The 72,089-nt window shown below is 39.6% G+C and overlaps 1 protein-coding gene and 1 long non-coding RNA gene across 3 annotated transcripts in view; both read right to left on the bottom strand.

Moving 5' to 3' along the window:
* Positions 1-22,597: 22,597 nt before the first annotated feature.
* Positions 22,598-53,300, bottom strand: LOC130166598 (uncharacterized). Its single transcript, XR_008827168.1, has 3 exons — positions 52,965-53,300; positions 50,427-50,509; positions 22,598-22,992 (listed from the first exon to the last, which is right to left on the bottom strand). It is a non-coding gene; the product is annotated as an uncharacterized LOC130166598 (long non-coding RNA).
* An 11,192-nt stretch (positions 53,301-64,492) lies between these two features.
* The window catches only part of gtpbp1l (GTP binding protein 1, like), a 14,702-nt gene continuing 7,105 nt past the window's right edge, over positions 64,493-72,089 (bottom strand). The window contains exons 9-15 of one of the 2 annotated variants that reach the window (XM_056372219.1): positions 71,385-71,529; positions 70,443-70,625; positions 69,989-70,124; positions 69,630-69,808; positions 69,331-69,477; positions 68,514-68,567; positions 64,493-67,182 (exon numbers count right to left, since the gene is read on the bottom strand). In XM_056372219.1, coding sequence (XP_056228194.1) covers positions 67,069-67,182; positions 68,514-68,567; positions 69,331-69,477; positions 69,630-69,808; positions 69,989-70,124; positions 70,443-70,625; positions 71,385-71,529 — 958 coding nt within the window. In that variant the 3' untranslated portion in view covers positions 64,493-67,068. The remainder of the gene's footprint in view (positions 67,183-68,513; positions 68,568-69,330; positions 69,478-69,629; positions 69,809-69,988; positions 70,125-70,442; positions 70,626-71,384; positions 71,530-72,089) is intronic. The other variant, XM_056372220.1, reaches the window with a different exon arrangement.

The following is a 72,089-nucleotide window of genomic DNA, read 5'->3' as shown; positions in this document are numbered from 1 at the left end:
CACACCACGTAAATAATCAGGCCTTGATTGCGAGCAATATTGCCTACCACTTACCACCAGTCACGCTAAAAAAAACGAAACAAAAAAAAACCCAATGACATGACCAATTATCCACAAGTATCCAACAATGTATGTGTGCTCTGGAAACAGGTGGTTTATTGTTTCAGCAGACAAAAGGCTCAGCTTCCCTAATCACAGCCCAGGAAGTGTGCAGCCAGATGCAGGGCGTCCTCTGCCATGTTTCCCAGGCCCGTGCTTTTGTGTGAGTCTGTGAGAGCCAGAAAGCAAAGCAAGCGAACGAGCAACTTAAAGGCATTCATTCACTCTGACGTTTATTTCGGCTGCTTTGCCAGCCTCAGCGGGCAACGCCGCAAGATATTCTTCAAGGTAATCAATTTACAGTTCGCTAATCACGGCCTTCATTGTGCTATGCTAATATGTACGTGGCTAAATGCACTGTGCTAAGTGATTCCAGAGAGCTGTGCGTGGCGACGTGGCAGCGGTTGTCTCTGAACTGTTTGTGGTAAATGGAGGTGGAACGTTTCCTGATGAATGATTTGGAGAAGCTATGGGAGGAGGAGGGGAGCAGCAGGTGTGAAGAAGCTGAACCTGGCAACCATTACAAATGTTTACCTGTGAGTTAGCAGCATGCTGTGTATAATACTGTCAATGTGTTCGAATTTGTATGGTATATATCCTACATGTGAATACATAACTTATTTGCCATTGTGTTTTTAAGAGGAATTGTTGTTGTTGTTGTTGTTGTTGTTGTTCCAGCTCTAACACTAAAATTTACCTAAATCTAAAACCTTATTCTGAGTTTTTATGATCCTACTTGTTGAACATACAGAAACATTAAAGGATTAAAGGTGCCATATTGTATTGAGTTGTCCATGTGTTGTCTGATTATAGATCAGGTCTAGGTTCTATATTAATACTGTAAAAGTATGAAAGTGCTCAGTCCACAGAGAAATGCACACAGCCTGTATTCAGAAACTGAGCCTTTAAATGAGCTGTCAGGACTTCTGTGACTTTGTGATGTCACAACAAAGCAGTAGCTGCTCTCAGCCAGGCCCCAAGCCCCGCCCACCTTGACCCACCATCCAGCCTTGCAGGATTTGGTTGGTTGGTGAGTGTTTACCTGAAAACTGCTATATTTCAGTCAGCTAATCAGAAACAAGGCTCAGAGCCTCGTCTCTTCTGATTGGCTCACTGACCTGTTGTTAGTTGAAACACAGTAAAAGTGTCAACTATACGACCTTTAAAACCGTAACAGCCCTTTAAAGAAGTGTGGACTGGAAACTTTTTCCTGAATGTCATTCTAAAACCCTGGGTCCTCATAAAGATAGAAGTACTGTAGAAGAGTGTATGCAGACATCATTATAAACACACAGCACACAGGCATTTCATACCTAATTTTCTGAGGCGCAACACTTTTTTTTTTTTTTTTTTAGCAGGCTAAACCCAGATTAAACAATATATATCATTTCTATCTCCAAGCCTTTCTAAAAATTTCACCAATGCCAAACAAACCTTGACAAAGCATGTAGAAAACTTACTAAAAGAGGACTATGTGCCAAGAAAGACTTTTGATGTTGTTCACATCCCCGGAGCTGTAAGCTGAAGACTCGGAAATAAATAGCATGCTAAACTGTCGGCTCTCAGTTGGAGGCTTGCACCACCACCAGCCTCTTTGCTGCTGTCTGATGGCCAACTTAAGCCCACTGATCGTTAGTTGCACAGCACTAATGGTGTTGCAGAGATAGATGCTGATTGTGATTGGCTGCCTTAACTTTAAAACAGAACTCCAACTATTTCAAACGGTTCCATCAGCTTCAGTTGGGTTTCTTGCTTTTGTTTTCCTTGACGAGGCTTTATAGAAAATCTCAAAGCATTTGCACAATCCCCTACGTTTCTCACCAGCCTATTAATATTGAAACAAGCACCTAGTGAGAGAAGGTACCATCAACCTTAATGACATTTAAATAAATAACACAGAAATAGATACAGTCATCTTATGTTTTGCTCACGGTAAAAACGCAACATCTACAGCCTGTTTCATCAGCATCATGTGAGAATAATCTACAAAAATATTTGATTTAAAATGTGTTTTCACGTTCTTTAATATTATATTCCTATTCCAATCTTATGCAACTTGCTGAAATAGTTAAAGGCACCATATTGTATAAGGTGGGATTTACTTGTCTTTTTGGATTATAGATCAGGTTTAGGTTCTATATTAATGCTGTGAAAGTATCAAAGCCTCAGTCCACAGAGAAATGCACACAGCCTGCTCTCAGAAACTGAGCCTTAAAACAAGCCACTAGGACTTCCTGTAACTTTGTGATGTCAAAACAAAGCAGTCACCGCTCTCAGCCATGTCAGCCAGTCAGAGAGAAGCCTGAGAGAGGAGATGTAAAACTACATTGAGATGATTTTTGGTTAAAACCACAAATATATCTTCTTATGGATCAACACTTCAAATAAAACACAGGAAAAGTGTAAAATATGGAGCTTTAAATTGGGTTGCTATGTCACTATTGAGGCACCTGATCCACTTTACTGACATGACTAATCAGCATTAAATCCTGTTTCTTAGTCACTAAACTTGAATCCTGATCCGCTGTAATTAGGGCTTAAAAAAGACTCTGGCTTCGGCTCAACATTGGAAAAAATAAAGTCAACAATGACTTTGTAAATATTTAACCAAGACCATGATTTTACATTTACGTTGACCAAATGCTAAAACCATTAAAGTAAATGATGCTACAGTTTCTGATTCTGAGTGGATTTTGTAGAGAAAATAAATAAATATGTCATAATGAATATTGTTGCTGTTGAACATTATTAGTACATTAACATATTAAATGTGTTAATTGAAGTCACTGCTGCATTCTTCCACTGCTTCACCTCATGTTGATTACAAATGTAGCTGTTTTCCTTTTTGTGCTGTTACGTCAGCCAGTTACATTGCGAAGTGCTTTATCACCCATTAATGAATCCATTACATAGTGAGTGACATTTTTGATTCTCATCTTTACCCAGTGACACAACAACAATTGTTGAACAATAACACAAATGTGATAACATGTCAGATTTGGTGAAGCCGGGGTGCAGTCATGGCGACGGCGGCGGTGGTGGTGTATCTATGCTTGCGCTGAGACATGATGCGGACCAGTGATTTCCATTTAAATTTCCCTTTGGTCCTCTCGCCGTGTCTCCTTTAACTGCCGCCGTCCCTGGTGGCTCTCCACCAGCAACACTTAGTGCATTTAGGAGGTCAGTGCTGTTTTAATAGCCTCTCCACGCTCCTCACAGAGTCAGCTCAAGGCCTAGGTGCTGGCCTGGTGGTAAACGCATTGGGCAGCTGGATGCTGGTGATGGGAAAACAGATTGTCCTCCAGCCAGAACTGTACTTCCCTAAAAGTCAAACTGCAGAATCTCGTCTTTGAAATATTCAAGATTCTCTTTTAACTTTTAGATTTCATCTCAACATCCCATCTGCATGCTCTACTCTCCCTGTGACATATCTCAGGACATGCTAACATGAACTTTAAGGTTGTGTATTGATATTTTCTTTATTCCATTTCAGGCTGAATAAATAACAACATTTATAATTAGGCAATTAAAGCCAGGAGCACGTTGTTGTGTAACATCTCGGCAGAGTCGCAGGCTGCTGTGAAAACTGCACAGCTCTTTGTGATGAGAGGCTGCATTACATAAATGGAATAAGTGAATAGAATGTATATTTTTATCCAATTTGAAGTAGACATCTTCCGTATAAAAGGGTTTTGTAATGAACAAACAAGTCATGTTTACCTGTGTTTTTTTTTCCAAAACTCATTGTGTGTATCCTCAAGGTCCAATAAACGTGTTGAACGCATTTCCTTCCTCAAATAAACATTTCAAAAGCTGATATTTAGAAATATTCTAAACTAGAGACAGATGGGATCACAGCAGCTGTGACGCCCGTCCACATGGTGACATTCTGACCCATGAGTGCTCAATCAATCAATCAATCAATCAATCAATCAAACTTTATTTGTGTAGCACTTGTCATACAGGTTAGAGCAGATCAAAGTGTTTCACAGATGACTGATGACTGAAAAAGGACAAATCAAATAAGAAAGCAACAATGAGTTACAATAAAATAGATTTAAAAAGCTATAACATTAGCAATAAAGCGACTTATGGCTAAAAAACATTTAATTAAAAGCCAGGAGTCATACTCCACACATCTTTGAACTTAGCCTTCATTTTGATCTAAACTACACAACTGTGAAGTTTCCAGACTGTATCTTGCAGGTTGGGATTTTATCGCAGTGACAGACAGACAGACACACAAACACCTGCCAAAGCACTCAAACACTCAGTGGTAGAGGTAGTCTCCATTATGCCATGATGGCGCACGCACACATATAAACACATGACAACAATATCCACCAGTCCTGCTGTTGCGGCTGGTATTCGTGCATTGTTTGCATCCATTGTCGCTCGCTGCCACTCTTCTTCTTCACTGCCGTCTCTGCTACATTTGTTGACATGTTATCACCACCAACTGTCAGTGGTGCTGTCAACAGAACAGCATGAACACACCAACAGCATATGAATTACACTGCAAGTGTGCGCAACACAAAACAAAACTGTACACCATCTCGTAAAAAACGTTCCCCCCACAGCGCTACTAGTGGTCAAACAGGATACAATTATAGTCACTATCTAATGGCGCATGTTGACTTCCCCCTCTGTCCTCATGCTTGGTATTTTTTTTAATCTTTATCAAAGACCCTGTCATGGCATCATGTTTACTTTTTTAAAATAAATATTTAATCACTGGCAGTGGCTTAATCATGCCTTCAAATGAACATAAACACTGGTGTTTTAAAGTGGGAAGCCAGTGAGGGATCACATTGTCAAAGCTGACTTTCCAAAGTGGAGAGAATAAAAAGTGAACTGAAAAAGTTCCGAAATATGTCACATACAACACTGGAAAGTTGATACGTTGTTGTAAACTGCCCCATCTAATGTGTCCTAAAGTTTTGAGGTGGAATAAAGTTTAAAGACATCATAGGGTCTCACTTCCAATACATCCACCATCTGTTCTGGATTTTGTATCTGTGAACACTTGTACTTAATCTTTATGCATCCTTTCATTTACCTGACTGGGAAACAAATTGGGAGTGTGTGAACACAAAAAGTTTTGATTTTACAATTATTATGTCCCATTAAATCAATTTGAAGCAACTTACCCTTGAGTCTGCTATGTGCTGCAGATTCCCTTGTGCTGTTTAGCTTTTAATTCCTTGAGATACTGCAGGAAAGCATCATAGTCATTTCCTCTTTCCTTTGTTCTGCTTCATAGAGAAAAGGTACTAATTTGTATTAAAGTTAGAACAGTTTGAAAGCATGTTTGCAAAGTCCCTCAAAGGCAAATTAAACGTAGTTCTTTGCAGCACAAGACGTTGGAAAAGAGTGGAAAAGTAGGAAACGTCTGCCACATCTGTAGCAAAACATGCTGGTTTCCCCTGCTGGTCTCAGGATTTTGGTTCCCAATGTATTTTTGACTGAGCCCAAAAATACCTCTTCTAGTCTCTCTTCTAACAAATGCAGAATTTAAACACACAGTATGTAACTCTCAATCAAAACAATGACAAAAGACGGCGTTGGGTGACGTCGTGAAATAACGTGGGAGGAAACATCCCCAGAGGCCTCCTCCTCTCCAAATCAAACACACAACACTGAATAAAGCAATGTCACATTTAAAGTCAATGTTTCGCCAACCCTGTGCGGCGGATGCAGAACATCAGGGAAGGGCTGGGAGCTGAGACTGAAGCTTGTTTCTCTGATAACTTCAGGAGGTTTTTACCAGCAGCTGAATTATCCACAGAGGAGTCCTCCTGCTGTAACATAGGTCTAGTCATTTTCAGACTTTTTAATGTGGAAAAGTTACATATTATAACTTTAAAACAATTTCACCTGGATTTTTTTATTAAAAAAACTCATAACAGCTCAAAACTTTAAAATCTTTCACTTGTCTGCACTTACACTTATGCTTTAGAAGCACATGCTGTTGCAGAACCAGTCTGGACAGTTAGATCAGCTAAAATGGAAGTGTCTTTGTTTTTATCTGACAGACGACTAAAAACCGTCACTGACACAGCCTGTCGGAAAAGTTTAATCCCTCTAACTGTCCAGTCAGTCAAAAATCCCCAAAAATCAAACCAAAAGCAAGAGGGGACAGGAAACAGCATTGGGTTGCATTTTAAACATATCCCACAGGAGCTAGCATGGCTAACAGGCTCACCAGACGTCCCTGAGAAAACTGCTGTGTAAAACTCCAAAACTGTTCCAGGTGACCCCATATCTATCACTTGGGCCCTTAACATAGTTTATCACATCGCAACAGTCACCGTGGTCAAAATACATACGAGCAGAACCGCATAAAAAACATTGAATATTTTAATGATATACTTACAGCCGAACTTGAAATGTTCCTGGTTCTCCTTTCGGAAATGTGATCACCTTAGTGTTCAGCTGACGTTGTAAATTATACAATGTTTACTGTCGTCAACCTCCACAGCCAAATAGCATCCCCTCTTATCTGCTGCTTGTATTATTTCACCTGGAATTATGAAACAAGACCATAAACAAAGCTCCACCATCTCTCTCTCAAACTGAACTCTATACAAAGCGATAACAGCTCCCCTTCCTCAGCCCATCTTACTCCATCACTCCCTCTGATTGGCTGCCTGTCTCCATGCCCACCTGTAAGCCCTCTCACATTTCACTGCTTTCCCGCCCTCTGATCTCTCTCCTCCGAGCTGCTGCATTCCTCTCATTCACTGGGCACGGACATGCCTGATGTTTAATCGGCTACATTACCACTCGCTCACATTCTGCTGTCATTGTTGTTTATCCCTCCCTGACTCTCAGCCCCCCCCCTCCCCTCCCCCACCCTGCCTCTCCTCTCCTGGCCTCCTCACCTCACATTTCCTCTGCCTCCCTTCCCTTCCCCTCCCTCTCCCTCTCCTCCCCCCTGAGTCCTGATGGCTGTGAGCTGTTCGTGTTTGTCAGATCCATTAAGAGGAAGGCGAGGTGGAGGACAGTGGAGGGGGGGGGGGGGGGGGGGGGGGGGGGGGGGGCTGCCCCAACGTTTGACCCACTTTGCCCTCCCCGTCACCGGGCAGCCATGGCAGAGCCCTCGGGGAGGTTCTGGATGTCTGACTCGGTCCTCGTGGCGTAAGCTTGCCTAGACAGTAATTGGCTGGCTCAGAGCTCTGCGATGGGGCCCTCTCCTGACAGCTGGTGGGTGGATGCTGCACACCAATTAGAAAAACAGAGAGAGACCTAGGGCGAGAGAGAGAAAAAGTGAGAGAGGGGTGCACTGTGTCTCTGTGATTACATGAGAAAGTGAGCGTTGCTGAAACAGTGAGGAGAAAAAGAGAGTACAGTTTGTACTTTTACCCCTTCCAAATCCATGCTGGATGATTGCCATATGTACGTGACAAACACATGGAGACAAGTACATACATGCACACGCACACACTAACACACACGCTCTCTTTTTCTCTGTCTTTCTCTTCAGAGCAGTAAAGCTCTTCTCAAAATACAGTACGTTTTCTCACCAAGGACCTTGTCTTCAAAGCACCCAAGCAGTTGATTTGCTGCTAGAGACACACAAAGTGAAACTCACACACACACACACACACACACACACACACACACACACACACAGCATAAACACACACAAGTTGCCTGAAGAAAGGAGTGTTAGCCACACTTCCACACGGCTTATTAATAATTATTAATATATGTTGGAGTGTGAAGGAACTAATGTAAATACTGAAGAAACAACAGCACAATATAAAAAAAAAAAAAAAATTGGTTTCTTCGCTGCATCCAAACTTCAAAAATTGCTGCAGGATGTTCAGGCTGATGTAAAACGTTGACATTTACAGTCACAGTCACAGCGTTTTTTTTTTTTTTTTTTTTAATCTTTAAGAAATGTAATCATAGTTTTTCTCTCTTCATAGAGAATGCATCTCTCACCTCACAGACAAGCCATGAAAATTTTATGAACATTTTTTTCTCCGTCACACATTTTACATTTGATGCATCATACAATTTGCATGTGACATGAGTTGGTGCTGACAGTATTTTCTTTCTTCTACGTACAGCTGCATGTGGAGAGGCGGATAACCTTTAAATCCCATCATTTTTTTTGTTGCATAAAAAATTATAGGACTCAAAAATTATATCTCAAATTAAGTCTTACTTTCACTACTGTGTTTAAACAGCTTATTTTCTCAGTGTTTGATCATAGTGTACAAGTGACAGGGCTTCATTTGCCTGTAATGGTTATAAATAGCCCATCTCTATTTGCTGCTACACACAAACCATTGAAATGGACCAATGCATCCAATTTATATACAGTAACACACATGAAATAATCATTTTTATTCACTGAGAGAAGCTGACGATTAACGGGTAAATTAAACTTTGCAATTGTGTGTTCCATACAGTGCTATGCTAAATTTTGGGCACCAGTGGGCAAACGACATATTTGTTTTGACTGTTTGTTAACTTCTTTTGATCTCAATGATCAAAATATGGAATTTGCATTTCGCTCTTTGTGTGATTATATGATTTTGGCTCCGTCATCACATGATAAAAAAGTGAAATGCTGGCAACGCAAAGTGAAAAGAAGTGAGCAAAAATGTACCTTTCCAAGTCTGTGCTGGGGGACTGCCACCACTATATACTGGGAAACACAGCGACAACACAGACTCACAAACAGTAAAATCTTCAGTACACAGCATATCCTGTCACTGGGACATATATACGTCAAAGTGGAAAGAGACTTTGCCTGGTATAGACACACACACACACACACACACACACACACACACTTTCTCAGTAAAGTTCTTCCCTGCAGACTCACTGTTTTCTGTCACTGAGGACCTAAGTTGTATTTTGAAAAGCAGAGAAACACATTGTGTTCATGCACCACAGACACACACACACACACACACACACACACACACACACACAAACTCAGACCATCAGGCAGCGGCTATAATTGATTACTGAGTCCCTCTTTGTTGTCCTCTCTGATGTGTGTTATAGATCAGAATCATTGCTTTAATCTCTTCTCTTAATTAAGAAAAGGTCTCAAAATTTGGAGTTATTATTGTGCATGTTGAACATTAGTGTTAGTTTAACGTTATAGGCACAGATTCCTGTCATATTTACTTCCAATGGAGGATTTCATTCGTGTTTTCCCATTATTTATTAAGCTGACAGCTCCAAGTTCAGGTGTGAACGCACCCAAGACACATTGAACACGCAGTCTAATTAGTCCCAACACATGATTATAATGAACCAAAAATGTTTTACTATTTCAAATGGCTAGAGCCTTATTTCACTGCAGAGTCAGATTGTCTTAAAACAACAATCAATACCTGTTTATTTGCATATAGAGTGGGGAGGTGAGATTCGATCACAGGTGGTCACTCGAGACACATGTGCAGAGGCGTTTTAATGCCTGGTGTGAACAGGGCCTAAGATAACCTGGTAATTTTTCTAATGTCATGAACTCACTCAAATCTGATGCTATGTGCTATCTAGCTCTATCTGTCAGCTGTCTTGGCTTGTGTGTATCCAGTGCAGTCCTGTGTATTTGCAGTTCATTAAAGAAAAAGACGCCGCTGTTGTTGTGAAATAGTAGACGTTGACATGTTGTTGCGCTGCACTGTGCTACAGGCTTACACCACCCCAAACTGAATATAAGTGGCAAACAAATCCATCACAATAATCAGTTACATCCGAAAATAGAGTAAAGTTATGTTTAGACTCATTTAAGGTGTTAAGTTGCTGTTTTAGAAGAATTGGTGATTGACAACATCTATTAACTAAACTGAGATTTCCTTTCACACATCGCTTCAAGAGCGAGTGTCACATTCCCTAATGCTATTTGAAATTAAACCCTGGCAGAGGAACAACATGGCATGCGCTCTTGGCAGGGACAGCTGGTGCATTATAAATAACAGGGGCAATTTTCTCTGGATCTGTTGTGGATTTAAAGTAAGAGAATAAGCCTCCTATTTCATATTTACAGAGGAAGACTGGATTAATAATCATGTTCATTTTACAGTATTGGGAAAGCTGCACAATTCTTTATGTTTTATGTACTTTTACTGGCAGGGATTGTTTGTCTGGTGGATTTTTAAACCTTAATACGTGATGAAAATAAAGATGTTTGGTGAATGATCTCCCTCTTGCATCACTGTTCACTGTGGAGTTGAACTTGCTTTATTTTATTGAAGCCATCCTGACTCTTCTTTTAACCATAGACTTGCTTCATGGTCTTTTCATTCCCCATCTTCTTCTCTTCCTACGTTTACTGGGGATTCACAGTTGGATAGTATGGACCCCTTTGACCCCAAAGATTGGAGGAAAGAACCCTGTTCACATCCTTCCCAAATCTTGAAATCACTGTACACAGCCCAGCAGTCAAGTCTAGTTGAACAAGTTCATGAACACACACAGACGAAAAAAAAAGATGTTTAGACTGGTTGGATGTTGGACTGGGAAGACAATTTCTATTCCAACAACTAGGATAAAAATCAGATTGCATCAGAACAACATCATTAAGTCCAAAAGCGACTCAGGCAAAGACCAGCATTGAATCCTGTTAAAGATAAAACACCTTAAGGAAGCCTGAGTAAACTGGAAAGCAATCACAAATAACAAAGGACTCAAGTCTGGGATTTCTGCCAAATCTTCTAAAAAATATCAATGTATGATTTTAGTTATGTTGAACAAATTTTTCTACAGAAGTCTAAAGATGTCCTCACTTTGTCATTACCGGGCATTTTGAAAGAGCCGCCTTTCAGTTCAGGCACCTACATTAGTGGCAGTGCAGCCACTATGACCAAATAAAATAAATTATTTTATTTTCAAGGAATTTTTTTTTTTTTTAAACAACAAAATGGATGATTTTTTTCATAGCAACCGTGAGCTTTTAGTTGCTATTATCATGCAGATAAAGCACACAAAAAAAAAAAGAACAGTTAGTCAGGGTTAAAAAAAAATCACATGAAGCACTCAAGGTGACAAAGACTGCATAAAAGGAATTCATCTCTAGTCGTATTAAAAGGTCAGAGTGAGAAGCACTCAGAACTGTCATCATTCCATTCTCTGATCTGTGTAATTACTCTTTACTTTTCACTTTGAGTGATTGACTTGTTTGCTGTACTTTTGTCTGCAGCAAAAGCTGAGAAGAAGTTTCCTGCATTAAACATCTTTTCTCTATATATTTGACAAAGCATGAAACAACAAGGATTTTTTGATAACTGTCCATAAAGGGGAATAAACTGCTTTTATTCAGCACTAGGAAGCAAAAATCCTCATTTGACCATCATTACTTTCTTTGGGGAGATCAGGTAACAGCAATTTTTTACTGCAGTACTCATTAATGTTAATGTATTCTGGTATGCCCATGTGTGTATTTTTTTTCAGCCATCAGAAAAAAAAAAAAAGAAAAAAAAAGAAAAAGAAATCAAGCCTCTGGCAAACTCGAGGGTGCTCTGATAATGTCAGTCCCATCAAACAGTAAAAATCCCAGTGATGTTCTACGGGCTCTTACATGTTGAAAACACTTCTGGTTCTTACTGAAAGCTGAATTTTGTTAAGACGAGGCCGCCATCGTCCAATCCCTTACGTTCAGTAACTTTATTAGCGGCATGCATTCAACAGCGCGGATTGGAATGCAGGGAGAGGGTGTAATAGATAAAATGGAAAAGCTTTAAACTTACATATTGTTAATGCACGAATCACTTAACTAATCACTTTAGTCTCCTTAATAGAGCTTTGACTACTTTGACAGCTAATGCCATATTTGCTTTTACCATAAACAGCACTGTGCACTATAAAGAAAATTTCTACCCAGTGTGCAGAGTAGTTGGCCTGTATTTTCAGCCCTGAGTAGCGTCTGCAGGTCCTCCTTTCAGGCCGCCTGTATGTTGCCTTGGAGGCAAAACCCAGGGCAAAAAAAGGGCCTTTTACCCATTGACTGCTGCTCATAAAAGGCATTTCTGGTTTTAAGAACCAAAAACCATCTCAGTGTAGTTTTAAATCTCTGAGGCTTCCCTCTGGAGCTTTAGTAACAACAGGTTGGTGAGCCAATCAGAGGAGAGAGTCTGAATCTATCTTCTGATTGGCTGACAGTTTTCTGAGTGATCACAGGGAACACACAGGAAAACCAAATCCTGTAAGGTGGACGGTGGGTCTGGGTGGGCGGGGCTTGGGGCATGGCTGAGAGCTCTGACTGCTTCGCTGTGACATCACAAAGTTCCAGAAGTCCTGACAGCTCATTTTAAGGCTCAGTTTCTGAATACAGGCTGTGTGCATTTCTCTGTGGACTGAGCTCTTTGATACTTTCACAGTATTAATATAGAACCTAGACCTGCTTTATAATCAAAGAAGACATGGAAATGTAGTTTTATACATTATTTGACCTTCAATACAAAAATCTAATTGAAACTATAATACTATGAAAGAAGCACAATAATATGATTTTGTGAAGTTAGGGGGGATGTGTACAATCCCCAGTGGAAATTTTACCCTTGCACATGTTTCACAAGATAAAAGTGAGTGTGCAGGTGAAGCATAAGTCTGGGTTTGAACATGTGTGCATGTCATTTCTTGAGAGTAATCAAGGTGACAGGTACTCCAACAGTTTAAGTGAAATGTATTTGCTCTGTGTGTGTATCTCCACTTTGATCCAGAGACACAGCTTTGATGATTAAATCCTCAGTGGCGAATAACTTTACATGTGGCACTTTTTCTTTTCTCTTAAAATCTGCAATTTTTTTAAAGAAAGATTTGCCCGGGTGTACCATAATCCGTGCAAGCCATTGACTGGGTGGTTTAAATCAAGTTGACACTGCATCGTTTTATTCAACAGGCAGCATGAATAAAAAAACAACTTGGGAGTGGACTTTGGCACCACATCAGAGGAGGGTGCAGAGGTGGGTGACAAGAGCACTCGCACACATACACACACACACACACACACACAATATATGTGTCTAACAGGTTACCTGCTTGAAATGAAAATGAAAGCAACAAGCAAAGCTCCTCCAGCGGTGGGGGTGATGGAGCCACACAAATTAAATCCAACAAGAAATCTGGTGAAGCTTTTTCCAACCTAAAATACATGCATAAACCTAAACATAGACTGTTTTGATTTTTTTAATATATATATATATTAATATGGACACTTCCCTGAGAGGATGCAGTAACTGAATACATTTAGTCCCAACAAAAAGCGAAGAGGACATCAATATTAGAATATTATTAGAAAGATGCTTTGTTTATGTGTGTGTCCTTGAAAAACAGGTAGAGACAGACAAGCTGAGTCAGTCAAAAATACTTGAGTTTCTTCTTATTTGCTTTGTACTGAGCTGTTTTCTCCCCATTTTCACTTAGCTCTCAAGGTTGCACATCATTTCATTTAAAAAAGAGTCAGCGCAAATGGGGGGAAAAAAAGCTCCCAAAGCGAGGACACTCAGTCGCTAATGTGAAAAAGATTCACACAGTTTGTTTAAAACATGTATTTGTAACATAATGGTCTGCAAACCATTCCTCTTTTGCAGAGCAGTTTATACTCCAACAGAGGAGTTTCAATCAAAGTAAATGTTGCAACGCAGCTAATAGGCTGTGAAAGCTTCCTTCATTTTGGACTCTGCTGCACATTCCCAAAAAAGGAAAGCACTGTCAAGGCAACTTGCTGTTGGTCAATTGCACAAATTCACACGTCAATGTTCACCAAAGATGAACTTACAATTAGCTTATAGTAGGTTTTGCTATTGCAACATAGCCAATGTTTGCTTTAACCTGTTTATTTACCAGTCTTGCCAAGAACTTCAGACTTTGCCGTGTTTACAAGACAAAAGGTTATAAAATGCCCTTAGAGAGGCGCTACTTCTTCACGGCAGACTGGGTGCTACAGTGACTCGGTATCGGAAAGTGATGAGACACCCTGACAAGGCTGGGGCAGCTGGTTAGCATGCAAACTTTAGTGGAAAATAAGAATTGATTGAAATAGAAGCAAGAAGGCTAAACTATTAGCCGACTCAACGTAGCCACTCATCTCTTGCTTCCATGGTGAATCTACGTACACAACCACTACAACACATTAAGATATTACAGGAAAATGAAGTAAAGCCTGCTGTCCAGGAGAAGTAGAGAAGTTCTCTCCATCTATAACAAACACTTTGATTGGCCAGTCTTCCATCTCAGTCTGAAAACAGCCAATAGGACGTCTAGTTTGCTCTCAGACCACTTGAATTACAATATGCTGACAGCTGATTATGGAATTTATTGACACTAAAGATTCACAGATTTACCTTGAGAATCCATGGGCAGGGGCAATTCCAGTGAAATTAAATGCTGATGTGATGGTGTGACTGTCTTTGCCTGTTTTTTCCATCTTCAGAAGCACGTTATTTTGTGAAACTTATTTGGCCTATGCAAACAATAAAATTGAATTAAATGATAAGCAGTATCATTAGTCTTCATAGATAAAACATAAGCTTAGTCACCAGTTTATTAGGCAACCATAGCTAAAACTACTGCAATGTAATGCAGCATGCCGGCAATAAATTCTACCTTCATTAATGTTATGTTCAGGCTCAAGGCTGTAGTTTGCAGTGCATCATACTTTAGTGTCCCCCTTATGGATAATAGTTTATGAGTGACTATTAACAAGTGTGAAGTCAAAGACCAGCTAGTCAAGTCTAAAGTTTAATTTGTGACTTCACAACTTGAGTGCCCGTCACATTAACCCCGAAAACCCAGACTGGTATGGGCCTGTGGACCATGCGATCTTTGGGGAAACACTTACAGTAGCTCTGACTGCCTTTCTGAAACATTAGAGCAAGTTTGCATCAAGTGTGGCTTAAGTGCACTCTGTGTCGGAATTTTTCAGGTGAGGGACTTTTATTGTTGCTTGATGGCCCTTTTTGAATTGTTTTTCAAGGATAAACAATATTAAGCCTTGTCCCAGCCTATCACGGTCAGTCATGGTTGTGACTGCTTGCTCAGCTCCACTAAAACCTCATCTCCTTTAACCAAAAACTAATCGAATGCCAACAGCGGTCAAATGTTGTTTAATGGCTTGAAGGGTTAAGTGACATATTGATAAATAGTGTTTATGATGGCAATTACAATCAGTCATTCATTGTACAGTGCATCAAGGGAAATATGCTTCTGTATCACCCTGGGAGTTGTGTGTAGGTAGAAGTCTTGGCATCCTCTCTGGACTGAACGTAAATTCTAGTGACAAGTAACAAAAATAAAAAGTCCATGAGATAAAAAGAACTGGAGAGAGAAGGAAGGGAAGAAAAATAGTCCTGAGTGTGGCGACACTACCAGGTTAGGTTTGGGGATTTTTCCCCCAATGCTAGAACCACACAGTTGTTGGTACTGTGAGTTGCTTTGAGTCAGAGTTGATAAGAAAATTAAAGCCAGAATATGAATATAAATTATATAAATGCCAGAGCGGCTTTAACATTTTCTGCCTTTGACCTACTGCAAATGAAAATTACAATATTCTTTACTTTAATATTCTTTGCTCTGACCCATAGCATAACTATTAAAGAAGGCTGTGCACACAACATCAGTTATTGTTATTAGATCTCGGGATGAAGTGGACAGAGCCTCGCTGACATCTGCTTGACTATTAGCTGAAAATGTGTGGTGGCCCTTTGACGTAAGGGTTCCAAGGACAAAAGATTTGTGAAGAAATTCTTGCATTGTTGCGGCTGTTTGAAAAAGGGAAGCATATTGTGAGATCTAGATCTTTAGATCTAAAAATCTTTTAAGTAGGTCAAGGTGGGTGGTTTGGATTTCACAGTGTGTGGGTTTGAAACAGAGTGGTTTGCATCCCACCTCCACAGCATTCAATTCTGCTGATCCGCAAGACTGTTAGACAGGTACATGCCTTGCTCTGTGGCAGTTGTATAGACATGTCGTTTCCTGTTTAAAATCTTGTTGTCAGGGCTGAGGATGCACGAGTGACCTTTCCTCAAGCTTTATCTCAACTCTGCACCAGCCCTTCACAATATACTAAGTCAACTGTGTTCAGTATACAGACAGCATCATCTGTCTACTGTGTCTTTTACCAACGGGATTGATGATATTCCATCTTTATATCAAATTATGGTGAGCACAGAGGCCATCTCTTCAACATGACATTACATTAAGCTCTGTCCTGCTCCTTCTTTCTCACTTATTCCTCCCTCGCTTCTTTCGCTCTCTCTCTCTCTTGCTTCGCTAACCAATCACTCTCCCAAATTACATTCTATAGTTCCATTATGAATGATGACAAGACACAGAGAAAACCTGGGTCCCAAGAACGAGCTTCAGTCATGGAGAAAATGCACAGGGCAATGCAGTGAAGCTCCCGTCTTGAGCTATAGGCTCTCAGCTGAAATTAGGTTAGCCACCGAGTAAAGTGACAGATATTGGTGGGGCGAACCATCCTGGCATGCAGCCGCTGGGGGACAAGTTGGCAGGTAATTGTGACTGTACTCTAAGTAAACCTTTTGGTTTATATTCAGTAGCTCTGAAGATCAGTGTTGCTGCCATGCCATCCTTGATATCTTCATCCACACACGCAGCATGGCTCTAGGGAAGACAATGCTGCAGTTTATAATTTATTGGTTGGTTGGTAGGTCAGTCGGCTATTTTGGGCCCAAACTGAAATCTCACCCACTTTTAGATGGATTACCATGATATTTTGCACAGACATCCATGCTTCCTAAAGGACAAATATTATTGATCCCCTGACTTTTCATGTAGCAACATCAGCAGGTCTAACTTCACCTCTCCAGTGAAATATCTCTGTATCTGTTTTGCCTGTTTGCTCATCAATCTGAACTTGTAAATACTTGATTTCTGTCAGCTAAGTCAGCTAACTTACAGTAAACCACCAAAGATGTTAGCGAGTTAGCATTAGCATGTGTATTGTTGTAAAAGCATACAGTAGCTGATAGTAACCTTACACAACAGCAAGCTAAGAAAAGAGAAGCTACTGCTACAGACAACAAAAGAAAAACCTAACAAACATGAAACCAAATGCATTTCAACATATGTACATGAATATATTTATGTATCCATTTAAATGTCCATATAAGCTGCCTTGGTTTGAGCAGAAAAGATTTACCTTACACAACCCGTAGTGACCAACTGTTTTATGACATTTATAATCTTGGGATGGATTACTAAGAAATATGGACATTCAAGGTCCTCAAGCAACTTTCGATAAACTTTTCCTGCAACACCATCATTAGGGCAAAGTTTTGAATACTACTTCTCATTTTGAGTACATAAGAGCCTTCACACTGACAAGAACGGCAACATGGAGTGCACTGTAAGTAACCGGATGGTGCACTCAAAACAGCACATCGCCGGTGCAGACGGCGGCTTAATGTCCTTGTCATATGACACAGGAAAGAACAGTGTTCAGTTTAAGTCAAGTGGGCAAAGCAGCCGAAAGGTAGCCGACAATTGCACTCACATGTTGCGATCGTCATTTCTGGTGAGTGCAGGGTTTGATTTGGGACAACACTACCCTGTCGAAATTCACACACTACAGTGAGTATACTGTGTACACGGTGTATTACATGTGAGTGTACTGACTGAAGCTTTACTTAGTGTTTTGCGTCAAATGCTAGAAAGCTAACATACTCAACTAAGATGGTGACCGTGGTTAACATTACCTGCTAAACATTTCCTGGTAGACTCTTGTTCAGAAGGGTGACAGAGCAAAGAACGAGTTTGATAACTCTCGAATGCTTAAAATCTGTTCATCATCAACAACTTGATGTAAATTCAAAATTCCATGTGCCACACAAGGAAAATCTTTGTCTTGAATCGAGGGAAATAAACCTTTTACAGATACACGGTTTTCATTTATTGCACAAGACCTGCAGTCTTATCTGCTGATAAACACTGTTGAGTTTAAAGAGGCTGTTCTCAGGTAATATATGACAATCTGCGTCCCTGAAATAATCTGGTGGAGAAAAAAAAATGAAATGGTGCCAAGAAATTATAGAAATGCTGCATATTCAAAAACACAGAGGGCTTGATCTTGTCCAATTATTTTGTTAGTAAGTTGGCTGCTATTTTTAAACTGATAACAAGCCTGATGCCAGCAAATCACTTTGCAAGAGAAGGTGACATCTGTTAAGGTTTGCTGTGGCTTCTCAAATGAAATGTTTAGGTTTTTCTTCATCTGCGGCAGATGCTGACTTGATGGATAATGATTAGAAATGCTCTCTCTCTCTCTCTCTCTCATACTGGTCTAAAGAAACTACCGCTCTCCAATTAAAGTTAAAGCATGATATTTCCAGGCTCATTAGTCCTAAAAAGTTAGTGTCATAAGACAGAGAGAGAAAGACAGAGTGAGAGAGAGAGAGAGAGAGAGAGAGGAATCCCTTTGAAATAGCAAATCTCCCCTTCACAACATTTTCTGTCCCATTTCCAAACTATTTTTGTTTTCCACCGGGATGTCATGTGCAGCATTTTCAGAAGAGGCTTATAATTGAAAGCACTTGTCTGTAGCAACAGCAGGTCTTTTCACACTGTCACAAATCAGTTTGATTAGATTTTTTTTTTCCTGATAAATAGTAAACCATAATATGGATGAGTTATGCATGCACAAGACAGACAGAGACAGATTCCCCAAGACATTTTAACTTTTAGAAAATGTGTTTGCAAGTTCTATTTTGTACTTCAACACTTGTACCTTAAAAAACTGTATCTTGATTTATTGTAGTGATTCTCCTTTGTATGTTTTCCCTGTGGCTGTTTCTTCTGCATGTTCATTTCTTCTTTAATCAACAACCAGGGACCAGAGTGACTACACCTGTGACCCTTTTCTAGCTGTGATTGGTTGATTGGTTGCCACGATAATTGCACCAGCTGTGCTCACCTGTGACACACTGCTGAGATGGAGACAAAGGCAGAGAGAGATGAAGTTGCGTGCCAGGCTGTTTGTCATGTTGATGTTCATACTACAGGTTTTGCTGTTAGTAGGCGAGAAATGAATTTGCATCACGATTACACGAAGAAAAAATGACACAAAACTAGTGCCAGTTAAGCTCAAGCAGTCGGTTTGAGTTGATGACGACAGCAACAAAGTCAGTGACAATGACAAATTATTCTTTAGTTAATTTGTATAATATACCACAGGATTTATAGCCTCAGGTAGTTTGCAGTGCCTCTTCCCATGTGAAATAAAACTGTATTAAAGTTGTATTTTCTTCCAGCCTTTGTCTTGTTTAGGGAGCATACATGGATGCCCTGTTATTAAGGATTAGGATTTAATTCTTACTAAACCCTGAAAACTAAGGACCATAGTAATATGCATAATATTTTGGGCAATAACACTTAATTAATCCTTGTGTTCACTAGTTTCTTAAGCAATTCATAAGACACTACTGACTTTATGCAAAAAACAAAAAAACAAATAGTTGAACTTCAATGAACTTCAATTTCTCAGGAATTTGAATTTAGGTTTGAGCTGCTTTCACACATCAGGATTTAAGCACAGCACAACCTGGATCAATTCAGCAAAGCTCCTCGGCTTCTCTGTGGTGGCTCTAATGGACCTACACCGATCAGCCACAACATTAAAACAGGTAACGCCAAGGCCGAACAGGCCAACACAGGCCAAAGCAGATTCACATCTGTTCAAGATGTGTGAGACATGACAAGTTCCACATGCAATGCCTGCTGGCGCCGTCAATTTACCTCTGCCACCGGTAAATACACCCTCCGATTCATTCTGAAGAGGGAATAAGTCTGAGTTTGATCAACCTGTGTTAAAATAATTTGTTTTAATGTTAAAAAAAACAAACTAATGGCAGGCAGCTAACAAAGAAAAAAAAAAATCTCCACTTTGATTACTCACTGGATTTCTTTTGCATCAATATCTTCTAAAAGTACCTGGGTCTAAGAAACGCAAGACCTGCAGTTACTAAACTTGACAGCTTCAAAGACTCTCACACCCCTTTCCTGAGAGGATTACTTAATGTTTGACTGGTGAGTAAATGATAAACTGAGAACAACATTCATCTTCCATTTAGCCAGTCAGAATTATTCTGAGTTACAGTAACTGCGCTTGCATGCAGATGGGACAATCAAAACATCATGTTCATCACATCAACACTGCTGCATAATTCAAAGCCAGGATGTACCTTTTTTTTTTTTTTTTAAACTGAGAAGGTCGTGCTTTTGTTGGAGCAGCATGCATGAACTGAAGATTAAAGATAGAGAGTATAAAGTGTAAGTTTGGAGTCCAGAGCAGACTCACTATAAGATTAAAATCCAACTCTGTGGTTCTAATCATTGGATTCAATTGGCTTCCTGCTAAAACCGCAGATATCTGACAATCTTTGAGGCTAATTTTTTTAATTTGGAGAGTAGCTTTCTCATTAAAGGTAAAGAGTGGTATTTTCAGGCTCATTAGGTCTTTGAAATCTGTGCTGGAAGGCAATTTAAGTTAAGTGTGTGTGTATGTCAAGGAAAACACTTTGAAATATCTCCTGTCACTTAATTTCCTCATTCTTTTTATTTTGTTTATTTCTAGCCGCGGTGATGTCAGCATTTTTTTTTTTGATGATGATTATTATTAAAATTGAAAGTGCTTCTCTCTGATAACAGCACGCGTCTCCTTTTTCACCACATTGATCATTCTGAACTGCAATCCTGTTTTAAAAGACAGAAAAACATGCAGACGCTGGAGATTTGTGGTGGAAGTTAAACATTATTTATCTTTTTAATGAAGCAAGGACAGGTCGGCCAGCCAACTGGAATGACTCAGAATTGGAGAGGACAGGAGGGAAGCACAACCCGTGGCATCATGTTATTTTACATTAGTTGGTTGCTAATCTCTAAGCAAGAAAACAATGTCATACAAGATGTCTTAAAAACAATCACAACAATCACTAACCCTAACCCAAAAACGTTTGGGTTTTAGGTTTTAAGGCCCTTGGTTTTAACAGTTGTATCATTAGCTGTTGAACTGAGCTGAAACCAATACTTACACTACAAAAGAACCAGATTTTGAAGGAGTCTTTGAAATGGGACAGCCTCGTCACGCCGCTGTGACGAAATCGGTCTTCAATTGCAGCCTCTGAAAAATGTGGCCCCTGAATTGTGACACGGCTAATGAGAATTTCACTCAACCGCCTCTGATTTTTCTGGAAAGACTTCAACAACTGTGGAAGTCTTTCAAGAGCAAGAGAGCAGTAAATGCTAGCTGTCCTCTCTGGATCTTCTAAACTGGAATCATGTGTATCTTGTGTAGATCCTAGGCATTACATGCATGGAGACATATAGTTGAATTTCAGCAGGAAAACCCATTGAGTGGTCACAGCTTAAGTGGCTTGGTTTATGGAAATACTTGCTATGTGTAGTAGCCAGTCAAACAGCAAACCCGTTAGCCTGGGCAGCTGCCTGCTACGTAGACAGTTGCATGATAAATTCAGAAGACTTCTCTGTCTCATAACTGTCTGTGTGGAGCAGCTGTGGCAGAGCGGGATTATATAAAAGTGGATGGTGCTAATACAGCTAATAGGCCTAGCTTAGCTTTTCATGAGTGTTAGCATAGGACCATACCCTAATGGTTAGCACCTGACTTTATTGTCTAGAAGGAAGCCAGGTTCACATGCTTTAGGTGAAAATATATGGGACACAGGAGAAGACACCTGCTGAAAGTGTTAAAATACACATTTATGTGGCTCCTGTCACAATTTACTTCGTGGTTATACTGTGCAATATTTCTTACCCAGCAGGCCCTGAATCTGTTAGTAATGTGTGTGTATGTCTGGTGTGTGTGTGTGCGTGTGTGTGTGTGTGTGTGTGTGTGTGTGTGTGTGTGTGTGTGTGTGTGTGTGTGTGTGTGTGGGTGGGTGCTGTCAGGGAGGTCTGGTTAATGTTCTGGTAACTGTAACAATAAGATTTATTGTTATATTTCATTTTAAGTCATAAAAATGACTGCCCTTCTCACTAGATTTAAAAACTGAAAGAAAGAAATGGTTCAGTGAAATAAAAGTCACAACTGGTTGATATAAAGAAATGCAGTTTGTGTCAGCATGTGAGCACATGTGCGTTTGGTGAGTAATTTTAGTATCTCAAATAATCTTTTCAAACAGACTGAGTTAAGCAAGCAAACGGAAGTAAAACACACAGACAGGGAAAGACTACAACACACACTAACATATGCACTGGTACAGATGCGTAGGTGGCGGTGGGTGCTACCATCTGTAAATCGCTCCAGTTGTTAGTTAATATGGTTCTGCTCTGAGCACACTTGAATTTATCAGCCAGCAGGATTCACGGCTCCTGCTCATGTGGCTGATTTTCAACATATGATGAAGACAGAAAGAACACTTGTTCCTGAGACGGTGAGCAGAAGTAATGCCAGCTCTGTAATGAATACCTGTATTTATTCCTCTTCCACTGTTGGCGAGAGACATCTTCACTGACATATTGTGCATTACAGAAACAATAAGGGGAGACAGAACACAGAAATGAGCACATTTGTTATTGCATAAGCCGCACTCACCTCCACACAATACTGCTGCACATGAAGCTCAAAGAACAGGTTGTACTGGAAGGAAACTTTTAATTTCTTTCATAGGAAGAAATGATGGAAATAACATTTTACAAGAAAATAGTGCTACTTTGTTAGCGGATGCAAATGGAAATCATTGCTGGATAAAGCAAACTAACCTTGAATGAAGGTTAATGTTTTATAGATGGGATAGATATATTCTGTTTTATGACTGTTTTTCACTCACTCACGTATGTTTTATCATCATCATCACATTACCTACAAGGATCCGTTGATTAGGTCCTATCCCGGCATGATGAGAGTAGTCTGCAGGTATCATTCTCCTGGTCATCATCATGTTTGTGCTGTAAGCATTACATAGTAGGTGTTTTCAGTTATACTGGTTAATTAGACCTCTTATCTGCCCATCTTCAACCAAGCTTTGCGGGGATTAGCCCCCATTTCATGGCGGATATTTTGACCTACCGAAGCAGGAAAAGCAGTGGTGTAAAGACGACTATTGATGGAGTCATTAAATTAATTCCTACAAGAAAATGTCTGGAGGAGCCAAGAAGAGCAACTAAGTGTAAACACCTGTGTGGGTTGACTGTGGGTTTCTAGGGCCTTTAATAACCAAGTTTGAGGGAGCCTGTTTTGTTGTCTGTGTGTGTGTGTGTGTGTGTGTGTGTGTGTGTGTGTGTGTGTGTGTGTGTGTGCGCCCACGTACATATCTTTCTATGGTTGTGAAGAAATTGAATAAAAACCATCGTTGTGAGGACAATTAACTTCAAAGGGCTTTTGAGGATTAAGACTTGGTTTTAGGATTACATTTAGGTTTAGGTTAAAGTTAGAGTAAAGGGCTAGGGAATGCATTATGTCAACAAGTCTCCCACAGCGAATCAAGAAATGTGTATGTGTGTGTAAATGTCTTTCTATGGTTGTGAGGACCATCACTGTGGAGACATTGGCATTGTGGGGACAATTAACAATGAATGTTCCCACAGTGAAACAAGAATATGTGCATGCACATGCAATATTGGAAATTCCTGATATCGCCAACCACAAATTCAATGATTTGATGTGATAGAAAGAAAAAGTTGATTTTACAGGTAAGAGCACTGTAAATATGTTGAATTTCCATATACAAATATACATATAAAATAAGAACATACCTAAAGATTATATGTGAAACCTATTAGAAATTGGAACAATTTCATATATTGACATATACATATGTCTAGCCCATATAGATATGTATGTTTATGTATGTACGCTAATATTGTAGACAAACATATTCATCCCAAAGGCTGTCGATATATGTTGATATTATATGTAGTGGGTTCCAAAAATCTGAGACCATTTTACCACAATGGGAAGATAGACATGTTTAAAATGAATGACAAATTAATAAGAAAAAACATATTTAAGCATATAGGATTTTAATATGTATGTTGTTTTAATAACCTTGCATATATAAATGAAATATATATGGTTAACATTTATGGTAGCAACATACCATTTAAAAATGAGTGATTTAGTGGGCACTGATTTAGTTAATGTGGTAGCTTAAGAAACATATGAAGAGTAAAAGATCCAAAAGAAAAAGTTGTTCAAAAGCTAATGAAAACTCTTTAAAGAATAATTTCTTATAAATTGACTTTTAATTTAGTTTTTCTTTGACATTTTCTTAAACATGACTTGTTGCTTTCAAAAACCAAACTCAAGGATAAACCTGGCTGTAATGAGACAGTAGTAGCTGAGACACGCTGAGAAAATCTGGGTGATCTGTGTGAATAATATATGTACTCCCCTCTGTCAACAACGACCAACAACATGCCTTTTGTGCAAAGCACTTAAGGACAACGTCTGTCTGTCTTTTAGGTATAAAGTCATGTTTTTCTCTCCTCGTAGAAAAAAAAAGCAATTTGCCACTGATCATTCTTTAAAAGTAGGAAAACAACTTCTACAGCCTTGACAACTGTCTCAGCTGGATAGGCCATTACAGCAAAGCAGCAAACACGAGACAGTTTTTCCTTTTAGCGTTCATATCACTGCGCACATTTTTGTCAGTCAACTGACAAAGAGAGGGATGAAGTGGAAGTTTTTTTTGCAGAGATGTATTCTATCAGAAACACACAAACTTTTGTCACGTTCATGTTTGTGTATATTTAAAACTCTGTTAGACAGGACAGCTCAGTCTGACAACACAGTACAAGAGCAGCAGGATGTGGTTACACTCTGGCACTTCCCTGATCTAAGTAGCTGTTAAGTACATCAACGTGAAAAATAATGCTGCTGAAAAAGCCTTTACCTGCTCATCAAATCTCTGTTCAAGGCAAAAAAAGTTGTCAAGCTTTTACTAATCTTGTTTAGGCAGACAGAGATGAAAGTCAGCCATCAATAAACTGCAACGGCAACAGACTGAGCAGCACCAGTGATGGACGATAATGTTCTTTGAGAGTCAACCTTTAAACGTGTTTGGTGTTGCTTCAAACAAGGATAAACTATAGACATTACTGATAACCATTAGTTGAAAGCCTGGTGACTCAAAGCAATTTTATTTGAAGATATGTAATTTTGTTTTGTAAGTGTAAAGCCGTTCATGAGGAGTGCACTTAACAGGATAAATGTCACTCCAAGCACTCCTATTATTATACTGGTAAACAGTCACTCCACACCACTAACATCAGCCACAACTGCTAAACTTTCAACTGTTTTTGTCACAAAAACATGAGAACGATAAGACTCAGTCCTGATTCCCAGCAACATACCACTTTCTGATAGCAACAACTGAAACAGGAGTGTGACAGAGTTAGAGAGGGGTGGATGAGTATGTGCTGTCAGATGAAAGAAGGAAAAGATGAAACTTTGAATGGTTTTAGTAGAAATGGTTTGATGCAGAATATACAAAATGGCGACACAGGGTGTAAAAGTTGTGAATACTGAAGTTTGTGTCACGGGCTCATAATAAACTTAAATGAAAACTCTTTAAAAAAATTAACTGTTATCCAGATTAACACAGAAAACTTAGTTCACACAGTGAAGTTCGAACTTTAGTCCAACACATTGTGAATCATTTATATTTGTTCCTGTGAGTGTCGGATGTTTGACAGGAAGAGTGTTACATAATGCAGCACTGATTTGAAGATACACAGTGACATAATGACAGATGAGAGACTTCAACAAAACCAAATGTTTTAAGATCAGCTCTAAAAATATGTTGTAGGCTGAGAATGAGCTCCTCTTGTTACCAAGTCTGTACTGAACATAGTTTATAGATGTTGAGGATTTGTTGCACATTCCTATCCGTCACTCTTCTTTATTCTAGCTGATACTGTCATCTGGTTACTACAATGTGAAATGACCAAGATTACACACTAAATCATTAAATCACCACATTAATGCCCAGAAATGGCGCATTCAACAAACATTGCATTGTGTCATTGTCAGCATATACCACGGACAGCTCCCAGACAGACCTGAAGCACCCAGGATCAGCACCTTGGACAGCAGCCATCAAACACTTTGGTGCTGGATGGCCATAGGGGCCTGAGCTGTACTTTGATACTTTCCCAGTATTAATGTAGAACCTCGACCTGCTTTATAATCAAACAACACATGGACATCTACCTATGCAATATGGGACTTTTAATGTATGTGTACATTCTTCAAGCAGAATCATAAAGACTCGGAATAAGCAGGTCATTTTCAGTTAAGATTAAACAATTTCATTTTGTGTGGACATGTTCACTCTAATTTGTGTCACCTATAGAGCAAGGGTCCGGTTGTGTCTTTCTCTGTTTTTCTACCACCACTTGAATCAACTTTGTTGACTGAACTACATTCAGTTTGAACACCCCCAAAGAGCAAAACATGCTCTGGTGCTTTCTGTGTGCAGAAAAAGAATAATGGAGCGGAGAAAGCTAAAGCTGGACCATTAGAGAGACTAAATGTCATTAGAGTTGGGTTGGTCTTCACTATACTGTAATCCTAGCCTCAGCCGCAGTTCTAATTACTGAAATACTAGTGTGGGAGAGATAATGAGATAGCAAGAGGGATGGTGAAGTGCTGGTGCGGCATGTGGTGCTTATTGGAGGACAATGAGGGAGGAAAACAGAAGAGAGAACAGCAAGTAGAAGAGAAATAAGGATGAGCAGAACGTATATAGTGACAGCTGGAGGAAGATGAGGAAGGGGGGGGGTGATACAGAGAGGGAGAGGTGGAACAATATGTAGACATCAGTTAGAGGCAAAATGGAAATGACAGGAAGAAAGAGAAGGGCAAAAAAAGAGAGAATACAGTAAAGGACATTTGATAGGAAAGTAAAGGTAGCAGGTCAAAGAAAGAGATGGAAGAAAGAGGAAGGTAAAGCATGTAGAGAGGGCGCAGTTACCAGCAGTGAAGCCATCCATCATTCCTGCCGCGGATTTCTCAGGGGACCACATCTTATTATAGAGCATGTGTGTATTATGTGCATCATGTGTGATACAGACTTCATTATATGCTCCCTCTACCATGTGTGTCAGTACACTCTGCGTTACTATCTCGCTTGATGATAAAGTCTCTCCGCAGATGACACTGATGACAAATTCCTTTACGTTTGTTGTGATGGCTGATAAAACAGATTCAGATGGTTTGGTTTTTTTTTTCCCGTCCAGCAGGACGGGTATATTTAATTCTCCAGCTCAGTGAAGCGCCCTGCTGGATCAACAGACCAGGATGCACACTGCACTATACAGTATGCCTGTAACGTTGAAGGGTTTACATCTGGCATTCGCTCCCTCCCCTTCCTCTCATCATTTCCACCCCCCAAAAATGTAAGTTGTTTTTTTTTTCCTTTTTTTTTTCTTTGCAGTTTAATCTGCAGTGAAGTAATCTCTACAAACTTTCCCACCCTCAGAACGAGTGTGACGCCCTCACTCATTTTGCAGATAAAACACAAAGCAGAGAGGATGAGAGGGATGAGTCTTGCATGGCTAATGTAATAAGATGCTATTTTGCTGAGTATCCAAAATGGGCCCAGATAGAGGCAGACCCTTAGAGTTTAAAAGCCCCCGTGCAAATGGGGTTCATCTGTATTGACATTAGCGTCATCAAAAGGCTAATTCAGCTATGGAGCTAGAGCATCGCCACGTGCAGAAGGTAATACAGACAACACAGTTAGCCAAAGAATGTGACTATAATTACACACACAAGTGCACAAATCTCTTTTGATCTCTTTCACATGAGGTGGAAATTATTCAAAGTAATTACAGTCCATATCATGAGAAAGAGAAAGAGATGAGAACTTCCTTAAGGTGAGCTTATATGCAGCAGTTATTATATCAAATTACAGCTCAAATACAATAATGGAATAAGGATATTAAATTAAAATGCATACACAGGATTGCTTTGCAAAATCCCCCCCCCCCCCATGTGGATGGCAGCCATAGGTTAAATCCATAATACCATATAATCAACTGTAGCGTATATTTTAAATAGATTTTTTCTCAGCTGTAAATTTGCCTTCTAAGGTGGGTTCTGGTTCACATTTGGCTCGTTAATTCTGGACACCCATCCATAGCTTTAATTAAATTACACACTTATTAAAACACAAACAAAACACTGCTTAGTTTCGCTGTGTATAAATTAGAGTCTGGCTAATAAAAGATTATTACAGCCTGAGTTCAGGGTTCATATTGTAGAAAGTTATAGGTTTAGATCCACTGGAACAACTTCCCTATAGTAAAGTTCACTTCTCTCACTTCATGTGATTGAGTACATCAACACTGCAAAAAACTACCACTCGTTAGCATTAAAAATTTACTCTTTTTGGGAGGGGAAATTGCAGAGAATATTCATTATGATCATAACTGCCACACTCAAACCTCACATGTGAAGCACAAGTTTTCTCAGAGGAGATGTGTTCATCTGCATCATGAGTCTATTTAATTAGGACCATGGAGATTTCTCATTAGCGTGAGAATCAAAGGTTTTTTTTTTTAATGCGAGACCTGGGGGGCCAGATGTGTAGAATATAAAATATGTATATGCACAAAAAGTAGCCTATATAATTACCCAGTCTCCACATAAAAAAAAAAAACCCTCAAATATGTGTGATATAGTGAAGTGACAAAGAGAGGAAGAATGTTAAGGAGAAAATGGGGGATATTCAAAGCAGTGGTTCCCAAACTGGTGATTGGAGTTATGAGACGAATCCAACAGGTTGTGACATTATTATGGGGGTAAGAAGCACAAACATTTTGTTTGTGAGTGGCCAGCAATAACCTGTATTGTATATAAGAAAGGTGTGTATTCAATTTTCCTGATATGTCCTGATAATGTTCTGTTATGTTGTTTCAAAAAACAGTTAGGCTAAAACTGTTAGCCAGCCTAATGCTAAGCTTCTCTGAATGAATATGTATACATTTAAGTTTGAAAATTTGGATAGTGAAATATAAAATGTATAAGTGAATTATGAATTGTGAATTAATGTATTTGTCTTTTCATTTGTGTTTTTTATATTTGTATTTGTTTTTTGTTTCTTGTAATGTTTTTCTTTTATGTTACCCGTCTACGGACTACTGATGTGAATTAGCCTTTTTCCTACTCATACAGTACTTATCATGTTTACATTGTGTATTTTATACTGATGTACATTAACATGCATTGTCCCCGTATAAATAAACAAATAATCATTTAAAAAACTTCCAACTCAAACTCAACTCTTCCAAGTCAAACAGCATCAAACAATCAAAGCAGGTTCAAAAACCAAAAAAGGATAGATATCAAATCATTCTTATTATAAATTAAAAATTCGCATTTTCATTTCTTAGCCTGTGCCAGCAGAAACTTAAACAGTATGTAAATAAGAAAGTCACTGAACTACTCCATTTACTTCTGGGTTAATTAGTGCTAGTGTTCATGTGTAAAGCACATGCATGTGTGCACATGGAGCCATGCATATGCTTATGTACATTATGCGCCTGTTGTTCAGGTGACTGGTCTCATTTCACACCCATGAGTATTAACGTGACTGATTAGCTACAGAGAATTAATCAAACTAACAAGCTGTGGAAATCCTGGGTGGCAGCCTGACACATCAGTCATCTGAAGGACACACTTCAGCGAGGTCCACGGAGACACGGAGCTGCCAGAGTCACAAGAAAGATCATCAACAGTTTTTCAAATGTGTACGTACATGTTAGCTATGCATGATCCTGATAGTGTAAATGTACCCGTGAAACATTGTTAACAGTGATATAGCAGCGTAAAAACACTGATACTGTGCATGTTTAAATCTCCTCTGTTATTAAAGAACAGTGTTAATACTTTATAGTATTTTTGCACTTTCTTCTGTGTGGCCGAGTGTGATGCAGCTGACAAATGCACACAATGCACATGGAACAAATGTTGATAGATGTGACGTTTAAAACAGTGCGATCAGCATGTGATACGCTTGAGAGGAAGCTAACAAGCAGATCGATGCAGAAATGTTCAATAAGGCTTTTTGATCACCTGATCGCCCATTCGTCTTACTTTTGACCCCTCGTTCATCACAGCCTCAGCTCGTTACCACTCAGGCCAAAAACGCTTTAACCAACCAGCCAAGAGTAAATTATCGTCAGTGCAACATTTTTCCAGTTGCCACTTGATGCCCGCTGAGGAGTTTCCATGCTTCTCCCCCCGAGCACTCTTTAAAAGACCATCAACCGCAGTCTACTGGTGACCACGCCATGGGGAAGTGAGAGGTGACAAATACACACAAACACACACACTTGCACAAGCACACAGACTCACAATTTGTTGTTGTATAACAAAGCTATTGATTAAAAAAAGCTATGTGACCACATTTAACAAGTTGCTCCAACTGATCTACAACGAGAGTATGTCAGCAGGGAGGAACTGCAGGGTCTTTGATGCTTTTATGTCACCAGACTGCAGTTTCCATCAGTGGCTGTATCCCGGTCACTGTTACACTAAGAGGACTGATACTTGTAAGGAGAGACTGGGCCAACACATCTCGCTGTAACACTCAGGTCATGAAAATTTCTACGTCCTGTCAAATCCTCTACATGTACATGTTGGATGTGGAGAACACAATGAAAACAGAAATAAAAAATGTAGATAATTGATTTTTCACAAGTTAGAATTGCAAGCCAACTAGTGGCAAATCTAATTAAAGATATCTACAATTTATTTCTCACTGGTCACAATATTAATTCTTGAAATCAACAATGAATGTCTTACTAGTGGAAATGTCCATTGTAGACATCCGTAACTTAAGTATAACTACTCAACTTTTACCATTGACTTCCATTCAGTAAAATACTTCTAATGGCTTACACAAGGTATTTTGTGTGAGTAAAACTGAATGTAAACACAACTTTTGTATGTTTAAAGTCGACAGAGCGCCTTTTTTAAACACTATCCAAAGTCTTTAAATGAAGTGAAAAGTGTCCATATTTCTCATGATTGAAGGAACCAAGACATAGCTATTGACAATATTGAATAAAAAAAAAAGAAATAAAATACAGAGAGCAGTAAAGTTTATAGGTGTGTCATTAAATTTTTAATGTTTAAAGTTAGATTTTGTCATGCTTGACCTTCTTTAGCTTGTAATCTACTGTACATCTATTTCTACATGATGATGAAACTCTACCATATGTTAAGGGTGGGAAATGTAAGAACGGAGACTAATATGTAAGCCTTCCCATACAGTAAAGCAGTGTAAGAAATTTAAAAGGCATTCGCTTAATATTATCATTATTATTATTACACTGTAATGTGCAAAGAAGTAAAGCCTACAAGCCCTGTCTCCCAAACAGGGTTTAAGCCTCTCCCTAGACTACAGAAAAAATAGTATGGAGAAATCCATTTAAAAAAATAATCCTTGAAATAAGATTGGGCTTAATCCTTGTCTGGAAACCATCCTGAACTATCCTGAGCATAATCCAGCCCAGGCAATTTACGGTGTTGGTAGTATAGAAATATATGTGATGTTGTCTATTCAGTGTCTTCTTATAGTGAGGGGTAGGGACACTAAATATTGTTGCTCGTTTCTTTTTACTCCTGCTCCCGTAAGAACTCGTGCTCCTTTTTTTATTTCCTAAAAACCACAAAGGCTGAAATGAAAGTTTAGTGGTTAATCTTTTTCTGTTATTATCAAATGCTCTTGGATAGTGATCGATCTCACCATTCAGGACAAAAACAACCTCAAACATGATAGGAATTACCTCCATTACTCTCCTACACATGACAGTTATTGTTGATGGCCCCATATTGTGTTAGTCACCAGATTAGGTACTGTGGCAGCCCTCGCTGATATTGTCCAACTTTTATCTCTTCGTCTGCCCTCGAGGGCTTGAACTCAGACATTCCTTCCAACACACACGTTTAGTTTCCAGCTCAATAACTACACTAACAACTCTCTCTGTTCCCTCATGGTGCTTCTGTTTGTTTTATTCGCCTTTAGCTATTGATTGTGTTTCACTCCTGTTGCCATCTGGGAGTGGACAGATATGATGTCTGTTTGTCCCAAGCTGTTATCTGCTGCTAATATTAGGTCACTTTTAATAAGCTGTGGATAACAAAACAAAAACTAAATTAATGGTGATCTGCTGTTACTCTCAATTATGTGAGTTTGGATAAGTGAGTAGGATTCTAATCAAGGATCATAATGTACTTTGTTTAAGTCGTTTATCGTCCTCGGTTTCTGTATCTGCTGCTAATTCTTCGCCCTTTACTACCATCTTTCCACAAGCCATGTCCCCCTGTGCTGTCTGTCCTTTTAAATAAGCAATTTAATGGTGTGATTCACAGAGTTTAGTCAGATAATGTGGTCGTTTCCGTATAAAAGTCACCCCAGGTCTCATTATGTGTCCTCGAAATCTACATTTGCTCTGTGTAGAGGGGCTCCAGGTTGAATTTCTTCGATAATGAAGAGTCTCATGGAGAGTCTCTGGTTTCCAGCTTGGAAGGTAGATCACTAAAATAGACAGTCTTCTCAAATTATACAGAGGAAATCTTTTCTTAATGGATGCCTTTATCCAAACCACTTTAAAGTATCCACCCACAGCTACTGTGCAAACATGTCACTTGGGAGTGAACGTGACAAATGCACAAATGACACTCTGCTGAAGCAACTTCCAACCAGAAGGTTTGTGTTTGAGAGTAAATAACAAGTGTGGTTCCTCCTGTCAGACATGTGAAAGGACTGTTGAGTTGTACTGAGAAGCTTCCAGATGTAAACATGTGTAAACGTGAGGGAAAGTGTTTCTGGGAAAATAGCAAGACAACACTGCTCTGTTTTGTCATGGCACGGTTTCAGATGGTTAGATGGCATGTTATGCAGGCAGTTGGCAAAGGAATGGGAAGGTCTGGTGCTCATGTAAAGTTGGGTGTCATCGGCATAGCCATCAAAGCTGATGAAGCAAAAGTAAACTTGGAAATACAAAAGACTATGAGATAAGCTGTGTGTGTAGTTGACATTTTGGCAAAGGGTGGTGTTAAAGGGGTAAGACCCTTCACACTTATTCAGTGGAGCTACGCTGTACTTCACATGCCCCAATAATGTGAACTCAGAGCCACAACTGCTTTAGTCAAGGTAAAAACAAGGTTCTGATGCCAGAGTTGATACTATTAACATCAAGCAGGCGCAGTAATCTTCTCATATTAGTAATACCCATCTAGCAAAGCTGTCCCACTGCAAACCTTGTGCTCACTACAACAGGCTGTCTCTGATCAACAAGTGAAACAGAGAATGCGAGGAGGACTACGTCACTGCAGTATCCCTCTAATCAGTAGGAACGATAAACTTTCCAATCGTTGCTGTTTATCACAAAGTGAATAAAAGAATGTGAAAATCATTTACTTTGGGCTGATAGCGCTCAACACATCCATCTATCATTGTGGCAGTGCTATCAACAGCTAAAAGTCTAATGTTGGCCGATAAAGCAATTCCTAACTCTGACAGGACCACTCTTTATTTGTGCCGATCCACCTTACAGTTATACTTCTGTACTTCTTATTTATTCTGCACATAATTGGCCGACAGCTTTCTTTCAATTCTTTGTCAAAGTGACAAAATTAAGGAGAATTTTCAAAGGCTGCTGGTACAAGATCAAAAGTGACAAAATCCCTAAAGACTCACTAAATCAGACAGACTTGTCCTCAGGGGATGATACATATGTTCAAGTTCCTGGCAATTTGGCCAGTAGTTGTTGAGCTATCGGCTATAGAAGTGTTTGATGATCCACCAGCTTTGAAACGCTAAGACCAGACCATAAGTGGGGTAAACAACCTCATCGACAGAGAAGAGGTAATGGACAACTCTAGAGAACCCCCAACTATTTGTAGATGATATGGGTGATTCTAGGGAAAGATGTTGCTGGTGGCAAACAAATTTAAGGCTAGGCAACTAAAACACTTGGTTAAGGTTAGGGAAAAGTCAGTTATGGTTAAACAGAAGTGATCATTGACTGTATGTTTTTGGCACAAACTCTGGCTTCCTCCATGAAAGTTGATCACCTTACTTTCCCCCATCCACCTCTTCGACACCCTTACTACTACACCATACCTTTCAGACAATGAGATTCGATGGCAAAATATTAACACATAGAAGTTTCATAAAGCAGCTGTACAGACTGGGACTCTTTTCTCCAGGGTTTTGTAATATTGGGATTTCAGGCTTTGTTTAAGTTCCATCACTATTGCAGATCTCACAGCATGACTCCTCATGTCTGGGCGTTGGTTTAAGAAAAAAGAGCCGAGTTCCCCTCATTACCTGAAATCTCCTGTCAGCCTCCCTTCCAGTCTCTCTCTCTCTCTCTCTCTCTCCCTTTGTCTCTCTTTCTGTCTCTGTCTATATTCTCTTGTATTTCTGTCTTATCTATCCATCTACATCAGCACCGGCCGACTAAGGGAAATGTTCCCTCTTTTCCTTCGCTCATTTTCCCTTCCATCCTTCTCCCTGCTGTTTCTCCTCCTTTTTCAATGTGGCCCTGGCATCAATAATTCACAGACCCCTACAGAGTAAACCGCCTGGTGGACTTGATTAAACATGAGAGAGAGAGAGAGACAGAAAGACAGAGAGAGACGGAGAGAGATTGCAGAGGTGCGAAGAAGATGCAGGGGAGCGGTAATAATGACAAGGAAGATGAATCAATGTTTGAAACTTTGAGATGCACTAAATACAGAGTGGAGATATATGCAAGTGAGGAGAAATGAATACTGTGTGAACGTACACCTTCCTGTTCTTCAGTCCTTGTGAAAACCTTTTTTAGACCTTCAGACTCAAGACTTGTTTGTGAAGTCAGTCTGGCCAGACTTGACTTTTTGGTCAGACTAATGGATCAGATAGGGCAGTGAAAGCCACTGTTAATGGAAATATTTTTGGAGGATACAAATACAAGTGTGTGTGTGTGTGTGTGTGTGTGTGTTCCTCAGTACTTAACCCAGCCATCCAGAAAGCCCAATATTATCCCCATCACCAAGTGGGAGTGGGCAGCATAACTCAACCACCTCTGATTTACACAGCCTCACTAATGTACCTCCTTAGGTGAAAGGAGCTCCACATTAATATTGTGTCCTCTCTTTAAATTTGCCGCATCCTGTCCTTCTCCCTTTCCCATTCCCCAAGCAGTCACCCATGAAGGAGCCTGTATCCCAAATCCTGTGGTGATGTTCCTTTGCAGTTTGGCATTGATTATTTAAACAATGCATAAAAATGCTATGTCATAGATCTGTGTGAGATGCCCAAAGATTGGTCTTTTTTTGTGAATTTCAACACCCACAAGTCTTTCTTCTGTCACTAACATGTCATGTTATCCTGTGCAGGATGAGCCATGTCAGTGGTGTGACACTAAAATGAAAAATATTCATACATTTCATGAATAAATTATCAAACTTATCAATGTTGGAGATACATTTTCACCACTAACCCACATGGAATGACTGATGTTTTTCATTTTGCAGTGTTCCTTTTGGTTTATTTACACTAGACTATCTACTATACTGAATGTGGAACCAGATTTGGGACTAACTACTGAGTTGAGATCATGTTAATGTTATTTTCTAGAAAAAATGGCATTCTGTAGATTTATTTTAGATTGTTTTTTTTGCTTGTTTTAGACATTATATAAGCTCTTACATTACATAACTGCTCATTAGATGTTTGATAGCAATCAACCCAATTACTCCAATTAAATTCTTGGTATTACACATAAAACAAAAACAAATCAAAGTTGGCTGTTGCAAGAGAAAATAGGGTGTTGCTGACCTTTAACCTTTAGTCTGTTGCTGAACAGACTGTACATGAAGAGCTTCATTTTGCCAACAGAAATTTCAGTATTAGATGATAAGATTAGATCAGTGGGCCATGAAGTCAGAGCAGGCATGCAGGGAATCGCTTCAACTCTGAAACCACGGTCACATGACTTCAACATCACCACCGCTAAATTCCCAATTTGTAGTTTGATTTAGCGCTCACCTATTCCACAAAAGCCTTTCCTCTTAAAAAGTTAGTAGTAGTTTGCAAAAGCACAAGTATAAACACAACAAGACATGAGGTTTTCATGTTCAGCGTGACGATGTTTTAACAACGCCAACAACCGTAGTCTCATGTAGATACATGTACGAAACCACCATTTTTAAGAGACATAAAAGCTTAAAGAAATCATGACTTGGGTATTTATTGATGTATTTTATGTCGTAGAATCAAACTTGACAATGTCTTGACCTTGTGTTACCATAGACCGTATTTTAATCATCTAACCATAAACACATACACTTTGGGACGAGGGAACTTGAAGTGCTAAAATGCTAACCAATTTCTGGGATGTAGGACTCATTCCTGCAGCACTACATTAGCAAAAATTAAAAAACGATGAAGAATAAGGTGGTGACCAAGTGAAATGAGACTTGATAATCTATCTATTTATGTACGTCCTGTGTAGTAAGCACAGAATAATATAACCAAAGGATTACAAATTTGTTATCTAGCTAGTTAGCTAGGTGATTAGCTGCAAATCTCCTCTTCCTGTAACTGGACTCCTGCTCGGGCTCAAAGTTAGCAGACACAAAGTGGTTTTGTTTGAATGGGGATATAATGTGAAGACGTGATACTTGATGTTCCTAATTCTAAACAAGACCTACATGACATTTTTATGACACATTCTCAAATAAACAGTAAGAAGTGCACAAAGCAATGGTTGTTCAAGACATTTCAAAGTTTGATAGTTAATAATTCTGCTAAGACCCCAATGAATGTAGTTTAAAAGTCAATAAAAGTTGATTTAGAAAATGTGCTTTAAATATTTGAATACTCTGTGTAATGGGATTTGAATGGTTTGGTTTACAGACACACAATTAGTACATTTTTTTTAGTATTCCTTCCATGTTGTTGCAACCCGATTGCTATGAAAATAGGCCATACCGTCTGCAATGGCACGGATGATATATGCCCATCGAGACATGCCATACTCCTGTTAATGGAAGAGAAACCTTGTCTCTTGGAGCCTGGCAGCCGACATTAAATGTGGTTCTGATTTTGGATGATAGAAGACTCCATCACATAATGAGTGCTTTAAAACATACCACCTGCTTGGGAGGCTGGGAGGTGAGGCTGAGAGATTAATATTTATCTGTGGTGCCTTGAAAGTTGTGGCTCACGAATGAAAGTTATGTTTTCATGTAGTCTACCCCTCTGCTTCTCAAATTTGTGATAGCAACTGTTAATAATTCAAAGGTGAACAGGACTATGCAGACACACACACACACACACACACACACACACCAACATACTTCTTGTAAATTACTTGAAATGCGTCTGTATGATGGGATTAAACATCAGGCTCACTGTCTCAAACACACCATACAAGCAATTTACACAAATCTATTGTCACACACACACTAGCTTAGACTGTTGTGCACACTCTTACATGACTGTGAGACATCATTTCTCCTTAATGAGCGCTGCCAGTGCCTCGGGCTGCAGATATATATTAGCGTCATATTAGGAGGAAATGGAAAGAATTCACCCAAGGGGGCTGAGTGTTTCCATTTATTTATGGGCCCATGAGAATAGTAATATACTGTATCCGACATAGAAACCGGAATTTAGTGGCACTGAGCAGATGCTGAGGGCAGGTGCAGTGTGTGTTTCCCTGCATGGGCTTACATGTAGGTCTGTGCACATCTCCAGTTTGATGAAGTGCAGTCAAAAATAATTTTATGACATATGTATCCAGAGTTTCTCATGGAAAAATACGGGAACGTGAATATAGGTTAACTGAAGATGCTTTTTGTTCTTTCTTGCCCTTTTAATAATTTCTCACCCCCTCAGTTTTTTTTCTTGTGAGTGCTTGGAAGGTTTTGGTTTGGAAGCACTGATTTTAGAAGTATTTACATCTCATTTAGATAATTCACTTATAAGTGATACTTCAAAACAAGGTTAAACCATTAAGTAATACATGTAGAGAATCTGTGTATGTATTAGTATGGTTATTTGTGTGTTTTGTATTTTGGCCTGATTCATTATTGAATAGTCCCTGCAGCTATGGCCTCGACAGCGTATTGGTATGATTCATTCCCTCATCAATAATGAGTTTGTGAGGTCATCACTGCGTGCCATGCTGCAGGACTCCAGAGTCCTATTGATAACGGAGAGATGAAAGCTGTTTAATGAGGGTGGTAGGAAAGGGGGCATAAAGTCTGATATTATTCCTCTTTGTGGCAGAGGTAAAAAAAAAAAAAAGTGTATACATCCATAAAACATCACAGACTCACTGGACCAGGAGAGGTGGGGAAAGAGAGAAAAAAAAAATGAAGTTTTACATCTGAGTTCTGAAAGTTTTTAAGTTTTGAAATTCTCTCTCTAGTCGCTACAATTCTATGACTGTTTATCACAATGTTTAACCATAGGTTAGGTTGTATACAGGCTGATACAAGATTTTTTGAACAGGAAGAAGCCACTATGGGCATCACTTCAATGGACAACACTGCTTGATGTTTGTTTTTATGTTTTTTCGTGCCACATAGTGCTCGGTGATGTCAACCTGGTTTCAGCTACAGACAAAGAAAGTGGGACATATAATATTGAGTCATCAGCATATAGGTGCAAATGATCTCCATTCAAAATTTTTTAAATATGTATAATGTAGGATCACAAGTCTGTAACACTCCAAATTAAGTTGGGGGCAGCCATTTCCAAGAGGTCAGCGTGTTTGGGGGTGAAAGGTTGACGGTTCAAGTCCCTGGACTGGCAGAAAGAAATGTGGAATTGGGGGGAGTGAATGAACAGTGTTTGCCCATCCCTCAACATCCACGACTGAGGCGCTGTATCTCTTTTGTCAGAATAAACGGAGATCGCCTCCGGCAATATCCTGGTCTTGGCCTCATTGTCAAAACACAACGCTAGACACTAGCTGGTTACATACAGTATTACAAAGTTTAAAAAGGCAAAACCACTTGGGTAAGATTAGGAAAAAACAATGGAGATTATGACAAATTCAAGTACTGAATAGGAAACAGGTGCACTTGGATATTCAGGGCAGACACTTATCAGCAGATGATGAAGGTTAGAAACCCTTAAACAAAAAGAAGAAGAAGAAGAGGTAAGAATTACTGTTGGTCTAAACACACCAACTCTGGAGTAATAAAATGTCAATAGTTCATGCCCTCACATATACATGTATTATATTCAGCAAATAGGAAATGGCATCAGGCAAAAACCTGTGATCAGTAATTTTCTCATACGCAAATAGAGAGTCTGTCCTTCAGTTCAGTCCTCGTTCGTTCTGATATCTTAAAGTTACATTATGAACAAAGGATGTAATTTCAACCGGATTTCATGCAACAAGAAGCTGACAGCAAAGTCAAAACTTTCTGATGCAATGGCAATGGCATTTTAAAAAAAATTTCTCTGAGGTTTTGAAGGTTGTGTCAAATAAATGGAATCACAGGTTTTGAAGAACAAACAATGAGCATTTCTTCATAGGATGTTGACATGTGTCTATAAAAAAAAAAACAGACTGCACTGTCGAACAGACACTTGCTGTCGCCCTGGATGCTGACTGATATGACAGAACTCTGGCTCACAATCACACATTTTTCACTGCTTTTATTCCTGAACCTGTTTTATTAATGCTCTTTCAAAGCCATTCAACACAAATCTAAAATGTTCAAAATCCACACTGTGCTTTTGGTGCTTTTTTGATGGCAGTTGTGATTTCCTGAAGGGTACACTATGTCACCAGCTCATTATTTTTCCCCCGCCCCCATTGTTCAATCACTGCTCAGCCCCCAGACTGTTAACACTATGCTGTCCATCTCCACCACAATCTAGCACCTCTCGACCATGACAAGTTCACAGAAAACTACGTAGAGATCAGTCAAATTGAGCAAAGAGAAGCAGAAACTACAGATGGGTGTCCATTTATAGATCTCATATTTTGTTCTGGTTATCCAAGCGGGAACCTCTGGCGCTAAAAATGAAACCAATAAGGAAGTGCCAAAAAATTGCAGGGGATTGAATGGCCACTTGAGGCTGGCTCCAAAAGCAAGTCAATCCTTGTAGACTCCCATGTTAAAATGCCCAACTTTACAGCAGAAATAAACATGTTTACAGTCTTGTACAAGAAACAGTTTTGGTCTCTATAGCTGTAAGGGAGGTGAATTTTTATATAAACTAACTCCTTTCAATTTTATTAAGACTTAAAGTTATGCATAATGCATATATGCATTGAGGGCGTGGCCACTTTGAGTGACAGGTGGGTGAGCATGCAAACCGGCATGCAGCAAGGCCTCAGCTCCACCTCTTTGACCATTTTAGGATTAGCCGGGAGTTAGGCAGAGTCAGGCACTGCTGGCGGAGCAGCCCACTCTGAGCTTCAAAACCGCTCTTCAGAAACCTATGGGTGACGTCATGGAGGCTACATCCATCTTTATTTACAGTCTATGTGGTTGCCCAGGGTCTTTTAGTGTGTTGGATGGCACCAATAAATAAGAAGCTGGATGTTTGCAGTTGCTCTGAATCTTTTAATATGCCGTTTCTTGATCTTTCATCAAAGAAATGGATTGAGTAGGGTCAAAAAAATAAACATGGGCTCAGGGTAAAAAGTCACTGAAAGTTCATGAAATGTGTGTGAAATGGAAAATAAGGAGATAGATAAATAATAGATAATTTTCTCCACTGCAACTGGTGGTAAAATATGAACGGTGCTTGGGTGGAAAAAGTACAATAATGTCCTGTACCACCAGTTTCCAATATAGACCTCACAACTGAGTGGAGCGGCAGATTGCTCTATATTGAAAGAAAAAAAAAAAAAATCAGCCCACGGAGAATTGTACCTCCCCTCAGTAAAAACATGAATATCACAAAAAAACTGAATTTATAAAGATTTTAACTTCCCCACTCCTGAAAACCCCTGCAGGCAAAGAATTTAATCGAGCCAGGATATAACAACATGTGTCTGCCAACACACTGTTTCCTCTTACTAACTTGCCATCTTATCAAAGAATCCATTTTGTACACCACAGGGCCATTTTTGAAGTGTATGAAATCCATTCATATTTCAGATCTCAATACTTGAATAATGTTGACCTACACAGACTGAAAATGAGGTTTGACCAAAAAACCTGCCTTTTTGTGGTCTGTGTTGCATGAAGAAAACAACATGAAAATTCAGAAAGGAGAAAAGAAAATGTATTTATATTTAATTATCTGATCTAAAATATGTTTTTATTTTCAATATTTGTGGTAGCAAAATTTGATTCACCATTAAAGTCAACTTTGTAAACGTACTGCGACTCTGAGCTGACAGATTCTGAGGATAATGTGTCTCATGCAGAAGGTGAATAAAGGAAAATTAAAGAATAAATCACACTTGAAGCATCAAGTCACTTCCATATTTTGTTATCATCTAATGTGTTGCAGAGGATTGAGGAAGGATTTGATGGGATTTCCTTAGATTTTGAACATCTGAGGTCTTAAATTAGCAGTGTCACAGGAGGAGATTTTATTAAATAACCTGAACTAATTAATCCCTGATTTTTTAGTTATTTTTTTATTTTTGCCTTTATTTGATGGTTAACAGTGAAGTGGCAGACAAGAAACATGGGGAGAGAGAGAGAGAAGGGTAATAACATGCAACAGAAGTACACAGCTGGAGACATGGACTTAACAGGTATTAGGCATGCACTGTAACCATTCAGCTCCATTAACCTCTGATTCTGATGTAAAACAAGAAAAGTAAGTTCTGTGATGTGCCAAGTTTGAAAAGAGTCTCAACAAATTCCCTATGGAAAATGTAGTCCACACATGTATGACCTTGTTAAAGACATACTTAGCTTGTTGATCTTTGGTGACACATTGTCCAAAGTCTACAGCCATGGTAGCGGTAGCTGTATGGCTGTGACACACTCACAGTGACAACTCTAACATGCTTATGCTAAACTGATGTTTACCACGTTCAGTGTTCAGTTCACCCTTTAAAAGACCTAGCTCAAAGTTCAGTTCATACAGATGAAAATGAACTAGTTCACGTTCATTTTTTCCATTTTTTTTTTTAAATAGATAGGCCGATATTGTTTTTCAATAGAACCTCCTTCTACCCATCCATCATCAGCCCCACTTCCAACTAAATTAATTATTGTATACCACTGACATAGACATTAGTTAGATTTAAAATCCGTATATAAATATAATCCGTCTGAATCTTCACTTGTTTGTTCATAAAACTGCTTCAAATGCTCAAACAAACTGGCTTCAGCAGTAGTAGATGCGTTTGTACCGTCTGTACCGCTGGCACCAGCCAAGCTGAGCCTTGTCTATGGAGACGTTATGTGGCGTGTCGTAAAACTGACGTAAAACCTGAGTGGCTCACGTTCATGTTCATCATTTGTAAACTGATTCGTTCATTTCCATTAATGCCGTTCATTGAACGTGTGCATGCACAACACTGACCAAGTCAAAATTTCATAGTAATTCATGTAGCTGTTGAGACATTTCATTCAAAACCACAAATAATCGATATGGAGGCACAAGAGGAAACATCAGAGAATCTCTAAAGACAATTACAGATACATCCTCTGGGGAGCATGAGTATCTGAACGAGATTTCATTGTAACCCATCCAGTAGTTATTGAGCTCTTTCACTACAAAACAGAAAGGTCAACCCCATCATGGATCTAGACGTAAAGTCAGGGGATCACCAAAGTCATTTTGATTCACCTTCTGGGGACCATGAATGTCTGTCCAAAATACCATTGCAAAGCCTCCAGTTGTTGAGTTGTTTTATTAAAACCTAGAAATGTCAAGCGTATAATGGAAGCACAGGTGAAGTCAGGGGATCATTGGAAAGGTTTTATCCTCTAGGGTCCATGAATGTCTATTCAAAATATCATGGCAAACCTTCCATTTGTTGAGATATATCTGTCAAGCCCAAAGCAGTGGACCTAACCAGCTGATATCCCAAGAGTCAATCTGCCATGTCTTAAAATAATCCTTAACGCAGTCAATTACAGTTGGCAATGGGGGATTGTCATCATAAGAGGGCCTCTTGCACTCAAATACTGTAGATTTACAAAAGATTGAATTCAAAATGGATGTAGAGAAACATTCAATACAGTCTGAAAGCTGTAAAGCACTTGTTGGTGTAAGGAGCAAAATGTGCAAGTAAACCAAGCAAAACCAATCAATATCAAACATGAATTCTACATACAGTGGTCATCTGAAACATTCATGATGCGTTTTGAATTTTCCTCCGCAATCAATAAAGTAGCCCGACACTTACAATCTTCACAGCTGAAACAAGATTTATAGACAACTTTGATTGATGGCCTACAGTAAATGTTGAGTTCTTCCCATTGTTTGTTATTTCAATTAAACACAGCCAGAAAAAAAATCAATAGAGATAGTTAGAGAGCTTGGAATTAAAAGTCTGTTTTTGAATTAAATATAACTTCTGCTCTTCAATGTTGCTTTTTGAGACATCCAGTCAATATCAGAGAGGCACAGTGTCCTCTAAATGCAGGGAAAGGGTATCATTTATTTTCAAACAATGTTGAAGCATAATTTTTCTCTCAGATAATGGGGCCACTGTCACAACATACACACAGGCTGACACAGATTAAATTGAGGGAAGGATTGGTGGATTAGGATAAAGAGACAATCCTGTAACGATCTGGTCACGGGTTTGATCCCCTAAGGGAACTAATGAGTAAAAAAACAGCTATGAAATCTCTTCTACCTCTTGTTAAAGTGTCCTTTGGTGAAGCCTTACAATGCACACTCACTGGATAAGACTGTCAAATTAGAGAGACGGCTTTTGGAGACGCACTTAAAGTTTCACTGTGCAGCTTTTTACTGTGAGTTAGTGAAAGGAGCTACTAGCCCTGATCTGATCTGAGCCCAGATCAGACCCAACATTTGTCTCATTTTGATGAGCTGTTTTCCCTGACTTCAGGTAATTTGACCTGTGCCTGCTGTAATTTAAATTTAATATTTCATTTGGTTAAATCCTTTTTAAAAGGAGTACCCTAACAATTCAATATTTAACTTCCATAAAGTTGGGAAATTAGGCAAAGACTGATTTTAATTCAATTTTGAATTGAGCTATCCAGTTTTTTAGTTCTGGTCAGCAAAAATGGTTTATCATTTTACACCAAGCCAAGTCCAAAGAACACACACTTCAGTCACTACCACTCACAAAAAACAAATTATAAAGCACCTCTCATATAAAATGTAAAGGTGAAGAAGCTTCCACTGCATTATGCCATCAGGCCCCCTGACGCATTAATGAAGCACATCTGCCAAGCTGCTTTGCCAAGGCAGGTCTCAGCTAGTTGCCCAGTTATCACTCACCTCTCACATCTCGTCAGTGCCCACAGGGCCCGAGAGGTTCAACAGACCCCCGGGCAGTGCTTGTAGTCTAGGAAGGAGGTGATGGTACCCTGGGGTTTCCTCTCCAACCACAAACACTTGGGCCTTTGCTGGTAAACACAGTGACAACACAGAAGCCTGATAAGAAAAAAAGATACAACCCACAGAAATGTACGTGGATACTTTTACATTCATACAGTTCTTGGCCGGCGAGCAGATTGCGGGAGATTGGGGGTTTAGCGCCTTACCGAAGCACCTTCAAGGTCAGGAGAATAGAGAGGATCCACAGATAACTTAAATCTAAGGTATCACACTCATCATTTTTGAGCACAATGCCTCATCTCTGCATTGAATCAAACATTGCAAGATTATTTCTTTTGGGAATAATCTGAAGGAAATTGTTTTTAAATTCCCCGCAATCCCATAACAAGAAGTCACAGCTGATCTCTAAAAGGTACGTCAACAAAATCAAAAAAATATTCTGCATTAAGTCATCAGTTTTTGCCCTGGCACATTTTCTATTCTCAAATGTCTTCAAAGAATGTTTCTATGAACAATCTCAATTTTTACAGTTTTACAAATGGGAAGAAAGGAGCTGTTAGGAGCTGAAGAAATAAGACCAGAATGCAGGCAGACTGGCCATGGACCACCAGCTCTGTCAGTGTCTACACTGTCTCCATCAGTGTCATTTGAGCAGTCTGGTCTCAGTGGATAAGGCTGAATTTCTTTCCCAGTCTGACCACAGAGCCAATACTGGTCTGGATTTACCAAGATGGAGAGCCAGACGAGTGTCTAAAGGATTCCAGCTTGACTCAAGCTTGACTTTCTTTTCCTCAACGTGTAAGTAACTTGCTGACTGTGAAGGTACAAAGTATTGTCTATAAATTTATAGGCACCCCATTTCCAGATTTTGTGAACGCAACCAAAGCCCTGCTCTCGGTCAAATAGACACACAGACCTGCAGCTCTTTACACATCTATGACACAGAGGGCAGAGGAGAGAGGCGGAGATGGCGAAGTAACCCAGTCGCTACTTATTTATAGAGACCTGCCCTCACACACTGCACACAGAAACTGGCTGGGGGCTGCCCAAAGGTTGACACCCAGAAACATCCCAAACACAGCAAAATAAGCACATACAGGCAGAGGGCAGGGTCTCAGCAGATAAACTGCCACACACTTCTAGTGGGTCATAAGTGATGATTGAGCGGGATTATTTTTGTCTAAGTCTATAAACTGTCTGTCAGGAAAAATCCTGCATATTATACCTTAAGGGTAGCTTTAAAATAGATTGAAAAGTTTGTGCATGACCTTGAAAACTGCAGCTGACAAAACAATCTCACCATAAGTTCCACTAAGTTGTTGTTTTTTGACAGTTTTGACAGTATGACAGAATCTTCCTCAGTAGATAGATATGCCCATTTGTTATTCAGTAGTAGATGTTCAAATTTCCATAGTTTTTTTTTTGTTGAGACTTTTAAAAATGACTTTATGTCCATGTTGGCTTCTTAAAAATTGAGATTATTTACAATAGTTGTTGACAAGAATGGAAAGCATCTCTCAACACTATCAGGCATGAATGGATAACCAGATAGGCCTGCCAGGCTCAGGCTCAGGGGCCATCTAACACCCTTTCTTACACCCACCTCATGATGAAAGCAGCACAATCCAACCATGTGATCAAGGCTTGAAACTAGTGATTTTCACACACTGGCCCCTAAATCCGGTCACATAAACAAACCTGACTCATCATGGTCCGGGTATTTAAGGTGTGAAACTCTGGCTAACAGGCAGTGACACAGCAGTTTTGGGCTACAAACAATGCACGCCTCACAATCATGCCTCCAAAGTGAGCTTCATTTATTAATCGACATCCAAGCAGAAACAAACAGCAGCGGGCATTCACTATTGTCAGCAGAGTCGAGCGTGCATATTAGTGTGATTATTAATGACTCCTGAAGAGCTTGTCCCAGTCAGCAGTTTCCACACGTCACAGAGAGGAATGCTTGTGCAATTTACTCAGAGCTTTTATCCACTCATTCATATTTAGACTGATACAATACCTATATAATAACTGCTGTGCTGATGATACATAGCAGTTTAGTCGTCACAACTGATTGATGAAGTGTTTAGTCTTTTTAGTGGTTCATTAAATGTAACAAATATCTTATTTAACTTTCCACTGCTACCACTCATTTACAGCTCTTATCAGTCCTCACCTGCACCAAAGATGCAGTCAATCTGCATACTAAGGCTACGTCCACACTACTCTAAAAGACCACACTTATAGAGCTCTACATAAAGAGACCCCAGAATATATTGCAGATCTCCAAGACCCCCCCCCCCCCCCCTTCCCCATACACAAACACACACACTCACACACACACACCACAAGCTGTACTCTTATGTCGTCTACCCTGGGTCTTCTGAGCGTACCACAAACACACTTTAAGACCCAGGGTGATTGTGCCTTCCAGACAACAGCTCCTAAGCTCTGGAATATTCTTCCACTAAGTCTGAGATCCTTGGACTCTGTGCGACTAAAAACCCATCTGTTCAGACAGGCTTTTAGGTAGCATGTGGTATTCTATGCTTTCAACCAGTGTCCTATATCTGTTTTTACTGCTGTATATTTTATCTGGTGTTGTCCTTTTTGCTTTTATTTGATATATTTTGATTTTAATTCTTTCATTTGATTTTATTCGTTTGATTGTGAAGCACATTGTGACGTAGTGTCTATAAAATGTGCTATATAACTAAACGGTAGTTTGCTTGCTACTCCATCTCCGTCCAGCTCCGTATTAGAAATGATCTCCTTTCCATACTATCACAAGTGAAAAGGCGTATCACATGACCATTCACGGACACTGGGCATGCACATGCTGATGTAAACAGGAAGCTGATTGTCTACTCTGCAGCTGAGTAGTTACCGAAAATGCTACAAATGAGGAACAGCAGCTGTAGCATTAAAACGCAGAATTTAACTGCACATTAGCTGCTAGCAAAGACAACTAGGTCAGTAACGCTTGTATTTTGTGATACATGTTGCTTTCACCACTGGTAGTCGAAGGGATAAGACAATTCAGCGAGCAAACATGGGCGTCTACGTCATTGTTGCTAAAGGTTTAGATTTTTGCCCGTCCAGACTACAAAACAACCCTGGAGTTTTAAAACTAAAGCAGGACCAGCAGGGTCACCAAAAGTCTCTGTTTTAGGCATTCGAAAATCTCCGAGGTAGAGTGGAGGGCAGACGTAAACAATTCAAAGAGGTGAGTTTTAAAACTAAAACGTAGTAGTGAGGAAGTAGCATAAGGTTCAAGATCTCTTTCATCACAATCAACCTATAAGGCCACACCCACTGATGATTTATAATGTTTTGCAGAAATGTTATTTATATACTGAAATCTGTGCAGGACGCGACATGAACTGAATTTCTTGGTAAACTTGAACCGCAGTTCTCTAACTTGTTGGTCATCAACAGCAGCTGTCCTTTAGATGACACTGAATATATCTACAAGCGATGCACGCACGCAGACACACACGCACACACACACACCTGTAATGAGGTCTCTTCTGACAATGCAGAGGTCTAGGCCTCGCCCTCTGTCCTGCACTGGACTTGAATAACATTAAGTCTAAGGCAGAGATCAAAACAAAGCAACAGCTGTGACCAACAGGAGTCAGTGAACTATTTTTATCATTATACAATAAATTCTGTCTGCTCTCTTATTCTCCTCCAAAACCCAATTAAGTATTGTTATAATTGGTCATGTTAAACGAAAGTAGAGAACATTATTGAACTTACTTTGCACTTTAAAGTGATGAATATGTGAGGCTACATGCTTCTCAGCCTGCCGCTCTCTGCCTACGATTGGCTCAGGGGAACTACAGACCAATGAGTCAATCTCTTCCGCCTGCCTCAAAAGCAGACCAGCAGTCAGGTAACACGGGAGGGCAGCGTGAGTATACATGTTACTAGCTGTGGACAGTGCACACACAGATCTGCAGAGGAGATGGCACACGGTTTGGCGCAGGGACCGTGCAAAGCCCTTTTAATTCCATTTGCTGGTGTTCCAACGTCAACCTCTGAGGTGCAACATAACAGTGTTTAAGTTATTGCTTCCACAGCAACCAAACAGAGCAAATAATATAATAAGTTGAATGTACATATCTGCAATAGAGTGAGCACATTTCAGGCATATAAGCCATCTCAGTGAAACCACAGTGAGCAGCAAAATTAGACCAAGAAGTTAGAGCTGCCTAATGTCATTTAATGCAGGCGAAATCGGATTTGAATACTAACAACACAAGCCACAGGAATTCATTTTGGAAGATATATCCACAGAGTCCCCGGTCATGACTGAACTAATGAGACTCTGCAGATTTTTGCTGTTCCCACTGATTACAAACATCAGGTCCGCATCACCACAAGGATTAAGAAAAATCTGAATTGAGACACGCGTCGTATGGAAGCCTGCTACTTCTCTAAAAGAAAACAGCTGAATTATTAACTGCGTCATGCTACTGTAGATTACTTTAAAATATTTGCTCTGGCTAATTTGTATTTGCACTGATGCAGATTATTGTGCACTAACTGAATGAAAACATTTAAAGAAATGAAGTTTGGGAACAATTATTTCTATTTTACAAACTCTTTTTATAGGTTTAGACACAGCTCTCACGGCTTGAGCAAGAAAATGAGGAATGACGAGAGAGGGTTGGAAAAGATTGACAATGGGTATGGAGGGACAGTGGTGGATAAATGAAGTCGGGAGATAAAAAAAAAACAAACAATGAATGCAAGGAGGGGATAATGATAATTACGATGACAGTAATTATGAGGGTGGTTTTGCAGGAGAAAAAGAGGAAACAAAAAAATTTTACCATTTGCTCCGTGTGTGATTTTGTGCCTATAACTCTCTACACATGGATGGATCAAACGTGAGAACACGTTTAATCAACTTGCAAATTCATTACATTTTTAAGCTTAAAGCTGATAACTGACCTAACTGACCTGCTGGAGGAACATTCACAGCTGTGTAGGTAGGACCGGGAGCGACATGGCTACATCCATGAAAAATGGCCACAAAAACAAAAGTGAATTGAGTCAGGATTAAGACTGCGTTGACAACTCTTAAATTAATACATTTCTTTGTCCATCTTGAAAAGCATTAACAGAAACAGCTGTCACAGCGTACGTGCTGCCTGACAACATCATGAACACAATAGCAGATCTGGAATTTAACAAAATGCCAATTGAGTTTCATTTGTTTGGCTGCTTGGGGATACAGTCAGAAACAACATGGACTCTTAACATATCTCCCTTTACAAAGTTGTTAAAGGCAACATTTTAGTGAGCAATTAACTCAAATATCTTGGTTTTTAGCCGCTAATTGTTTGACTTTCCTTACTGGTGCTGTACAGTGGACTGCATTTTTGGGAAATTTCCCTCAAAACCTTCCTGAGATGTCGTTTTCACAAGGATGGGAGGGACGGATGATCCTCCTGCTTCAGCTGCAAACGGCATGGAAGCATGAAAACAAAAATGTCTACGGTGCCGCTGTAGAGCAAAGTCAGTCAGGTTTATCCTCTGGGAACCATGAGCGTCTGTACAAAATTCCACGGCAAATGGTTGAGATATTTCAGTCTGGACCTGAGTGGTTGACCAACCAACAGGCCACCAGCATAACTATACATCACTAAACTTACTCTTTAACATGTTGATTTGGAATTGAAAACAGGATATTCAGCATCTTCACTATGATTTGTCATCATTTTTTTATATAAGATTTTAAAACTCTGATTTTAAGGGGGAACATTTTGAGGTGCAGTGGTCCTGGAAGATGAAACATAAAATATTGGAGAAACAAACAGCGCACCTGACATCTTGGAGAAAGTAGAGACAAAACAAGAGGTAAAAAAGTAAAAAGATCGGACATACTGAGAGATGGATGCAGACTCATATCTTGGTGGGTGTGTCTCGCTTCTTCTCGGCCCTCCCTGTCTCTGGATGCTCCCGTAGAGCTGGATGAGAGGAGACAGATAGCAGGAAGGTGAAGGGGTGTGTGTGTGTGTGTGTGTGTGTGTGTGTGTGTGTGTGAGAGAGAGAGCAGTCGGCAGAGACGACAATAGCTGAATCAGGGAGAAACAGGGCCAAAACCAGGAGCTGCCCTCACCTAATGAAGCGCCATAAATACAACAGACAACTTCCCTTTCTCTCTTGCTTTCTCTTTTATCTGTGACTCTCTCTTTTTTACTCTGCCAACTGCTCTGGATAAAGCACTCATACACACACACACACACATACACACACACACACACACACAAAAACACATTTGCAAAATTATATATTCAATAGCTGCTTTTACAGTATCAGCTTTACTGGAGATAACACTGTCTCATGGAAACATGCCAGACCGGTGCCTTCAAGCTCAAACACACCGGCACACACTCCACAACACTAATGGCCTGTGACTGGCTTAATTCTCATGCAGCTGCATTTGAATACATCCTTACACAACAATGACACCTGGTGGTCAACTGAGACCCGACTGACACAAAATCAACTTCATCCACTCAGGAGAAGACAGTTTAGTTTTACACATCAAGAGATCACGTGTGAGTTTAGAGCTGCACTTGTTAACTCAGAAAAGAACAAGAACAAATGAGGTTTGACACCAAACTAAATGTTTTTATAAAATGTTATATTAGAAGACATCAAGTGGCAAGAAAAAGGTATGTGAACCCTTTGCATTCACCTCCATTTGTGTATAAATTTATCCTGAAATTAAGTCAGATCAGTTACAATTGTGAACAAACACAATCTATGTTAATTAATAAAACACAAATCATTGTTCTTGTCCATAATGAAAACATCAGGCTGGAAAAAGTATGTGGACTAATGCCTAATGGCGTTAATAAAAGCTAATTGGAGTCAGGAGTGATCAAACATGGAGTCCAGTCAACGAAAGATAAAGAATCATCGATGAGCATGAAGCTGAAAGGGCCACAGTCATATCATAGAGTTAAGATCTTCCTCCCTGTCTATAAATGGAGATGATTTAGTTCTGTGGCTGCTCTCCCTAGAAGTGGACGCCCGGCTAAGACGAACGATCAGTAACGTAACAAATATCCTCAAAGTTAACAGCTAAAGGCTTAAAGGAATCATTGGAGTCAACCATACAGAACATCCCGGAGCCTGGTGTCCTGCCATGGACACCATGGACGAGGCTGCTGCAAACCAACATGAAAACATCATCCCAAAGGTGAAGCAGGGTGGAGGGAGCATCATGATTTGGTGCTTTGTTGCCTCTGGGTCTGGACAGCTCCACATCATCGAGGGCGAAAACGAACTCCCAAGTTTATCGAGGTGTCTTACGGGATAATGTCAGGCTGGCTGTCCACCTGCAGGAGCTCAGTACAAGCTGCGTGATGCAGCACAATGACCCTATCAAGTAAATACACTACAGAAAGACTTCACACATAGAAAAATCCAACTTCTGGAGTGGCCCTGTCAAAAGCACAGACCTTAATCCAGAGATGCTGTGGAATGACCTGAGGAGAGCTGCTCACACCAGACATCCTGAGAATATGTCTGAGCTGAAGCAGCTCTCCAGGAAGAATGGTCCAAAAATTCCCCCTGAACATTGTGCAGGTCTGATCTGCTGCTAATAGAAGAGCTTGTTTAAAGTTATTGGTGCCAAAGGTGGGTTGAGCAGTTATTAAATCCAAGGGTTCACTTCATATTAGCCCAGGGACCCTGAGTTTGTCTACATTTGGGACTTTGGTGATGATCAGATCTCATTTTATGACCAATCAATGCAGAAAACTAGGTCATTCCAATATACGAGGCATCCCACCGCTCTCCGGTAAGTCTCAGATGCTGTAAGTTAACTGATGGGGTGGTTTTGAGTTTGTTTTGTATTAAGCTAGCTACCCAGGAGGTTTACCTGTATTGAGTGCACTCTATAACAACCAAAAAACTGTCGAGCCCCACTCGGGCCTATAAACTTATTGTATTTTGATTAACTGACTTTTTAAACTTGCAATTACACACAAAAAATATATAGTCCCCAAATAACACAAGTTAGACTTAAAAAGAAACAAACAAGCAGCCTAAATAAACAGTGCCCAAAATCATATTCAAACGAATAAACAAGATAACTGAGCCACATAAACCACTGTTAATTGACTTTTGAAAAAAATAGTGGCTCTTCACCTTTAAATGTCCTTAACAAACCCTATATCAATTAAATACTAATCAACGAATATACCAGCAACACTTTAACCACTCACTCACTCACGCACGCACGCACACAATAAATTGGAAGAAAAAAAAAAAAAATAAAAAACACTGTTGCAGGCCCGGGTGATGCTCGGTTGCGGTGCGGTGCGGTGCGGTGCGGTGCGGTGCGCCCCCCCCCCACACACACACACACACACACACACACAAAGAAAAGGCAAAACAGGTGAGACTCACGGTTCAGCTGGAGAAGCCCCTCCTCGGCGGACGCCCATGGAGGAAACCAGGCAACAGCAGCAGTGAAATTCTCTGTCGGTCCTTTCGCGGTCCGGCGCGCGGTCCTCTGCTGCATCCTGCCTCCCCCCTCTGACCTCTGCTTCTGAGCCCCCTGCCAATCACCAGACACCGAGCGACCACCTGTCTAAGCCAATCAAACAACGAAACAAAAAAAACACGAATTCCGTAGGTGTACTCTCGCGACACTTAACTTTTATTTTACCATCAGTAGCGGCCTTAACACTATGATATCCCACATTACATTTTATATTATTATATATCTTAGTTTACGAGTGAAATGCCTGGATTTCTCACTCAGATTAGTCTCTTAATGAAAACAAACTTTACTTTCACATTCTTTTGTTTTCAGGATTCAGAAAAAATGAATATATTTTAATACCTTTATTTTGTCACAGGGGCTACATATACTTTTTCTTGCCACTCTGTGCTGGATGCACTTCAGTTGCACTGTTGTAAATGAAAGCCAAAACTGCTGAGAAATAAATCTGTATTTAATAACAGGGTTATTTTGTGGTCTACCAGTTCTGAATCACTCCATGGTTTTATCTTATCGTGTTTACTTCTGCAGCTCCTGACTAATTAATCCCGAATGTCTTTGGATTGATTAAATGTCTTTAAATTTATTGAATGTCTTTGAATTAAAAAATATGTCTGAACATCATTTAGGATGCTGGGAGTTTTTCTTAATGGTTGCAAATGAAGGAATATGTGTTGCCCCTTGTGAAGGCATATTTCTTTGACTTTTTACAAGATCTTGCAAACCTCACTGATCAGCCAGTGAACTCATCAATACCAAGACCGAGGACTGATATTTTAGGAATCTGGGACACAGACCCTGGACTACAGCTGTATCTTTAATACATAGCCGACATAAACCCTGCACAGCAGCTTTCATAAGGACAATGACAAGGATTGGTGTGTTAAGTGTCAACCAGTCAAGCCAAGAGCTCCAAGCAGCATGAATTATTTAAAATCTGCCAAGCCATGTCTTTCAGGCTTATGAATAGGCTGTCATAAAGTGTCTTACAGAGTAGATTAAGGTACAGAAATAAAGGCAAATTCATTATATGTGCTGTATGAATATATCAACTCATTTCAACCTGCACAAACCGGAGAGTCGTCCTGATTTAACTTTCACGAAAGTCCATACTTCTGCAAAGGCAAAAAGAGAAGACTTTCTCCCCGGATGGTTTTGTAGGTTTGAGGAAAGTTTGGGTTTGTTTAGAGGCTGATGATGTTTTGTGCCAAAACTTAAAATTTTCCTTCAGAATTTAATTCATCTGAGGGTGGAAAAGCTGCTAAAGCAGTATTTCACAATAATAGGACGCCAAGTGAAAAACCCAAACTGATGAAAATTCATCTCCGGTTAGCGGCTCTCTAAGTCTGGGTCACTCAATTTAACAATAAAGCTGCTTAAATTGAGAGCTTAAGTGAATAAACGGTTGTGAAATCCTTCCTTGTTAAAGAACCAAGTGCCTGTCCTTGACTGTGTGAATGTGACTCTATCTGGCTTTTGTGCTGAGCAGCTCATTTCACCAGCCTTTATCCCCCGTCATCGACCATTCCTCCCAAATCAGCAAATTTAGCCTCACTGACTGATGCAACGCACCAGCTTAACATTAAAGGAAATAGTTCTGAGGGACTGAAAACCATAATCCCTGACGTCTTATCACAATTATCTGACATAAAACACATTTGAAAAAAGTTTTTTTTTTCAAGAACAAAGGAGAGAACTCTTACTTTGGATCGTCACTGATGCCAACACGTTTGCAGAATCACGGAAACTGGATTCTATTGATTTTCAAGGACGGATGCCCAACAAAGATCCATGAAACTTTGCATCTGTAATAAACTCAGGAATAAACAGGGTTTCAACATTTTTCTTTCGCTTGATTTTCAGGGGTAAAATATATACATGCAAAGAACCATGATAATGATATGGCTGTAATTCAAAGGGAAATGAAGTATTCCTATCTGTCATATTCCTATCTGGTGAGGTCTGGGAACATCGAAACACAGACAAATGTTTCACCATATTAACTACACTATACTTTATGTGCTTAAGTACGGAACGTAGAGGAGGTCAAAGTTCAAGCGTGACAGAACACAGAAGGAGAATTTAGTCTACAGATAGTAATGATTAACCCTGTTTGCAGTTGGAGATAGTCAGCAGCTGTCACAGATGTGTCTTCAATAATGGAGAAGTATAGGAATAATAAGGCTTTTTGGGCAGCAGGGATAAATTGTTGTTGTAGTTCTATCCCACTGGGAAAACTTGTGCTGACTTGCAGCACCACATCTGTGGAGACATCAAATGGAACATTTACAGCCAATAAAATCACCTTCCTGAAAGTGCAGTAGCTAAGCTGAGATGAATCCGATATTGATCACCTAAAATGTTTTCCAGAATGTCTTCTCAGCTTATTTTTTTAACCATGGATTAATATCTGATCTCATATCTGCAAACATATTGTCTTTTTGCCTTTTTTTTCTTACAATGAGATAATGTCTTTTTTCCCCCTCTTTCTCCATTCATTGTCTCTCTCTTCACACTCATGCTTTGAATCAATAGACTATTCCCTCTGCCTGTTTAGCTGCCAGCCTTTTTCTCTCCATCTGTCCATCAGTCTGTCTGTTCTCCCTCTCCATACAGTATACCACAGTTGGTCCCTGTAGCTCTTCAGTGGCAGATTGTCATGTTTGTCATACAAACACTTACTGCAAGCAGTTTGTAAGGAGCCTGAAATCCTTCCATTGGCTGAATTAAACCTTGATATATGGAGTCAAGTGACTAATTATCAAAGGACTGAAGCCCGCTGAAAAACACAAAGGGTGACATGGGACCTAGCTCTCTTAAGCTATGCTAGTAGGCAATCTGACATTCTACTAATTAAAAAAAATCTGATCAAAACAAAACATGTTCCTATCAGTCCACTAGGATATGGGCAATTCTTGACTAAAGTGTCCACAAACTAAAACTACATTGCTTCGTTTAAGTCATTTAGTTAAACCATAATTACAAGCAGCTGAGAAATTATTCATGTTTGTAATTCTGAGTCAGAGATTATCAGGAATTTCAATGTCTCAAATTTTGAGCTATAGGCTACACTGTTTGTTTGTATCTGTTTCACTTGGTAACAAACTGCTACAAATACATAACACAAAAAGTAGCTAATTTAGGCTGTTTACCTGGTGTGACTGAAAGGTTAGCGCTTGGCTAACTACTTTGGAATAGGTTGTTTTCTTGTTCTTCCCATTCTGCCAACATTGTGTGAATTTAGCAAACTGCTATAAATACATACCACAATAAAAAATAGGCTACATTTCTGTTGCTACAGGGCTGGAAGTGGGCTTAACCACCTTGGAGTATTGCATTAACACTATACAGCTGCAGCAACTGGATGTTTTCCCCATTTTTCACATGGCATGAAAGCATTAGCTATTTGCTAGCTAGCCTAGTAGCAAAACATGTAGATTGGTGTAATTTAGATGAAGGATTGTGTATTTGCATTTGTAAGAATACACTTATGGTTGAAAAAAAATATTAGTATCAAAAGTATAACATGCATGCAGTCACGTACTGATATTTCTGGCTGGTTAAAGATGAAGTTACTCACTCAAGTCTGCGCCTGCATGCTGAAGTACTGTAGTCCTTCATCACAAACGAATCCAAAAAGACTTTACAAAAACAGAAAAGACTTCTGATCCATGTGCAACAGAGCAGTGAAGGTCTTCATCAAAATGACGCACGGTGGACACAACATGAACATAAAGTGGCAGGTCCTTACAGCTGTGGTCTCGTATCTCAAGGCTTTCTGCTAAAGACCACAGGTGGCTTTCATTATGACGACACAAAGCACACAATGCCGATCAATACCAAGCCGAGTGGTTCTGCTGAATGTATCAAAAACAAATGTTTTCTCTCTGGGAATATAAATGCATATGGTTACATATTTGATAAACATGGTAATATGAACATTTAAGGAGGAATATCTGAATGTGAAGACACTAGCCACTGCATACCCTTCTTTAGAAAGTTGTGTTGGGTCAACACACGGAGAATAGGCTCAAAAATAATCGAAAATGAATGTAAAAAGCCTGAAAGCAGGCACTAAACAACACGTTACCACAAAGAAGAGCTAGATATAGAAGCAGAAATACAGAGAACAGGTTAAAAAAAAAAAGAAATGTTGATTTATCCTGAGTTTCTCCTGAGTGTTGCAGTCCATTGGGAATGACCACGGAAGCACAACCGAACATGAATATTGGATGAAGGAAGACGGTCTGGGATGAGACCACCCACTGAATTCTAACGGGGAAGGCTGAGCAGGAGTGACATTAGAGGTCGTGCTGTCAAATGCCGTGACAATGAAACCGTCCTAGAGAGGAAATAACGGGCTGTACTTGCCTCAAGACTAAAAGTGTAACTCCAAATGTTTGTGCAGACTGTTTTTACAACATTTAGGTAATAAAATGAGAGTCATAATCCAGTAACATGCATAGATTACGATGTAATAGAAAGGAAGGTATCCTTAGGTTTTTGAAAGGGGCATTTGAAACGTGGTTTGGGTTTGACTCTTGCTGGCATTTTGACACTTCTTTGAACCAGAGGATCTGCTTTTGGGCCACTGGATGGATCTGTGAAGGAACTACAAGCAGCAATAATCACTATACTAAGTCTGATAATGAGACATCAATATACAGTCAATCAATCAATCAATCAATCAAAGACTTGATCTTCACTCAATAGAAGGAAATCACCATTGAAGCACACTTTAGAGAGGTAATTAGCTAATTAGATGCCATCACAGCACCATTTACTTTGTATATCCGCAGAGAATTCAGGGGTTTTCTCAGTCAGTGCCCATTACAGCCTAACTTTAAGAAGCTCATTTAATGGCCACAATGTGCAGGCTCTTGGGTGCATGTAGATAAATACATAATAAGGTTTGAATGTACATCTTATCATGCTACAGAGTAATTCAGTGGTTCCCAACCTGCATAAAATAAAATATAAATTGTACTTTTTAAAAAAAAAATGTTTTAAAACAAAAATTATCTTTAACAATATTATAATTGTTGTTGTTTTCTTTTCACTGTGATAAGCCAATTACAGGAATGTTTATGTTGTTGCCAACATTGTACACTTGTTTGCTATCTTAGGATGACTGTGCACTATAACATAACATCCATGGCAAAAACTGGGGTATCGAAATGAAGAGCTGGTTAGTGACTGTTCAATCATTATCATGAAAACAAAAAGTGCTCTGAGAACAAATTATTCGGCTCTGTATTGTTTCAGGGTTGGATGTGGGCAGCCAACATGAGATCTTCAAGTGGGCCATGAGTTGGAAACGGCTGGGAACCACTGCAGTTATTAAATCGAGAGGCTGTGTGAAACATAAACTCCACATTTCAATTTGAGCTTCCATTAGTATTTTTTGTCATTAATGAACTCTGCATAAAATGCAACTGGATGTTTCACTGGACTGAAACTAAGTTTACATAAATGTATTTTGTAAATGTCATTTGGAATTTTAAATGCTACAGAATCTACTATTCTTCTACTCTGGGCTGAAAAACGTAATGCAAAGAGAAAGGATGAGTGTTCAGGCTGGGACTGAGGAGTGCCAGTTGGTTTCCAACTGACTGGATTCATTCTTGTACAAAAAGCCACCAGTTGAGCACAAAAACACAAGCTGCCTTGCTTAATTAAAGGAGCTGGCCATTCTTTTCCAGAACATGAACATGTCAAAATAAAACTGAAAAGCTCTTTTAGTCATGTGCTCGGAGCAATTTAATAGACTTCATTTTCTATTAACTTATCACAATTACTGACATTTAATGTTGAGTAAATTAGAAAACCAAATGTCTCTTCTACTGTCTGTCCTTATTCAGTCATGTGGTATGATGGGGTTTTTATTATTAACTGTAGTGTCTCTGTCTGTAATTTCAAAGTGTCTTCATTAATTAATTATTTCAGTCTCTTTATAGAATACAAGTGTTATTATATGGGATACCACCGTTTAAAAATGTACAGTATACATACTTTATAAAACTGTGAACAAATGTAGATGCAGAATTTCCTGGTTAGACTGTTGAGGAATTTCATTTTGTCCTATGGTCAATGGAACAAAGCTGATTTATGGTATTGCATGTTTTTGTTTTGAGGCATATTACTGCTTCATTAAATGTTCCTGTTAGATTTCTACTCTTATTTGATTGGATTCAAGTATAAAAGCATCAGTTCAGTCAGCTAGAGCTGAATAAAATCTTAACGCATGTAGAATGTGTACAGAGATGACATTGCGTCTAGATTCTGACCTTGTCACTCCCCACTGAAAGGCACCAAACGGGGAGTGACAAAATGATGTTGTGGATTTACTGTACGCTGCAGTGACAGGAAGTCAATCGACAGCCTAAACTGTTTTGCAGCCTTCTCTTTATTTACATCAAGGTGAGGTCTCATCTCGATGTTACTGCAATTTTCAAAAATATTCCCTGTTCTATAAATGACTTAAGGTAAATAACCTCTCTCACATATGGTCTCACTGATGGCGTTCACTGCCAAGGAGATCAGATGTGCAGATCTTACCTTTTGTGTACAGGGCTAACTGTTATGGCTGACAATATACTGTATTTAAATGGTAATTACAGAGATCATCTCATGGTCAGAATGTCTCAGCACTGCAAAAAAAAACTCTATGAATATGCAGAATGCTTTAGTTCAGAAAATCAATAAAATACTTTCTAAAAAAGTTTTATCTTCCACAATGTCATGTTCCTGCAGGAACAACACAGCTATTAAGTTCAACTGCAAGACACAGATGCTGAAGCAGATTCTGCTTCAAACAAGCGATTACTATCAACAGACACAGATGGCATTTCTTTGATGGACAGCCTCACAAGAGAGTGGCAATATCTGCAGCCACTTACGGTTTATATGATAAATCTTATTTCTGTTGCCAACTGCTGGTTCATTTGATGATGATGATGATGATGATGAGGATGACTGCATATTGCTGTGCTGTTCCATAGCACTGTTATCTGTTGTTACTGAGATGACAGTGTTTGTTCAGTATTGAAGGGGGCTCGAAGACTGTACAGTCCACCAATGAGACAGCTATTACATTACTATAAACTCTGCTCTGATTATAGTATTGGAGGATGGCATTCCACACCATAAAGAAACAAAGAACTCAAAAAGACATTACGCTATTTTAGATTGTACATGTGTATCCCGTGGCTCTGACAACTAGTTACATGCCGAAACCTGTTCTACATCAACAAAACATTGCTTTTGACTATTCTCATGGGAAATGAAACCCTAAATTCTCTTATAGAGCCTCTTGTATGTTCAGTTTCGGTCTGTAAAAACATTTAACACCCGGCTTTCTGGCACAATGAAGCCACTTGGGATGACGATGGTATTTAGTCATACTTGGTCTCCAGACTGTGCTGGATTACGCTTAAGGCTCTTTGTTTTAGGGGGGCTTTTACTAATTATGCACCACAAATTACACCAGTAAAAGGGGCTGATCAATTTACACAGGAATTCAAATTGGGTTTTGGGTTTCATACATTAAAAGGGATTTATCCTGCTACCAGAAGACTGACATCAGTTTACAGTACACAAGTAACAGTAAGGATGGCTGATATGCATCTACAAACATATTTGATCTGTCGGGTTCAACTACAGCCAAAAAGAGCTAAACCTTTTTATTATGATTCAGTCATAAAAAAAAGTTCAGGTTTGAATGTCTGTTGACAGCAAAAAGCTGACTCTTTTCTTCCTTCCATACTGAGCTGTTACTGTGGCTGGTAAGGTGACTATTTTTTACAAAACAATTACATCCCATGGAGAGATTTGTAAGAATCTCAAGTTTATCTTCTGGCAAGGAGTGAATGCTACTTCTCCACTATCCTCTCTCTGCAGGCTATGCTGTCTGCCAACTTATTGGCGTTTTCATTAATAATGGTGTGAACTTTTCTTTCTTTTTTTTTTTTGTCTCAGGGCCAGACGCCTCCAGAGGCCACCATGTTGTAGTCAGAGATAAACGTACAGTGCCTTGGCTCAAGTGTTCGGCTAAAACCATTCTACTGGGCTAGTAAATGGAGTGTGGGTGAGAATAGGTTCCTCTACACCTGAATGTGCACAGATGCACAAGCATTGTGTCTGTGTGCATTTAGTTATAGTTAAACCTTAGCATTGCTGGCTTCTCTACATCACTCAAATGTCTGTGTTTTGCCAGATTGCTGAGTACATTAAAGGAGATCAACTAGAAGCAACAGGTGAAGGGTGAATGGTACTTAACTGAGAGACAGGACACTGCTTCAATAAGCACTTTAGCACGTTAATTAGCACTTTCAATTATAATGACATGGTGTTTCATTATTCAGCAAGCTGGAAAAACTAAGAAAGTAAAGTAAAGTTTGAAATAGGAATCGGGCAGGCAATGCAGCTATCTCCAAGTGCTCTTTGTTAAACAGAAATCATGTGCAGTGTTCTTCGTTTTCACAGTGAGTTTGCCAAGCACCTAGCACAGACTGCAATAAGGCACTGTGCCAAGAAATAAGCTGTCTAAATTCAGGGGCCTCATCCAAAGAAAGGCCGCAATTGAAGGCCGATTGCGTCACAGCGTCCTGACATGTCTGTCCCATTTTGAAAAGCTTCGTTCAAATGTGGCAGAGAAATGCGTCCTTCGTTTCTTCCCAAGATTCATTGTGCGCCAGAGATCAATCACTTTTCAAAAGGGGAATATGGTGGACTCCGCAAATATCAGGACAAATAGGAAATCTTGAAGGCCAGGCCCGTCTCATTTCATGCGGCTTTCGTTGTCTGAGCGGTCTTCAGCAACCAGGCCTTAGTAGATCGGGTCCTCCAAAGGATGCGGCATTTGAAGTGGGACACAGCTACAGTCTCACATTAACTCATGATAAACTCTGACGTTTTATTATTTTTAGACTTCAGTTCAGGCCAAATCCACACAAATGACGTGAGGCAAAAATTCGCTTGGCTTTCTGTCACGACAAACCATGATGGTGGCATCAAAGTTCTCAAGAAGGCAAGTAAGCAAATTTCCAAAAATGCCAAACTATTTCTTTAAGGGCTGAAAAAATGAAGGCACAAAACTCCAGTTCCTTGAATGGCCACAATCCCCATAGTCTCCCATGTTAAAATGCCCAACTTTACAGCAGAATCATGCATAACTGAGGGTGTGGCTACTGAGTGACAGGTGGGTGAGCATACGCTTGCCACTAAATGGCACGTACCGAAGTCTCAGCTTTGCCCATTTTGGGATAGCTGGGAGTTAGACAGAGTCAGGCTCTGCCAAGATGGCGACAGTAGAGCAGCCCACTGTCAGCTTCAAAACTGTTCTTCAGAAACCTATGGGTGACATCACGGAGGCTAAATCAATCCTTACAGTTAGTTAGAACCAGATTAATTTAAATTACATAGATTGTTTACACACTAGTATAACCATTGTTTCAACGCTTTTTCAATTACTGTATTTCAAAGTGTTGTTAGGACCAGTTTCACACTGAAGGAGTCATTTATATGCTGTTGTAATTATGATTCAGATTTGATGATATGAAGTACGGAAGAAAAAAATCCTACACTTTCCTGTCGCCATGAAAAATCTTCCATATCTTTAAAAGATTCTATGATCATAGTTCTATTGTCAGTGTATTGTTACTCATAGCATGGCTAATCGTTATCAGCTGCTTGTTGTATTTATTACAGATAACTCAAGTGTTATTCTTCTATGGCACTTACTGTTCATCATGAATTGGAGCATTAACTATATAAAATTAAATGTAAAATAGAGAGTGATATAGACTAATTATAGTTGCTGACGGCTCAGTCTGAGCCTGGCTAGGTGTGTGTGTGTGTGTGTGTGTGTGTGTGTGTGTGTGTGTGTGTGTGTGTGTGTGTGTGTGTGTGGGGCTGGGTTGCAACACTGAATACATCCTTGCCCTTTCAGAATCTCCAGTAACGAAATAATTATGAACCCCTTCGCATCATGCTCGAGTTGGTCTGATGACTCTGCATATTTTGACAGCGATCCGGTCCAGTCGCTCGCAGAGATTCGGTGATGAGGCCCTGACACTCTAATAGTGTGTAAGGCAATAAAAATCTGAGGGAGACATGGTAAGTAACTCTTGTTGGTGTTTGATTCCATCATGGGAGACGAGGTTGAAAAAGCAGTCAGGATGAAAACACAAAGCGTGAACGGGAATAAACAAAGAGGCGTGGTGCAAGAGGTTGCGGTAAACTGTTTGAGTGCAGCCTTGACATGCCCCACCTCTACATTCATCAAGTCATCCACCAATCCCAAGCTCTGCTGCAAATACCATTCCCATTTCCATTTTTATGTTATCTGGATGAACAGCTCCTGTGAAAATGAGTTGACAGGATCACAGAGGGAGACTTTGATTGAAATGCCACCAAAGCAATCAGTTGTTACAGACTACCATATTAAGGCCTTGGGTGTTTGAAAATAATTATGGCTGGAAGGCTGACTCTTTCTGAACTATTGAACAAATTTGATTGAAAGCCCTTTGCATCAATAGCAGGCTGCCATGCGACGTGTCCCAAAGCCATGAGAAAAGGTGTTTGTGTGAGTGTTTTTGTAAAAGCAATTTCAACACTGACTCCACAGCTTCCTCTTGGTGATTATCCGCCCAACTGTCGACCAATATGCTCCAATGTGAGGCAAAGCTTTAACAAGAACATGTCGTTTTACACACATTTACACATTTGTTGTAAATGAATCTGGTTTTTCTCTCAAACCTAACCAATTTAGGGTCGCATTACATCATAGTACACGTGTTTTAACTACTTTTTTGTTTGTATTTTTGACAAATGAAGGATTGTTTTGTGTTGATCTGCTTCCTTGACTTACCTCTATCCCTTAATTTGTTCTTCTTTGTCAAGGGTTGTTATTAATGGTTATTGATGTTGAGAGAACTGTGACCTTTTATAATTGTAAAGGGATGATGCCAATGGGGCTTTTCACAACCTTATTAATGGCTGACTTAGATTCATAGTTTATCAATATGGATTTTAGAGTTGTGGTTTTTTTTATTTATGTGGAAAGGATGACGCTCACTCTTTCAACACAGATGCTTTTCAACAAAGCAGAATAGATGAAAGTAGCACACCAGGTCTTTACCACATGATGAGAAATCTTGTGTAAAGTGGCATTTACAATATAAAGAAACCAAATTTCTCAGATTAATTTATTATGGAAACATCTTGGACCCATAAATATCAATGGATTGCTACTACACATTTCTGATTGCTGTATTTGACACCGTCTAATGGAAAGAAATTCTAGTCTATTTGAACTAAATGCATAATGATGGCCTATAAATGTCCAAAGTAATTATGTAATCTGCTCCACTCATTACTATCCTCACAGCATCACCTGAATGCCTTCAAAGTAAAAAGTATTTTGCACATGTCAGTTTTCTATAACATCTTTATTTTAAAAGGATTTACAACACAAACTGGCACCACTTAATTTAAATGGCATCTTTTTTATCCTTAGTTCTTCTGCACAAATTGTATTTCTGTACATACATACACACAAAATGTGTCCCTTCAAAAATAAATCCATGCACTATCAGTAAGAAAGAGGGTCCAAAGGTAAAAAGGGGGAATATTCTGGCAGTTCAGTGAGGTGGTGATCATCAGAAAATGGGTAATTCAAGAGCTCCCAAACACTCTCAGACCAGACTGCCCAGGATGAAATCATAGTATGTATATGAAAGGGGAGAGTGAAAAGCCCGTGAACAAGAAAAAAGCCCCTTAAACTGTAGCAACCAATAACACTTTTAGTAACATTCCCGATATAAAACTCTAAAGTGGGAATACTTGACCAGTGGAAAGCAGCTGTAAGCCGCCAAAAATCGCGATTTCGTTTTTAGTTCAGTCTGATGTTATCAGTGGTTAGCGATGTTAGCTTATTAGGCACAATTTGAGACAACTTGCATTTTTAACTTGTGCACCATTGGCTGCTGTTAACACCCTCAACAAAAACACCATACAGTCCCTGTCTCATGGTTTATCTGGCTGACTACTATAGAGTCAATACTGAATCATAAAGAGATGCCAAAAAACTATGTGCCAAAAATGATTTTAGGTCTTATCACATGAAACAAACTGATTTCCTGTGTCTGATACATATTTGTGTTTGACCCCCAGAAGTTGAGAATATGAATTGCAAGCCACTCATTCATATGGAGTACAAAGAGATAATGTTCAGATTCAAGTCACGCTAAAATCTTTTTTTTGTGTGCGTTGTTCTTACTTGACCTTTGTATTGAAGTAAAGAAAATACTGGATGACTCATTTTTTGTGCACGAGAGCATCCGCTTATGGATTTTTGGTCAGCCTGCATCAAAGTGGAAGAAAGTTGTGCTTGTGACTGCTTGGCTGAAGATACATCCAGTTGCCAGTTTATTAGGAACACCCAGCTAAAACCAATGTAGCAACAACCCTGCAGTAAATCCTCCCTTCGTGAAGGTTATAATGTTCAGTTTGTGTTGAAACCGCCTTTGAGAGGTGATGATTCAGCCGTATGATCATTTTGGAGGTTGTAACTTGTGGCGCTGTTGAAGAGGATTGCGTTATACAGAGAGGTTTTTCTGTCACTCTCATTGATATAAATGGAGTGGACAAAATTATATAAACACCTGTCAATAAAACACCATACTATTCAGCAGAACTTCAAACTACAGCCTCCATAATGACCATACAGTTGAATCAACACCTCTGTAAAAGAGTTTCAACAGAAACTGAACATTGCAACCTTCCTGAAAGGAGGACTTATTGCAGCACTGTTGTATTAGACTGCTTTAGTTTTAGCTAGCTGTACATTATAAACTAGGAACTGAGTGTTATTTCCCAGCAAATGAAGGAGGTGATTTCACCATGTTACCGCACGACAAAGCCACTTTGACGCGAGACTGTACTTGAGAAAAAAGGAAGGACAATTCAGCCCCTTTCTCTATTGGCAGCATGAGATCTGCATGGATCTAGTAAAAGGGTTAGAAAAAAGGGTTTAATATAAAATGTATAAAATCAGCTTTCTATAGCAGGATTATCAAATGGATGAGAGACAGTTTTCTCTTCATTTGCAAGGAGATGCTTCATGGCAGGTGATGATAGTGCATTAGTGGCTCCAATCCCAGGGACAGAAAAGAACTTTTCTGTTAACTGGCCACAAAATTTTATCCAACGTCATCGCTGTTACAAAGTCAAAAAGACCCTCAGCGGGGGATTTCCCAAGAACAACCTTAGCTACCACTCAGAGTGGCAGTAGGGTAAATTAGCATATCAGCTACGTCTGATCCATCATTTAGCTGATGTGAGACACTTGTAACCCGTTCAAGTTTGGCAGCGGTTCCCTTTCATTTCAATCAATTCCCGATGTGAATTCAAACTGCCAGTCTCAATGACAAGGAACTTTTTAAAAAGAAAATTGCTGTTTTTCAGCTGGTGAACACAATCTACCTCCTCAAATGACTGATGTAACAGTACGTGGACTCAGGCCCTAGTGTGTATGAATGAACGTTAGGTAGAGTTGAACACAGGAGGATGCAGAATGAGGAAGAGAAGAGGGATGACAGGAAAAAAAATTTAAAAAAAGTAGATTGAAGTTTGGAAAACGTCAGGGCAGGGAAAGTGACTGATGCCTCTGCTGGCTGGGAAAAACACCCCCAAAACTTCTGTATTAGAAAATTTTATAATGTCACCTACAAATTGCAGTTAACTGCAATAAAACTCAAACTAAAAAAAAGAAAAAAAACTCAAGACCATCCTCAGCAGCCTGTGGGTACATAATCCAATAAAACTTTAAATTGACTTAATCTGGAAAATAATTCACTCTTATGATTCAAAATTGCTGAATAATCATTTTATATTAAAGAAACATGTGCAGTCAGTCTGTACACACAACCATCAGAGGGCCATGCAGTCACTTTTCCTCCCTGTAAAGAGATGACAAGGGCCGAGGAGAAATGAAAGGTTGTGCTTTTACGCTGTGCCCGCTGCTCCCGCAGGCAACGCTGTGGAGATTGTTGCGGCGTTCAGGCCCTTCCCTCGATGTCTCTGACCCCCTCTCCTGCGCCCTCCGCCTCCTGACTTGAGCTGCAGTCAGACAGGAACATCACAGTGAGCCAGCTGTTACATGAAATCAGCTTATAAATAAAGAAACAGACAGCAGGTAAAAACCGCTCGGTCCGCAGCAGTTTCAGATGTTCAGATGCATTTCTCACCCGTGTCTTTAACCAAAGAGGTTAAGAGGGTAAAGACGAAGTTTCTCCAAGGGGAAGGAATAAAATGAATAAGGAGAAGGTCAGGGGTTCCCCAGGAAATTTTTGGTGTAAATAGTAAATGTCCTACTATTGACTCATTAAATATATATACAGCTTTTTCCTGCAGGTTATTGTTATAGTTAATTAAAGTGTAAAAACTTGTGATATTAGCAGGTGTGGTTTTCATTTCAGGTGGGGGGGGGCCACTTCCACTATAACAAGAGGAAGCACAATTACCACCTCGTGGTTGTATGTCAGGTTGTAGGAAATATGGTCACGATCTCTGTTCCTGAGTTACAGCACTGAATAATTGCCAGAACATTATGATGTCACAGTGAGGTTGACCTTTTACCTTTTGGATATCAAAATGTCATCACTTCATCAGTTTATCCTATGAGACACTTGATCTAAATTGTGTCATAATTAGTGTATTCATTCATGAGTTGTGTTTTGCGAGATCATCGTGTTGTATTTCATCAGTTCATCTTTAAGATGTAATGGATGCGAGGTTGTCGTGAACTTGAACTTTGACCTTTGCCCAACATAATCTAATTCCCTCAAAGCCTTACTGAGATATCACTTTCACAAGAATGGGACAGATGTATGTACAGACGTACAGTTGTGCAGCCGGACAACCCAAAAACATGACGCCCCTGGCCCTGGCTGTTACCAGCGCAGAGGCATGAAAACTGAAACTGCATTAGTTGTTTTCAAGCGGTAACTGGAAATATGTATGAAAAGTCAAATTGTAACTCATTGCAGTTCTGTAAACCTTTTAAAAAGTCACGTGAAATTGATATGACCAGAACTCTAAACATTGACAGACTGGAAGAAATGTGCACAGTTAATTAATTTCTCTCTTTAAGAGAGAATTATTTCTAAATAAAAAAAAACAAAAAACAAAAAGCACTTTGCTCCAGCTCAGGACTACTTCCCTGCTAAAAGGTGAAGCTGCTCAGTGGCCAGCAAAAAAACACTGCAGACGCACTGAGAAGCTTCCAGGTGAAACCTGTAAATATAAAGTAAGACTGTACCGAAAAGAAGTACGCATGCTCAGAAAGCTTTGGTTTGTGAGGTTTAGAAAGTGTAGAAAACCAACAAAAAGCTTTACAAGTCAAGGACAAGGACCATCATGACTGCCAGAGTCTGTAGAATCCTCTTTACCTTGTTTTCTTTGTTGCCATCTTTACATAGAGCTTCCTCCTCCTCTGCCACTGTCTGATGCAGCATGCCAAGACAGGGAGAGAGGGAGGGAAGGACAGCAAAGGAGTAAAGGGCAGAAAAGCAGAGGGGAGGGACGATGATAAGACGGCGAATGAAGAGGTAAATAAAGGAAAAAAATAAAAAGGGGGGAAAGTGTGTCACCATATCGAGAGATGAAAGCAGGATATTATGGACAGGGTAAGGAGATATATGGAAGATTTGGAATAAAAACAGTTAACATAGGAGGAAGAAAAAAAAAATCGTATAATTGAGGAATGGAAGAGAACGGGCAAGAGAGGAGACGGTGGAACAAGAATTAACTGGCGTATTTAAAGACAAAGTCAAAAGGAGGTAAGTACCATTTATAAAAGGCGACTTTAACATTCTCCTTCACAGTTTGTTGCACAAAAAAAAAAAAAAAAAGGATCCAGGCATCGTACAAACCTGTTTTGAATATAACCGTTCATTTTCATTTCAAGATGTTATTAAATATGATATATTAAAAGAAGAAAGTTTCCCGTATGACAAGAAAAAAATGCAACTTAACTCTAAAAATAACCCAAAAATACTTTTCAGGACTCAACAATACTATCCTGAGTCTTGTATCATGATCATAAGGCCAACTCTGCCCATGAATTTGACTTAGCACTATTCATTACACACTTCTACTAATAATACTGGCTACATAAAGCGTGTTCGCACCACAAAATGTTCATATTTCAGGCGTCACTTGTACGATCAGACATTATAAAGGTTCACTGGACATGGATTTACTCACTGGTAGCTGCGCTGTGTTAGGACTGGGCGGTCGTGCTGTTGATCCAGCCTCCTCATTGGTTGCTGTGCCGTCTTTAGAAGTCTTCTTATTGGCCTGTGTCTTGGACTGCTGGGCCTTAGCTGCCTGAGTGTTCACTGAATGGAGAAGCTGAAGACATAAGCACAGAAATTGTTAGTAAATCCGCCTCATTCATTGTTTTTGAATTTAACAGCGAATCAAATGTCTTTAATGTAAAGTAAATTTACGTTAAAGTAAATAAGGAAGATGTGATGTAACTTCCTAATTTAAAGCTCCGGTACCTTGGTGATGGTGCCCACAGCTTTGGTGCGTCCTTCCCTGAACACCAGCTTCTGGTCACAGTGCAGGTACTCGGGGGTCTTAATGAAGCGGAAGTGAACTGAGGCCTTGTCCCCTGTCCTCAGACAGTCTTTGTTCATTGTCAGGATGGTGGCTGTCTGCCTGATGCTGCCACAGTGGACTAGTATGATGAGAGAGAGGCTCATTTACTCTTGGTAGGAATGTTTCTGGTTGACCATACACTTTTCATAAAGCAAGACCTCATAAATCCAACTGTAGCTGCACCCAAGACAAGACATACAAAGGCTGCATAAACTGGTGCATATCGGCGTTAAAGGGATGCGAAGGTGTTATCACTAACCCATGGCCTGGTATCTCGGGGATATCGTAGTTGGGTGATGAAGCACCAAAATCTCAGCCTCAAACTCCCAGGTGGCCTGTGGCATCAGCTTTGGGGAAACCATCACCATTCCTTTCCTTATAGATGAACGTTTGATCTGAGAAGAGGGAAAGAAAGTACAGAAATTAAACAGCAGGAAAAAAAAAAAAGACAAACAAAGTTGGAGGAGTGGTGAAGTCAAAAATTAGAGACAGAAGACTACCTGCACCCGCACGTTGGGATTTACATGCATTACAAAACTGATTATAAAGTTAGGAAACTAATTCATATGCATATTACATCCAAAAGTTTCAGAATAATTATCTTTTTCAGAGGTTTTATTTTAAAACTTTAGTTTGTTTGAAGTTGTCTACGTGCTGAATTTGCAGCAGGTAAAAGCATTAAATGTTCTATGACGGAAAATTCTCCCACATACCTTTTTGAGGGCAAAGGATGCCGTCTGTCCACCGCGAACCTCTCGAACAGGCATCCTTTTACGGTGGATGGATTTTACAGCAATGGGGATAAAGGTGCCAAGCGGGTCCGGGCCTAAGAGCAGTGTGTCGTTGAGCCGTATCAATCCGCGTAACGTAGTCCCTGAAACTACTGTGCCCACACCCTACAGAGAGAAGATCAACAAGAGGTCAAGTTAGGATCTGTGGCTCTTCTTGTCTTTGTGCTGTTTTCATCTTTAGTGACAGTCTTCATTAATATGAAGCCACAAGAGATTACGTTCCAACAAATGACAAATGTCTTTTACTTGAGGATTTTCTACTTCAGAGGGTAAATGAAAATAGCTGAAGCAATGAAACGTCACACTTTATCATGAATGTTCAGCCACAATCCTCTTTTCATCCTCAGAAAGTACAACTCTGTGCACTCTATTTTTTCCACAACCATGTCAACTGCCACTGCTTTCACTCAGCTAGCAATTAAAGAAGAAAATATTTAAGCTTTTAATGCTGTGAATGTGTTTTTGCAGTGCACATGATGTGCTTGTGTTTACCTTCTGCTCTGCCGTTAAAAGCAGTGACAACCTTCCTCTGCGTACAAACACTGTCAGTGTAATGTCACCGCAGTCACATTCACATTCACAGTTTAGGTGTTTGACAGCGAGCGCACAGATTCAGTTCAGCGTTTCAGTCGAAGACATTTCCCATGACACACTGCTGCTGAGAGACACATTGGTTTTTCAATCGGTCGTAACCTGCAACAGCAAAAGGCTCTCACTCTGCTGTTGTGTCTCCGCATGGGATTGACCACTGTCAACCCTTCTGTTTGCTCTGCCCCTGTTGGCGACCACTTTCATGTGTTGAAAAGAAAAGAGTGGAACCCTGAAGAGAAAAGAGTGACAGAGAGTGTACGTTTGATTTCATACCGGTACTGAGTACGTGTCATCTATCTGGAACTCTGCAGGCTCATCGTTGCTAAAGGTGGTCCGAGGAGACAGGAGGTTCAAGAACATCTTCAACAGGTCCATGTTCTCCCCCGTCACATTTGAGATCTGGAAAATTGGACACATCCTGCGGAGAGAGAAAATGTCAGAGAACAACAGAGGGAATGTGACATTTAAAAATTACACTCTGTTCTGTTTAAGCTCTATTAGTTTCAGGAGTGGTGTTGCGTAGTCAACCCTATCATCTGACCTTCCTGTGATGGCAGTCCCTTCAAGGACTAGCACTTGAATATTTACTAAAGTTTGAGATTTAAGACATCTTGACTAAATCAAAGACGGAAGAAAGAAGAAATGCACCTGTCTTACTACCTAGAACACAAACTGAGGCTGCGATAACAAGAATCTCTACAACAAGATTCAATATTTACTCCAAATTATTTGTGGCTTTAAATCTTAAAATATTGTCAAATTAATTCAATTTCTAATACCAAAACACCCCTTTCAAAACAGCAGCATTGAAATGATCTGATAACATTAACAATGCAGCTACTACATCTACCCGTTTTACTGTGTGCAGCAGCCATTTTCAAAATACCAGTGAAAAACCTAGAAGACTGTGATCAATATTACTTTTAAAAGGGGCAATGTGTAAGAATTGACCAACTGTACAATTCATACTCCAAACAA

Source organism: Seriola aureovittata, chromosome 3 (assembly GCF_021018895.1).
Source record: "Seriola aureovittata isolate HTS-2021-v1 ecotype China chromosome 3, ASM2101889v1, whole genome shotgun sequence".
Lineage (NCBI taxonomy): Eukaryota > Metazoa > Chordata > Actinopteri > Carangiformes > Carangidae > Seriola > Seriola aureovittata.
The sequence above is the reverse complement of the archived record's forward strand: the minus strand, read 5'-3'. Positions and strand labels throughout refer to the sequence as shown.